Source organism: Musa acuminata, chromosome BXJ2-7 (assembly GCF_036884655.1).
Source record: "Musa acuminata AAA Group cultivar baxijiao chromosome BXJ2-7, Cavendish_Baxijiao_AAA, whole genome shotgun sequence".
Classification (NCBI taxonomy): Eukaryota; Viridiplantae; Streptophyta; class Magnoliopsida; order Zingiberales; family Musaceae; genus Musa; species Musa acuminata.
Genome location: NC_088344.1, coordinates 29,266,775 through 29,338,863, shown reverse-complemented (window position 1 = coordinate 29,338,863; position 72,089 = coordinate 29,266,775). Strand labels below are relative to the sequence as shown.

Here is a 72,089-nt window from a genome sequence, read left to right as displayed (position 1 = left end):
TGCATATTTAATTTCCTGATATGAAATTGTTTCTTTTCCATAAATCATAGTATCACGGAAATGTTTGAAGGATTGAGGAAGAGAACACAAAAGTAATAGGGTCTTATCCTTGTCATCAATTTTCGCATCTATATTCTCCAAATCCATAACTAAGGAATCAAATTTATCAAGATGTGAGAGCATAAATGTACCTTCACTCATCCAAAGCATATACAAATCTGCTTCAAGTAGAGACGATTCTCCACTGTTCTCTTCATATACAAGGCTTTATGTTTGTCCCACATGCTCTTAGCCGTAGTCTCCGTAGCCACCTCCCGTAAAACCTCGTCAAAGAGATTTAGAATAATACTAGATCGGGCCTTCTTATCCATACCCATAAGATCTTCCTTTGACGTACCATCTGGAATGTTCTTAGCTCCCTGTAGTATCAAATCAACTCCGTCTTAAACCAGAATGGCCTCCATCTTGAGTTGTCACATGCCAAAGTTGACATTTCTGCTGAATTTCTTGACAACAATCTTAGTTATTGTTATCATTGCTAAAAGATCCCGAAACCAGGCTCTGATACCAATTTGTTAGAGCTAGCCCCAGGAAATTTACCAAAGGGTAATTTTAGCAACCTAACAAAGATAATAAAACGGAAAAATAAAAGCGACAAGAACACCATATTTACGTGGTTCGACCAATTGACTTACATTCACGGACAAAGGAGGAGCAAATCACTACTATAAAAGAGGGACTATTACAAATGCCTTAGGAAGATATTCCTAGGCCATAAAACACTCGAATCTATTAAATAAGAAAAATCCAAACTATAAGCTCAAACTATTTAACTGAGTATGGACTTAAACTCAAAGCAAACACTTAGATTTTTCTTATAGTGCATCTGACTTCAAAGCCCAGACCCTTATTTATAATTTCAATATGAGATAACAAACCTAATTTCCCGATGTGAGACTATGGGACTTGCCAAAATAACACTTGGGAATGTCTTGTAATTGTTCTAAGTCTTATCTCTTGTTTAATACTACTTCAAAATTAATTATATCATAATATTCTATTTTTATCGTTTCCTTATTTCTCCATCCCAATATTTGTAGTATCAGAGACAAGTTCGATCTTAAATTACAACAGTAGTAAGGTAGGAAACCAGAGCCTGTTGTAATTCATGGGGAGATTAAAGGATGATCCGTGGTGGTGAAGATGACGGTAGAATTCGACGATGATCTTTTAAGCAATTATATGAATTACTTTGAGCGATTGTAGAGAGCTGATGGATGGCTGTAGAAGGGCAACAAGACACCAAGAACATTGCTCTGATACCAAGTCTTAGAACCCTTGCAGATTCTAAGCTTGGGGTTGATCTCTTTAGGGGATCGACCTCCTTGGAACTCTATAGGGGTTCCTTCCTCCAAGTTGCTACTCAATGGTTACTAAAAGGATTCATCTATTCGTTGATAAAATATGATGAATACATGGCTATTTATAGGGCTTCTAAACCCAAACTTCTAATATGACTCTTACTCAACACTCCTACTTCTAACCAACTCCTAATAGGACTCATACTCAAAACTCCTACTTCTAATCAACTCCTAATGCTTATCTAAGAAGCAACCTCCAAACTAATCCTAACATTAGTTGGCCTCTTCACTTTTTAATAGGGGTCGGCTAGATAGGTTTTACATGAATGTCCCTTTCAATAAAACTCAATTAGGACTCTCCTAGCTATAGTCCGATAAAAAAGATGTGGCAAACTATGCCTTGGTGGCTTTCAACAACGAGGTAAGTGACTCAATCAAAACTTTTTTATTTTACTATGAAATTATTTGATGTATTTCATGAGTTAATTTTAAATCAATACATAAAATATAAAAAAAAGGATCATGCTTCTCTTTCTAGTGATTTTGAAAAATTAACAAAAATTGAGCATGATAATTGCATGTTAACTCTTTGCACTAAGTATGAAGAGTTAGATTCATTTAAGAAGAAAAATGTATTACTACAACAAATAAAATGATTTTCATTGAAAATGCTTTATGTTTAATGAAATCATGCTTGATAATTTAATGATTCATGATTATTTGAAATAATGATGATTTTTATGATTTATGGTTTATTGATCTTGATGACTCTTGTGATAAATCTTATTTTTCAGTTTTAACGATGATGCATATTTTTGTTTGGCATAAAAGATAAAGACATGCTTGTATGAAATAAATCACATAAATTGAAACACAAAAAAGAATGCATTATTCTTGAAAATATCTCTATCCCTAAAATCTTATCGAGTTTTCAATAAGAGATTAATGAATCTATTTATGTTATTTTATGAATCTCTTAAACTGTGAAAACGATTTTGATGATTTAATGATTTGAATTTAAATGAGATTTTTTTCAACCGAACTTGATCTTGATTTCTCAATATTGATACTTGAGATTTTTTTTGTGAATCAAGATCTCTTACTTGATCTCCTATATTTCTTTTTGCTATTTAGCAAAAAAAATATTTATCAAATCAAACAATGAACTTTCTCTTGATTTCTTGACTTGAGGTATCTTTAAGGGAATCAAAATCCTTTTTATCTTCTATGATTTCTTCTTTTTTACTATTTACTAAAGAGGAAAATTATGCAAACAAACCATGATCTTGAGATTTTTATATCATTTAATATGATTCTTTCATTTCATTAAAGAGAATTATCTAAATGAATCATGATTTATCTTTTGATTTTTCAAAATTACAACTTGAGATTTTTATATGAATCAAGATCTTTCATTATTTGTTCTCCTATGATTATTTTGTTGTTTATTAAAGAGGACATTTATCCAAATTAACCATGTCACTTGACTTCTTAAGGTTTATGACTTGAGTTTTATGTATAATGCTCCTTTATATTCTTGAATTATATACCTCATCACTCTTGATTTAAATTTATCTTTTTGTCATGATTTGAAAATTGATGTGAAGAGAAAAGAATTATAGCATTGTATTCTTCCCTTCTTTTTCTCAATGACAAAGAGGGAAAAAGGATTGCTAGCTTACATATATCAAAAGAGAAACAAAAAGTGCTAGCTTTCCTATCTTTAGATTTGCACATCTAAAGAATCAAAAAGTGCTAGCTTGCCCATCTCAAAAAAAAGCAAAAATTGCTATCTTGCACATCTAAAGAGAAGCAAAAGCTTTGCTAACTTTCGCATCTCAAAAACTTGCTACATTGTATATTCTAAAACGATGTAAAATTTACTAGTTTGCACATTGCAAAATAAAGTAAAACTTGCTAGCTTGCACATCGCAAAGAAAAGTAAACTTGCTAGCTTGCTCATCTCAAAAGAGAAGCAAAATTTGCTAGCTTGCACATTTCAAGAAAATATAAAAACATGCTATCTTACACATCTCAAAAGATGCAAAAATTTTGATAATTTTCATATCTGAAAACTTACTAGCTTGCATGATGATATATGTAATAATGTTTCAAAAACTTAAAATTATGTTTATAATGTAATGATTTGAAATTATATCTCAAAAACTTGCTAGTTGTACTTTTCTTTTTTATTGATGACAAAGGAGGAGAAGGTATGATGATGATCATGCATGGTATAATAAAATTTTATTATTATTGATGGTTTAGATGTAATACTTGAACTTATGATGTAAGTAATGATATGATATATTGCATATAATTCATGATTGATATTATGGCATGTTGATATAGGAAGTTTAGTTTAAACTTCATCATCAATTGGTTATCATCATAAAAAATGGAGAGATTATTGAATCTCGGATTTTGATGATGAAATCAATTGATGAGTTTATGATCTAATCTATGTTTTGAGTGATGCAGGACTAACTTCGATCAGAAAAGGTAAATCGATTAAAGTAGGAAGAATAGGACGTTGGGCCGAAGTGAATATATTAGAAGATTGGACGTCGGTCAGATGATCGATAGATGTGCCGATAGAAGAACTTCATGCCATGAGTTTGGGTATCGAGCCAAAGGATCGAACATTGTACTAATGAGATCAGAAGTAGCGGGAGGTCAACATATCGATTGGGCAATGCACCGAAGGAGAGGATGATGCACAGAAGGATCGGATGAAGCACTAATGAACCAATGACATGCTAGACAACATTGAATTCTAGTTTTATAATTGGTTGTGTCTTAATTGATCGTAGTTAGGTCATAATTGAGTTAGTTTTAGTGTAACCATGCTAACTCAGTTAAGGGCCCATTGGGCTTGAATTGAGACTGTTTTAAGCTAAGTAGAAGGCTCATTCGGTGACCCAAGATTAGGAGAAACCACCTATGAGCTGGAAAAGTCAAGAGCACACTTTTCCAAGCTGTCAAGTAGTGGTATTACGAGATTGGGCGGTAGTACCACCCAGATATAGTCTCCCAGATTATGTCAGGCTGTAGTACCACCGGTCTGGGCAATGGTACCACCTAGTATCAGTGTTGCAGGCAATGGTACCACCTAGCACAAGCGGTGATACCGTTAGGACCCGAGAAACTTGGGATGCGACCTTTTTTTACTCTATTTTTGAAGTCATTTGGGGTCTATAAATACCCCACTCTTTCCTGCTTGGGTAAGAAAGAAAAAAAGGGTAGAAATGGGGAAAGAATCTTTAATGAAAAAAAGAGATGTGAAACTTGTAAAGGTTCTCTCTTAAGTCTGTAAAAAGATGAAAGAATTGTAAGGGTAGTTGATCTTTGTCCATCGGAAAGAAGATCGATAGTGAAAGTTAGTGGCCTCGAGTGAAGAGGAATCGGGAGTGGACGTAGGTCGGGACGACCGAAGCACTATAAATCTGGTGTGCTCTTTTCCTTTGCTGCTTACTTTTATTGCTTACTTAGCTACTCACTTCACTTTACATTTACTCTAAGTCAAGCTTAAACACTTTTCGATACAGGCTTTATTGAAATGGTTTTTCTACATTGAACTAGTTTTTAAATCGACATAAATTTTATGAAAGCACTAATTCACTCTCCCCCCCCCCCCCCCCCTCTTAGTGCCAATTTCGGTCCTAACATATACTATTTCCAATCTGGTTCTCCACTTTATTCTTATACTCTCTGAAATTCTCAAAGACCTTGGACTTGTACTTCATCAAGTACACATGTTCATACCTTGAGAAATCATTAGTAAAAGTAATAAAGTAAGAGTAACCACCTATGACATGATTTGTCATGGGTCCACATACATCACTACTATGTATGAGTTCCAACAGCTCAATAGCTCTCTCTCTTCTAGTTTCACTAAATGGAAAGTTAGTTTTCTATGAAGGCAAGGCTCACAAGTTGCATATGACTCTTAGTCTAATGGATCTAGATATTCATCGTTTAGCAACTTTTGAATCCTTTCCTTATGGATGTGACCTAGCCTACGATGTCACAAGTATGCACTATTCATCTCATCTCGTTTCCTCTTGGACACACTTACATTCATGATATATGAAGCAATGTCTAGTATAAATAAATCATTATGCAATGTTCCTCTCGTGATGATCTCATCATCTAATAATATTGAATAACCATTATTCTCAAAAACTAATTTATATCTACTAACTATCAAACATGACATGGAAATAATATTTTTGATAATAGAAAGAACAAAATAGCATGCATCCAATACAATCATAGTTGCACCAAGCAGATGTAGGGTGACCTCGCTAATAGCTATTACAGTAACTTTTGCTTCATTGCCCATCTTGAAGTCTATCTCGTCTCTTACTAATCTCCTAAGTTTTAATAGAACCTACAATGAATTGTAAATATGATAAGTACTACCGGTATCCAATATTCATGTATTATCATAAGAGTCTAACAAATGGAGACTGATCACGAATGTACCTAAAGCTTCTTCAAGCTTCTATTTCGTCTTCTCTGCAAGGTACTCTTTGTAGTTTCTCTTTCAGTGCCTATCTTTGCTATAGTGGAAGCATCGATCTTTGTCATTTGTTGGATCTTTCTTAGTAATCTTTGTTTTACCTAGTATGTTCTTGCTTTTTACCCTTTTTAAGAGATTTTTTTATCTTTTTTTTTTTATCTTACTAGTATAAAGAATTGACTTCTCTTTTTTTCTACAATACTTTTGCATCCCTAACATATTGAGAAGGTTAGGTGAATCATCTCAAGTTTTTTAATATTAAAATTTATCACGAACTTTATTGTTTCTTTCCTCAGTTGTGTACTCGCAAGTTTATTGCATGCACACGGTAGTACTCCGAGAACGTCCGGTTTAATTAGTTATGATTTCTGCATTAATTCGAACAACTAAATGGCTGTGGCTGTGTGCATATGTAGATATGCTGTAGGGACAACGTTTGGAATAAACTTGTGGCTAAGAGTGAGTGCATGAATCGTTCTGCTTCCATTCGGATCTTGATGCTCAGTATTTGAATCAGGTAGTAAATCAAATCTTGCAACTCCTTTTTATATTTGCTGTAATAGTTCAATCCCATTAAAATTTAACATGTCTTTTTCTGTATTATTGAAGATTCTGCATCATCAGTTGGTGCACACAACCAGGCGACAAAGATAGCAGAGAAGGTTGGGAAAAGAAGCCAAATTCTTCGTCGTTGTGACAGACTTGGTCATCCCTGAGACTTGTGGAGAAGGGAGAAAGCAGTAAACGGGAACGAAAACCTACCATTAATTACTTGAAACCTTTACAGACTCCTCGGTTTTAGGTTTCAGCTTTCAAGCCCTGAAACACAGATGAAAGTGACCCCCGGCAGCGGCGGACGAGGAGCCGGTGTCCCGGTCGATGATGCCCTGGACGTGGCGGAAGTGGTCCACGTGGCAAGGGATGGTGATAGCGCCCGTGTGGTGGAAGCCGTACTCCTCCTCCGCTACCCGGAGCAAGGCTACGAAGAGCGGGTGGTTGAGGTACCCCACCGGCACCAGGAACCGCTGCTGCTCCTCCCCCTGCCCCCCGACCCGAATCGCTATCCACCCCTTGGGCGGTGGTGCAGTCGGCGTCTTCCCTGTCCGCGCTCCCCCGCTCATTCCCCAGTGCGGGCGGTACAGGTGAACCCCCAGCATATGATGTATGCCGCAGCCTCTCCAGCAGCAACAGCAAGAACCAAGCAAGAAAAGCTCAGACGAACGAGCAAGATCAGAGGCTAGATGATGATGATGATGATGATGAGAAAGGGCCAGGGATCGGAGCTGAAGACGGCAAGGTGGAGCAGGCTCAAAGAAGAATTGCAGACAGAGGTGGGAAGAGTCGACATCTTCGAGGTGGAGAGATGAGTAGAAACATCAAACAACAGAGTCAAGAACACACATCTGATGCGAGATCGACAGAGGAAGGAAGAAGCAATCAGTGAGAGTGGAAGAGTTACAACTATATCTCACTATAACAGTAGCAGTACCGCATACTGTGCTAATAAATTGGAGTTGAACTGCAGGAGCATGAGGATTCCTTGCAATTATACTCCTACTAGGGAGTTCTAAGTCACTTGTGATTAGATCAGAACCGTCCAAGAATAAGAACTCCACCATCTTTTCTCTAGAAGACAACAGCACTCTAAAATTGGATCCATACAATAGTGTTGAATTAAGATATAGAAAATTAATGTAATCTTTGCCAAGGAAGATGGTTGACTTATTTGGAACTTTCAATACGAATAGTGTTGAATTCAGACCGAGGAATGTTTGAAGGAGTATACTATTCCCAATTGACGGGCATTGACTCCGGAAGATATTATCCCTTAAAGCCAGTTGTGTGCCCAGTCGGTATACCAAAAGATCTCGGTGGCACGTACCATGCAAGAGCGGGGAGGTGCGCAGCAGCCACGAGCGACACGTGCGAGGCTGACGCCATGGATGACGCATCCATCGGTGTCCCTCGCCTCGTATTGATCCAGACAGACATCGAGCGTGACGATTAAACTGGCCTTGTCATCTCGATGCAGTCTTCCCGCCTCAAACGCTCGCCTTAAAATTTCTGTTCCAAGGGTGCTGCCACTAGAACATGGAATAAGAAGACAACAGTGGACACGACTCTCATGGGTTGACTTGTGGAAAGCTTAGATTGTGGAAATCCCAAACTTTTTTTGGAGGGGAAAGCTTTGAACTGGAAATCAAAGGAGTAGTAGTAAAGTGAGCGGTAAGCTTTCACCAAAAGCAAAAGCAATGGCAATGCTTCCATTCTTTTAATTGGCCATCACACCACATACTACTCGTAGTCAATGCCGTGAGAAAGCTAAGTCGCCCATTCCAAAGAGAACTGACCGCTGGTGTCTCAGTGCAATTATCTTCCCATACCTCAGTGGACTTCAACAAAATTGGATGCCGGCTTGTCCAATCAGAGAAGCTTCTGAGGGGGCTCTTGTTGATAAACGACAGTTGCAAGTTGCAGAAGATGGTGATTTCGATGATTGGTCTGCTAAGAAAAATAAAAGGAAAAGAAAAGCTGAATCAAGGCATGATATGTTGCACTGTGCTTCCATCTTTTCTTTCACCGAATCTAAAAGAAAAGAAAATTTAGAGGCTCACTTTTGTGGGAGAAAAAGGATAAATTATATACAACATAAATATCCAACATTATGCACAGAATATTCCAATAAAAAATAGTGCTCACTTTGGCAGTAGACGATATATATCTTATACAGTAGTGCCTGCCGAGATAAACCAAACATGATCTTTGCGGCACGGATTAATTCCATTAAGTGACCTCAAGCTTGAAGCAAGAACAAGGCAAATTGAAGGAGACAAGGACAAAGAAGGAACCATGTTTCTCTTGTCCCAGTGCCAACAAGTTGTTCCCGTCGAGGTACTACTGCTTGGACTTCATGGGATCAACTTCTGGCTTCACCCAGATGTCCTAATAATTAAGCTCAAAATATGTCGTGTTTGAATGGTCTTATTTAACTTCTTGCATTTAATTCATTTCCTTTCGACAGTATCATGCTTTAATTTGTCGGGCCATCACGTAAGTGCATGTGAGGTAGATTTACATCTCCGATTACAATTGACAATCTTAACAAATCAGAATGTTTTGATTTCAAGATGCAACTTTGACATATGCTTGCTTTAGCAGGAAAGAGACACCAAAAAACATCTTGGGAAGAGATGCAAGAAATATAAAGGGGATTTAAGTTCTCGATGCCCAACAGCAACTGAATAGTATCTCTCAACTCCATGTTTACAACACTCAAACCATAGAGAAGCCATGTACGTAGAGAAGAGAGAGAATGCAGTTGCATGTGTGCATGCATTACATTATGTCGCTCGATCCGACAAGTACACTACTCCCAAGATCAAAAAGTGGAAGGAGAACCCTCTCAAGATAGGAGAACCATCCCAATTGAACCTCAGTAATCGACTTCGTCGATGTAAAGCTTCAACCAGTTGATGACGGCTTTGCTGACTCCGGTGCATCCGGCGACGTTCACCCTCTCCAACCCCGGCCCCATGTACTTCTTCAGCACCAGCAGACTCCGGTCGGTGATCCTGGTGCAGCCCGCGAGGGAGATCACTTCCAGGTCTATGGGCTCGTCTCGGGCTAGCTTCTTCACCCCCTCGTCGCTGATGTCGCACCCGCCGAGGTCGAGCTCCACCAGCTTGGCGCACCGCCTCGCGATCACCGCCGCGCCGCGGTCGTTCACGCGGCCGCACCCTCTCAGGACCAGGCGCTTCAGGCTCGCCTTGCATTCCCTGGTTATGGCCCACACGCTCCAGTTGCCGACTCGGGTGCACCCCGTCAAGTCCACCCTGGCCATCTTGTTCGACCCCTTTAGCTGGCTCAGGAAGCAACGGATGCCACGGTCCGTGATGGAGTCCATGCGCGTGAAGCTCACGTCTGTCACTTGCTTGCAGGACGCCCCGATCCATAAGATGAAGTCGTCTCCAATCCCCCGGCACTGATCCACCTTCACAGTCTCCAGCAATGGACAGTGTTGTGCCAGAGGAAACGAGTTAGCCTGATCTCGTTGTTCATCTAAGAAATCACACTTAATCAGAGCCAGCGTCTTTAGACTTTGGCTGCAGTTGCCTATGGCAACCATGAGGCCTCTGTAAGTAAAAGACTTGCAGCTATGGAGAAGGACATTCTCCAGCTCCCTCGCCGAACTCGTGAGCTCGAAAAGACCCCAATCAGATAGCAAGGAACAGTTGTTTATCGCCAACTTCCTAATGCCGGCAAAGCTAGCGGATGAGACCTTCGCCAAGCATCTATCTGACAGACCAACGCAAGCTTTCAGTACAAGGCATTTGAGCTCCCTGGCCAGTCCGATCCAGCAGTATCCCATGTCCGATACTCCCCAGATGTTATCTAGCAGCAAAATCTGTATCTTCCGGCTGTAACACGCGATTGCTTGTAAGACGATGTCGCTCAACTTCATGGATGCAATCTTGACCGTTTCTAAACCGGATCGGTTGGCGACCAGTGAAACAATGCCGGAATCAGTAATGAGAGGGCAGCTTGCGAGCGTCACCGACTTGAGCTTCCTCGAGTACTTGGCGAAGGCCTGAAGTGAGTGGTTGCCGACGTTCGGACATGACACCAAGCTCAGTGACGAAAGATTCAGGCATCTGATCGCAAGGATTACGAGACCGTCGTCGGTGACCGACATCGCATCGACGAGCTCTAGTCTCTCCAAGCCAATGCAGTGCCCGACGGATCCGATGCCCCAGCCAGTGATCTTGGGACACTTGAAGAGAGATAGAGACTTGAGGCTCTTGCAGGCTCCGGCTACGATCGACAGGCCGACATCTGAGATCGAACGATGACCTGAAGGCGGAGGAGGAGATGAATCGGGGAGAGTCCCGATGACGGAGAGGTTGGTTAGCACCCCACGTGCATCGATTCCTATCGCCATGGCCACGAGCCTCGTGTCGTTGGCCTCACTACCTCTGAAGCTTCTGGAGATCTCCTGGGTCGGCCGGGGAAGAAGGAAGCCACGGGAGATGTAGTCGGACCTCGGCATGGAGGCTTGAAGCAGTGACCATTTCTTGGAGACGGCGCCGCAACAGCAGCGGTCCCTGATCGCCGGAATGAAGCTAAAGATGTGAACTAGCAGCTCATCTGGAAGATCATCAATAAGATCCTGACCTCCGACTTGCACCCGCTTGTGGTCCATCTGAGAACTAACCCTCGCCTTCTTCACTGGGAATCGTAGTCCTTCCATGCCGTTGCTCGTTCCTGCCTCTCTTGTTTCTGTGAGACCCAACATATCAAAAAGAATCCATCAGCTGATCTTGGACTGAGAGACAAGCAAGAACTGCAGAAACCCTTGACAAGGAACGAGATGATGACCGTGACAGGAGCTAACATTTAAGGTGGTCAAGAACTGCTGGAGAAACCGGGGTCCAGGGAACAAAACAATGGACGTCCGAAAGCGAAAGACTGATCCCCAACTCCCTTCGCATGACCGCATGCAGCTCCCCTTTCCATCTCAGGGCAAATATAGAATGGATCAAAAGGAGCCACTTGTGACGGGATTCAAAGTATCCCAGTGATCCGATAAGCTCTCTTTTGCCAACTTGCAAGCCCTGCAACGCGCCGATCCGATCTTTGGGCTCAAATGGGAATATCTTTACACTGCACCTCGCAGTGTCTCGCCACTCGTTCCTTCCCCTTGCCCTGCCGGCGCTGCTTCCGTGAGGAGGGCTACTTGGCATGACCAGTTTCTGGACTCCTGTGAAAGATTTGCACAGGGGAGTGGAAACCGAAGCCTTTCCCTAATTGATTCTTTGCTTGTTTCATCACTCCAACGAGCTGGTTTCCTTCTTCTGAGATGGTATGTATTTGACGATCAGATTCTTGAAAATATAATCTTTCACGATCAGAGATCATGTTTGCCATAAACATGATTCCAAAAGACATCATTCTATGTGTTTCACAACGCTTGGATACGAACATGCGTTTCATTGGTTGGAATCCGTTTGAAGATGGGTGGCACAATAGAGTCATGTATATAAATATACTGAAAATTTTATTCTTGGTTTCATCGGTTGAAAAACTTTGAACATGTCTTTTGGTTTGAGTATTTCGTTCATACTTAGGGCTTCTAGTTAAGATAAAAAATCTTCAATATAATCAGGATTGACAAATATTTGTAACGTTGTCATGGAAACCAAATGCCTCAACAACAAAATTATTTGAAGGATAAGGAATTATAATTTAATTATTTAAATTATAGCATATATATATATATATATATATATATATATATATATATATATATATATATATATAGTTAGGAACGAGGTCGACATTAGGGGGGTAAATTAGTGCAGTGGTAAAATAACGTCGGTTTAAAAAATCTTCTTGCAATAAAAATCGTTTCCGACGAAAAATCATTTCGTAAAGATAATAACTTTGAAAGCGTACGTAAGAGAGTAGTAGATGTAAAGAGTAAGTAAGGAGGAGTAGTGGATGTAAAAAGTAAGGAAGTTTGTAGTTAAAGTAAATTATAAGCAGTAAATGTAAACCAAATTTTAGAGTGGTTCGATCGTTGTGACCTACATCCACTTCGCCAATTCCTCTTCCGTCGAGGCCACCGACATCCATTATCGATTTTCCTTTAATAGGCGAAGATCAACCTCCTTCTTACACCCCTCTTCTCCTTTTATCGGGTTTAGGAGACAATCCTTACAAGCACACACTCCTCCTAAACAGAATTCTAAACTTAGATTATAGGAGGGGATTTCTCTAGTAATTGCAATAGCGTTTTCTCACTTTTAAATACTATGTGCTTGTGTCTTCTAACCAGGGATGAGAGGGGTATTTATAGGCTTCAAGTTGATTCAAACTTGGAGCCTAAAAATATCTGATCCCGGGTTTCTTGGGTCCGGGCGGTACCACCGCCAATATCAATCTGACACTGACACTGCACTATGTCACGGACAAACTTCGAAACAGGATGTTTGATGTAATGCTTATATATGTCCGTGTCTTTTGGTATGTTCATGCTTTGCACAGCATGTAGAGGGACGACCGAAGACTTAATAGTCCCATTTTAGTTGGGTTTAGTGGCCGCTTTAGGCTTGTAAATAAAGGTTGTGTCATGTGGACACTTGTGAGAGATTTTTGATCTGTAATGGACCATTTTGACCCTTTGTTGTGTAACTGTTCAGGGCTTGTAAAGTCTGTTTGTAATTTGCATTGTCTATGAAGTGTTTCCTGGAATGTTTGCTTGTGGATCCCGAGTGAGGCATTTTCTCTAACCCGTTTTCTCTATTGTGGGTCCTAAGGGACCATAGGAGGCTTCGGGGAGGCTGACCTTTGCGGACGGACATGTAAGGGTGCCGCACAACTTAGGCAAAACCAGTTAAGTCTGTGACAACTAGACAGTACCACCGCCCAGTCTAGCGATACCACCGCCTAACACTAGGTAGTACCACCACCCAGACTGGTGGTACCACCGCCTATAGCCTCTCAGAGGCTGTGTCTAGGTGGTACCACCGCCTAGACCGACGGTACCACTACCTGACATAGTCTCGGGAGACTGTGCCATGACGGTGTCACCTCTTCGGGCACTGTTTGGGCCTCTCGTTAAGCCCAACACAGTCTTTACATGGGCTCAATTAGCTCCTAATTGGGTTGGCCCAAATCCAAACCCAATTACGTACTAACTATGATTCCTAAGACATATTCTAAGCTAAACAAGTCCGTAAGTTTAGTTTCTTCGGTGAGCTTCCGACGATCTTTCGTCGAACTTCCCACAAACTCTCGACAATGTTCCAACGGACTCCCGGCAAGCTCCTAGACTTTACGACAATCTTCTTGACGAGTTCCGATGAGCTTCTTTGGCAAGCTCCTAGACTTCTCGGTTGAACTTCCGATGAACTCTTGAACTCCCAACGAAATCGCGTCCTTGACTCCGGAACTTCATTTTGTTTTATGCCTTGCTATCATAGTTAATCCTGCACATATAAAAATACACTTCGATCTAGACAATTAATACTAAACATTAATCATATTGTCCTGCATGTCATTAGTCCCTCGATGCTTCATCCGATTCTTCAGCGCATCGTCCTCTCTTGTGGCCTATTGCCCAATCGACCAGTTGACTCCGCAACTCCGATATCCTTGGCACAATATCTACTTTTCTTGGCCCGATGCCCGAAGCTTTTTGTCGATACATCGATCGATCCTCTAGCTCGACGTCCAATCTTTTGACATATTTTCCTCCAGTGCAATATGATTTTTCCTGCTTTAATTGTCTCATCCTCATCGAAGCATCCTGCGTCACACTTAAAACATAAATTAAAACATAAATACTTATCAATTAGTTTCATCATCAAAATCCGAGATTGAACATATATATATATATATATATATATATATATATATATATATATATATATATATATATATATATATATATATATATATATATATATATATATATATATATATATATATATCTCTCTCTCTCTCTCTCTCTCTCTCTCTCTCTCTCAATGTTTCAATAAGGTGTTGTTTAAAGAAAAAGCAACAAAATAAGGGTTTTTATATATCAGACGTTCCATAATAATATGAAGTAGCATTTGTTATGTATATATTCCTTTAAATATATTAAGCTAGTCCATATGTATATAGTTACCATTTATAAAACATACTAAGAACATACAAGTTTCCAAATAGGGTTTTGTATATATTAGACATTCCATGGTATATATATACATATACCTTAATTATCCTTAAAAAAATATACGGCCATGACAACCATTAAGAGTACTGATGCCAAATAGAACTTAAACTTAGCTATTTTAATACTCAAATGATAGTCAATTGGCAAAACATGTATTGAACTTAAATGTATGCAATCATTTTATTTAAAATAGGATGATAAGGTATGGTTTAGAAGAATAATGATAAAATTGAGAGCTGACTTGGTTGGTTGCCTAAATGAAAATTGATAATATCTGACATCGTTGGCAGAATGTGACAAAGATGTTTCCTTTTTCTCTCTTCGGCTACCCTATCCGGCATTCTTCAAAGATATCACTTTGACATCATCGGTTGTTGTGGCAAGTGGGAGTACATTTAATGTCGTGATCTTGCCAGCACAAACTTTATGTGTAGATGGTGTCCAAAGATTTTGATTCCCCAATCCATCTTCTTGTGCGGGATATCTTTTTATCGGTGCTAATGCTTTTTTTTATTTTATTTATTTTCAAACCAGTCTCGTCCTAAATCCAAAACTTGTATGAATTTTTTGCATAAATCATTGTTGAATTATTAGTCTGGCATCTAAGAGGATGTTGATTCCTCCATAAATAAATAGTCTTGTACACATATCTATATATACCTAATGACACCAAAGGAACCATGGGCTTATTAATATGGGTGGGTCATCCAAGGCTAGGATTGAGGTTAGAATCCAATTACTTTGATGTGATTCTACAAGTTGGGCCACATGGAACCTTTTAAGATTAAGATTAAGATTGGCACGTGATATGCACACGCCAATCATAAGATAGATACACTAGATAATTATTTGTACATTTCTTTTATGGATTTTATCTTCTCTAACGTTTAGAGACATGACTAGCAAAACCTTCAAATTTAGACCATTAATATGGAAATGGAAATGGAAATTTAGAGGGAAAGAGATAAAGAGTATCATGGAGCTATTAATATGGAATTAAAATAATAATAATAATTATTATTCTAAGAAAATTCAGAGGGACTACCAAAGTGACTGTTCTTTTGCTTTGGTTCCTAATAATTATTTCAAGTTGTTCGTTCCCTTTCGTTACAATCTAATATAAATAAATCATCCATTGGATTTACCCATTTGCTTCTTACTCCTGAAATCATAGGTAATTAATTATAGGTATTAATTACTGAATGACAAATTGTCTATATTGGTGAACTTGTGTGTAAGATAAATGAAGTTCTTCGTCAACTTCCCTAACTGGTCCTCATTATGCCCAGTGGCTGTTTCTCAACATGAGTAACATTAAATACAAGAACGATAATTAATATGGACTTGGACTTGGACAATCACTGCATGCATTATATAGACAAGTAAGAAAAACCAGTATGTTGTTTCATGTGGAAGGAGAAGATCACTTCTTTGAAGCAGTATCTGACGAAGGAAATAAGTTATATTTCTAAGGTTGAAGCGATGGAGTATTCGGAAGATAAGCCCTAATGAGATGATTCGGAAGGATAATAATACTGTTCGACGGAACGAAGCTTCCATGATATTTCTGGTGGCTTGATATTAGTGATGGCATGATCTCATCAACTGACATCTTCTTGTCATACGATCGACGACTAATATGACACTGCTCATCAAAATGGAGCTTCCATTAAACACATGATATATCTTTCTTGGACCAATGTGATGATGCATAGATAGATAGATAGATAGATTCGTAGAAGAGACAGGGGCATGCAAGCCACACATTCTCTTAGGGTAGCGACGTCTCCATCACAAGCACAAGGGCCTGGAGAGAGTTGCTTGCAGCTGTCACCGAAATGCTTCCTGCTGTTGTTGTTGCTGCTGCATGTCGGACGCCATTTGCAGGCCATCGAAAGATCACAAGTATCATGTGCTTTTGCCCTCGCTTTGCAGCCTGGTTAATGTGTGTTCTACGGTGCAAGCGAGGCTCCATTAGAGGTACTCTTAATGGTCTGGCCATGTTCCTTTTGGTTGGATGGTGATGTGCAGGTCGTTGGTGCTTGCGTTCGTGTGCTCTCGGGGTCACTTGGAAGGAAGGTACATTACGAGAGTAGCACAGGTCCAGCAGAACCAGGAATAGTGCTGTGCTAATACAAGGCTGTGAAGGGCACCGAAGAGGCCAGGCCATGGAGCGCCTGCGTACGTGCAGTGGACGCTTTCATTTCTTGGCATGTAAAGCATTAGATTCCCCACTCACTGAGCTCCGGTCAACCTCTTTGGATTTGATGGATGACAATGTGACTGATAGATCTTGATATCCAAAGTGATGATGAACTTGAACTCAGTTAGGGGATCGAATTAGTTCGATGTTACACCTAACATCGCGGAACATAATTGATTCATGCGTTGAAAGCACCAAACTTGGAAATCAATTCGATTTGACGAACGTGAGTGGACCTCATCCGTAATTGCTCCTTTGATAAATGATGAGAATAGATCTAAAAGAGACATAAGAATAGAGAAGATAGGTCTGTCTTGATTCCTCCCTTACTCGACGGATAGGAATGTCAAATTTATCATCTTAGAATGTAACAATATAAGAGTGTATGTAAATCTAAACACTTGACCAAAACGAACAAGGGGATAATTGTTCTCTCCCATACCTTTCATGCCATATCTATGGTAGTTTGGAACTAATGTTATCAAAAGAAAGGGTGTCTGTCATATGCAGTAGCCAAGTGCCATTAATTGATAGAACAATATAGATAGTTGGATGTGGGTAGGAACCTAACAGCCAAACTGGTCTTTACCTGTGTTGACTTTGGCCATAAACCATGTGCTGGGGGAGAAGACGATCCAATTCCCCTTACCATTAGGTTTGGTGTCAGCAGCATGTGTCACATCAAGTACTAGAGGATTCTAATGTAGTAGACTTGTTGTTTGATGCACACAGCATTCTAATCTCGCAAGCCATCTCACAAGTCTACACCTGAGAGATCTAACAAGTTACGCACTACACGTCCAAGGCAAGACTGGTCTCTATCTGTGTAGCATCTCTGTGAATGCAACGATCACCTCTAAACACTGCTACTACCTTTCTCACCTCGAAACCACCCTCCTCCCCTGTGTCGTGGATGTACTACATGTTTCTATCCCGCCCACTGGAATCTCCTGGCGGTGTGGTGTCCCTTTCATTGTTAGTCTTCCATCAACTTTGTTATGGCTTTAACTTTTCTTGTTTATGACCTCAAGATTTGCTTGAGCTAGCTAGTTAGTCTCTCTCTCTCTCTCTCTCTCTCTCTCTCTCTCATACGTAGATGATAAAATAAATAGATTGTGGAGCTGCAATTTAGGTAGGTTTATAACTCGTCTTGGAAAGAAAAGATGAAAAGTTGGTAGCCACAAGTTTTCCTCCAGCTCTTGAAAGTACAAAGATAGAGAGTGGCAATTAGGTATTGGCATCTCTCTTTCTCACACATACACACAACAGTGAGATTTTAGATATGTTTGTATCCTGGATGGATCTTACAGCCATCAGATTTCCTTGAGCTCTTAAGATTACATGGACATGACCCTTGAGCGTTGCCAAATCTTTCTCTCTCTCTCTCTCTCTCTCTTGCTTTCAATATGGAGATAACAAAATAAATAGATCGTGAGGTAGGTCTTTACGTATGTCGTGCCTTTTGGGAGTCGGAATGGGCTCCATTTCTCACATGATCAGAGGACCGATGTGATATATTGGTTCCTAAAGAGCCTCCAATCTCAACTCAAAGGACCAAAGGACCCATACAATATCATGCGTCTTCAACCTTGCAGTCGATGGGTGCAAAGAATTCTCGCCATGAATCATAGATATTGCATCACATCAGTCATAGGTATATTCTTTTTTCCTAAAGACGCAAGAAACCAACAACTAAAATATATTAACAAGGTGGCAACTCCATCTCCATCTCCCCATCCCAAGTTCCATAAGAGGCTCCAATCTAATGAAAAGCCATTAAAATCTTGGATAGCTCCATTTTGAGTTTTCTTTGCTCTATGCTGTCGTATCTTGATTCATTGCCCCTAGCACATGGAATTCCCTCTTCCCCTTTCTTCCCTTTGTTGTGCGTGCACTCTCTTCTGCATTTGATTTATGCCCAAGGAAGGCCCCATATGGAGTTGGCTCATCACCTATTGCTGTCCTGTTATGAGGAATGATTCCTGCTTGGTTCTATTAAGAACATCATAGAAAACTCATCTAGTTGACTTGCGACTAAGCCGAGCGATGTCTTTTTCGGATCGTGTAATGTGAAACAGACATTTCCAGACCCAACAGGCACAATGGTCAATTCAATCCGATGTTCAAATTCACAAGTAATGCAGCATTATAAACTTGTATTCCCAATTGTTTTTTTCTTAGTTCAGTTCAACATGCCACACTTTTGATATGCTAAACCAAGTTGAGATATAGAAAAACCAGAAATCATTACAGTGGAAATACTAGCAGATTAAGATAACTCATTTTTTCTTGGATTAAGGTGTTTTTGTTTGCAGATGTACTGCAACATGCAATGACTGATTGAAATTTGGATGCCCCTCCATACCAGATGGAGAATACATGAGCATACATGAACTGGTTTGTTGCTTGTGGAGAACAAAGTTGAAGTTTTTAGAACAAAGCCTTGTGGAGTCAGCACTCAAGAGGATTAGGGCATGGCATAAACCATAAAGGGACCATAAAAAATAATACATCTTTTCTTTGAGATATTGTAGAATGACTGACCATGAACACAATTCCTGCAAGTTTAGTGACAAACTTGCTATTTTGCATTTGCTAGTAACCTCAAGATGGCAGCAGTATATAAATGGGAAGTTAGGATTGAGATCTCAACCCTAATTATTTAACACTAATCATGAGGGACTCTACATTAAATATCAACTTTGTTGGTATTATTATTTCATAGAAGATATAAAAAATCAATTGTATCAATTCATAGATGCATATTATTATTATTATTATTATTATTATTATTATTATTATTATTATTATTATTATTATTATTATTATTATTATTATTTAATTAATAGAAACTGAGGTATGCATCAATCGAATTTAATTAATTATATGGATTCATTCCCTATAAGACAGTTCGGTGCACCGATTTGTTGAACATTCAAATGATTCTAAAAATATGTTGTAGATGGGGGCTCGAAAAGCACTGTAGTCAGAAATTTCAATTCCACCCACTCACTGAAAAATTATATTTGAGAGTTTCGTGCTTTAATTTATTTTTTGATAGTAAACTTGTAAAAAATTCTAAAGGTTAACAAAGAAAGTAAATTCTATTATTTATTTGTAATAATAATATTTTCTTTAAAAAAGAAAATAGCAAATTTGAGACAAGTTCTAAAGCTGAATAAAGAAAAAAAATAAATGAAATTCTATTTATTTATTTATGTGCAAATTGAGACACCAAGCATCATTAATGGATGGTTAATTAAGAGTTTCTTGTTTAATTTTACACAACATCACTGTTTTTTTTTTTTTTTTGAATAAAAGTTGCAAATTAATTTGGTGCAATCTTGTCGTAATTTTATTATGATGACGACTAAATTCTACATAAGAGTCCCTTCAAAATCGTGCATTCCACTTTATATTCTCAATTGCAATAATCCTCTCACCCTTTCTCCTCCATTGAGAAGAAGTAGTCCACGAGCTAAGGACAAATAACTATGTTAGATCATATAGTCCACCTCCAACATAGCTTGCTTCTCTTATCATCACACCTTTACAATCATGACTTCCGTTGTCACTACAATTAGTATCATCATCCTTCACCAAAAGAATACTTCCTAATATACCGTTGTTTCATTCAATATTTTGTTCTATCATTTCTTACGGATCCAAATCCCTTGTACTTGCATCTGCTACCCTCATCTACATTAACAACATATGGTCAAGAATAATAAGTTGCACTTCCTTCTCTCGAGCATTCGACAGGGACTTCTCACTCCTCCGTCGTCTTCTTTTCTTGTGTTGACTCGTCCCTTTTGCTACTCTCTCTCTCTATCCATCAACTTGGATACATTTCTTATGCGTATCGAATGTTGAGCGAGAGCATATCCCCATCACTATCCCTCCATTATTGCATTACTTAACTCTCCACTGCTCTTTGTATCAAACCGGACGACCAAAAGCATGGGTTGCCTGCCTCATCGGTTGCCACCTCCCCCTGGCTCCCACGTGTGGCTCTGTGAGATCCAGGGAACGTTCCATGGCCTCGTTCCCTGCAAAACACTCGCAACCCCAACCCCGCCATCGCTGTACTGCACTGCTCCTTGATGAAGCGTTCCGGTCACCGGTGACTCTCCAAACAGAGTTATATATACCCTGTAATTACGCCATCCCTGTCACCACCCGTCGCTTTCTGCCCGTTCGCGGTCCTGCTGGGCCCCTCTCTCGGGTTGGGGGATGGGCCACGGTGGGGTCGCGTGGAAATCACGTGCGCGCACCCCTTGATGCCCCGACAGTATACCGCCACGCCACCTACACGTGGCGCGCATCCTCGCCCGCCCTTGCTGTTGTCGTTGTCGCCCGCGTCCGTGTCGCTGTCACGACTGCTTCCCTTCTTACCCTCCTCCCTCCCATGGAGGCAGGCGCTTGCGCCTGATTCCAATTACTAGGATGTATTGGCTCAGGTAACTTTACTGAGATTCCTCAACAGTTACTACGTGTTGGTTTCTATGATGCCTTTGTTTCCCTCGGGGTTTCCCGGGTGTATATAAGGCGCTTGAGGCCTTCTTCTTCTTCGAACGCTCAGGTATAGCTCCTCCTAGGACCCCTTGTTCTGTTGATACCTGCTGAGCTTCTCGGTCTGCTCACAGACTTGATAGATACGTCTGATCATGGGATCCGCGGTGGAGAGCTGGTGGGTCGTGTCACTCTCTCTAGCCGCCAAATGTGGTGAGCTCTCCGCAGACCCCTCCCGCCTTCTTTCTCTCGCTTTCGTCGTCGTGGTTTGCTGGCTGGCGACTGGTTTGCTCCACTGGGTCTCCCCCGGCGGCCCCGCTTGGGGAAGGTACTGGTGGAGCCGGCGGCGGCCCTGGGGTCTCGGCGGTGCCATCCCCGGGCCCAGCGGACTCCCCGTGGTAGGGAGCATGGGCCTCATGTCCGGCCTCGCGCACCGGAAGCTCGCCGCCGCCGCGGACGCCATCCCCGGCGCCCGGCGGCTCATGGCGCTAAGCCTGGGTGACACCCGGGTGGTCGTCACCTGCGACCCGGACGTGGCCAGGGACATCCTCAACAGCTCCGACTTCGCCGAGCGGCCAGCCAAGGAGTCGGCCTACGGTCTCATGTTCCACCGCGCCATCGGCTTCGCCCCCTACGGCGCGTACTGGCGCAACCTGCGGAGGATTGCGGCCACCCACCTCTTCTCCCCCAAGCAGATATTCGCCTTCGGCCGCCACCGCGCTGAGATCGCCGCGCAGATGGTGCGCGCCCTCGACGGTCTCGCATCCGAGCCCGTGCAGGTCCGCAGGATCGTGAAGCAAGCGTCCCTGAACCACGTCATGTGGTTCGTCTTCGGAAAGCAGTACGACCTCGAGCGAGAGACCGATGAGTTGAAGGAGCTGAGAAGCTTAGTAGAAGAAGGTTACGAGCTCCTGGGGAAGCTCAACTGGTCGGACCACCTGCCGGTGATCGCTGGCTTGGACCTGCAGCGAGTGCGGTCGGGCTGCTCGGGGCTTGTCCGCCGAGTCGACCGGTTCGTGGGCCGCATCATCGAGGAGCACCGAGTCGAGCGCGGGCGGGACGCGAAGGCCGCCCCCGGGGACTTCGTCGACGTTCTGTTGTCGCTGCAGGGTTCCGATAGGTTATCCGACTCCGACATGGTCGCCGTTCTCTGGGTAAGCTTACCCCTCCCAAAAGAATTATAAGCAGAATTTATTTTTTAAAGGGGTTTTATTTTTTTATTTTGAAACTATTACAATATAGATATCGAGTGATATATGTTTTAATAGGTTTTTTTTTATGTCGTTTATATTTGCGTAGGAGATGATATTTCGGGGTACGGACACGGTGGCGGTGCTAATAGAGTGGGTGCTAGCGAGGCTGGTGATCCATAGGGAAGTGCAAACTAGGGTGCAGGCGGAGCTGGACGCGTTGGTGGGGAGGGACCGGGCGGTGACGGCATCCGAGGCCACTGGGGCGCTGCCGTACCTTCAGGCGGTGATCAAGGAGACGCTGCGGGTGCACCCTCCGGGCCCGCTTCTCTCGTGGGCTCGCATGTCCACATCGGACGCGAGCGTGGGCGGGGGCACTGTCGTGCCCGCGGGGACCACCGTGATGGTCAACATGTGGGCCATCGCACGCGACCCGACGGCGTGGCCCGACCCTCTCCGGTTTGACCCGGTCCGGTTCCTGGCCCCGGGCGGGCGCGCGGCCGAGTTCCCGGTAATGGGCTCGGACCTGCGGCTGGCGCCGTTCGGCTCCGGCAGGCGGAGCTGTCCGGGGAAGGGGCTGGCCATGGCCACGGTCGAGTTGTGGGTGGCGGCGCTGGCGCACGAGTTCGAGTGGCGGACACCGTCCGACGCTGACGTCGACCTCTCAGAGGTGCTGCGGCTCTCCTGCGAGATGGCGGCGCCACTTACCGTGACGCTCCGGCGGCGGCGGCGGCGGCGGGGGCGGGAGATGGCCTGACGAGTCACATGCAGAGCTCTCACCTGCAATGGACACAGTGGGGCGAATACAGCGGCTTCTGTAGAGTGGCTTCCTTTTCTTTAAGGGTTATTTTATGCTGGTTGGTTGTTATATATATATATATATATATATATATATATATATATATATATATATATATAATCTGTCTTTGCTTCTGTTTCTTTTTCCTTCTTCCCTTATATATATATATATATATATATATATATATGAACGGAGGCTCGTGTAACCTGAGGAAGTACTGTATTGTAAATAAATATATAAAACATAAATGCCGTGAAGCTCGAGTCACTAAAATCACCCTCTTATAATAATAACAGTGAAATAATACAATGGATGCGAAGCAAGATTTGCTGAGGAAGTAATGTCATTTGATATAGGTAGAATAAGGCAAACATCATCATCATTATCATCTCTTCTCTACTGTAACCCAGTGGTCTGATAAGATGCAAGGCATGTATGATGTGGACTAATAATCGGTCGTTTCTCCTCACAGTCATCCCCTCCGACAAGCTCATATAATAGAGCGTACCAGTCGAACAGTGGAGGAGGCACCACCGTCGGGAGGAAGACAGTCCAAAGGATACACGTCTTCTTTTCAGGACGCCAGAAATCTTGCTATATTTTACTGTGCACAGAGAAAGCTCCGAGAAGGGAGATGAGGCAACGCCTTCTATTGGCACACGAAGTGATTAATGGACTCATTATAATGTGCAGATACAAAAGAAAACAAACGTTTTCCCATCAACCAACCTACACTGTTACAGAAACAAAACGTTTCCAATCTGCTTCAAGTCTATGTGATTGATACAACAAGAACGAGATGAAAAGGAAATGTAGACTTTCCCGTATCTTATTGTGCAAAAGCATGACAGGGACAAATCACTTTTGTCAGATACTTAATGTTTCTGTGGTCATTGTAAACAAGAAATACTGAAAAATTGAGATAGTTGCTTACCATAGCCATCCAAGTAATGAGACAGGTTTAGTTCTCCACAAAAATCTTGGTGTATTCATCCCAGGTAATGTAATGTACATGCTGAGGTGTCCATTTGACAGATTGATGGATTTTGACTTGCCTGAATCAGTCAGTATACCATATGACGTCGATGTGGAGCCCGATTGAAAAGAATAATGAAATGGTGGAACATGTTATTGTTAGATGACCCACCCAGACAAGAGACTGAAAAGAATGGATGAATAAAGGATGATGATGAAAAATATTGTCTAATGTGAGATGACGATGATTTAGAGGATAAATACATCATTTCCTTTATACAACAAATACCAATTAAACCATGCTCAATGGTGTTGATTCTTTTATCCCAATGCATTTTACGTAAGAGGAAAGTTGAACCATTTGCCTGACAATAAAAAAAAAAAAAAAAAGGGCATTGTTAATTGGAATATAAACTATATAAACAGACTAGTGAGTGTGAAAGGTAATTAAGAATGTCACAATAAGTATTAATGGAATTTATGACATAAATGAGGTCATCCATGAAGAAGTATCTCGTCATTCCAATGATTAATACTATAAACCCCAAGCACATCTCATGTACATGAGAGAAAGGATATATAATGCATTTGCATTATATATATTGCATGTTGATGTATGTTTAAATACAAAAAAAACACACACACACACACAAACAAGCAAATCTTTGAAGATGAGTAAATTTCATATTAATTGTTAACTTCAATTATAGCGATTACGAAAAAATCACGGATTTAGCAAGTTTACAATCTCACTACAATCACAAAACCCTAGTGCCATGCATCATCTTAAGATCAACATGCCCTTAATCACCAGTCAAGATTAGTAGTGCTTAACGTAGTGATTGTATAGTAAACTCTGGAGACCTAAATGTAGAGAGTGATTGGAAGCTTACATGACAAGTCCTGAGGGGTTGATTCCATTCTTTGTGGTCGATAAGCAATGATTCCCATATCACAGTTTTGAGCCTTGTACAAGTCATTGTCCTAAGGGAATCATAACGGGCAGTACAATAGCTTTGAATCTTAGGAGCCTGAGCCTTGTCCTGGTGTCTGCTGGAGATACCCAAGTCTGTGACCAACCAAATCATGTCCCTGACACATCAAACTAATCATCTCAGTCTTCCCTTCTTGTAACAACAGCCCATTTGCTTGATTGATAAAAGCAGAAAATGGTGATGATGATGATGCAAGCTGCAGCATCAAAAAGTGTACGACTTCAACGTGAGCAGGTATTGTTTTGTGCAGAGAAGACTTTCTAATGCCCTCAGGCAACAGTCACTGTTCCTGAAATCTATTCTAGCTCAGGCACACAACATCGCCCACAGAAAGCTTTAGTCAAGGACTAATCTAGATGAGGTGGTGGGGCCTTGAGGCATATGGTGGTCTTGTTGCATTGACTATTCTGCAGCATATTAACATATTGCTGTTGTCACTAAGCATCAGCCTTCAACTCCTCCAACTCAGGAACACACAGCAATCGGATAGAAGAAGAGTTTTAATAGGATGACACTGATTCGAGGATCGATCAAGATTGATGAAGACCTCCTCCTTGTCACCCAAGCCATGAATCAGGTCAAGCCTTATAAGACCTCATCCCCCAGCCAGGATAAGGCACCATGATCAGGTCCCTCCTTAGCACAAGATTTGCTGCAAATTTCTGTGTGTGTCTTGAACTGTTGCATGGATGCTTCATGTTCCTTTCAGTGAGCTGTTAGATCCCTGTGTCACATCTTATCATCATCTGCCAGTAACTCCAACACTTCTCAGTTAGATACTGTCAAGCAAGCCCACTTGCACAATAATGGTGAAACAAGTGATCTGTCAATTTACATAAAGTATCCTGAGTTTGATCTTGCAGGAGGATGGTGCGATGGATGTCGATTTGGGAGAAGGCCAAGATGCCGGCGGCTCCAACGTGGACCAGTTGAGCAGCTGAATGAGCAGTGAATCTGCCCTGATGGTGGACCAGTTGTGATGGTGCAATCTTAGCTGCTTATCTCTAAGTTAATGTAATCCAAAGTGACTTTTTGTTCTCGTGCCAAACACAATGAGCAGGTCAGTCCACTTGCTGAAAGCCAAAGGAGGTATCCATGGTATACTGAGAGGACATTGAAGCTGCATACTGGTTTAGAAACAAATGCCACCATAAGAAGACAGGCATGTTGTGCAGGTTAGAGCCATTAGAAAGGCAGTGTACAACATAAAGCTTAACTGTATAAAACATCATGCATCATATAACATAAAGCAAGTGGGATTATGATTAGTGCTTTATGCTGCACATCCTGCTTGTAGGTGGATTAAACTTTTAAGCCGGACCCACAAAACAGACTAAGCCTCGAAACTCCATGCCATAAATCAGAGTATGCTGACTCTGTTATACTTCACAAGAGAAGAGAAGAAATCAAGCAGGAATAAACTAGTTCAGTTCAGGACCAGAAGACTCGAGTTCAAAAATGGGGACTTGCTGCTGTGGTGGCAGGAGGGCTTGGGGGTTATTGTGGAGTGTGAGTGGATCCTAGGATGATGAACAATAAAGAAGGATATGAAGACTTTTTGCCTATGAAGTGTGGGGGAGTTGATCAAGTTACATTCAGGCAGCATCATATGCAATTGTAAAGGTGTTAGGATGGTGAGAGGATAGAAAACAAATCCTGGCAAGATGCTGTAGAAGATTTAAGGTTGGCCACAGTGTTTTGAGAGGTGTAAGGCTCGCTTAGGATGTGACTTGCAGAGACACTACAACATCTTCTCTCCAAAAGCAAACAACTGACCATCCTCAGTAAAATGATTTGTAGGATGTTGATGTTGAGCAAATCCACATAACCACACACATTCAACTTTGAGGGATGAATGGCTGCAACATCTTGTTGCATGTTGGAGAGGGATATCATGAAGGCGTGGCATGGAGGTGTTGGATGAAAGCCAGTCTCCTTAGCAGAGTTGCCCAATGGCAAGTGTATACTTAAATATCTAATAACACTTGGGACTATTATGGACAGTCTGCGACAGGCCACACAAATGTGGTACCAGCACAGGTTTATAAGCCTGCAATATCCTTGATATCATGAGAGAGTTCAAATAGTATCCTGATATCAAGTCTATTACCACCTAGTGTTCCAAGTGGAAGATCACCTTCATTGAACATTACCTAAAATTTTAAGTACCAGACCATCCAAAAACACTATAGCATATACACCAAGCACAGGAAAACAATAATTTTAATGGAAATATATATTTTTATTCAGTTTATAGTAGTAACAAAACAAGATGAACTGTGATGTGTATCTCATTTTTTTATTGGCTTGATGAACAACCAAAATATATTCAGACTAGTTATACCTGAATTTTGGATTTTAAACAGTTTGGATCTCAGACATAAAAAAGTAGGTTGATTTTAACTTGAAGTCTCAATGATTGCTCCTGAGGTGATATGATTGAGCTCTGACAACCAGATTCTAACATGTTCTTGATTCATGTCCACACCAGTAGTCTTAATCATGAAACCAGGCATGGTTAAGTTTATCTAATCTTACCACATGGATATCCAACTTTTAAATTGACACAATCAGGCATGATTACTTGATATGATCCATCATGCTTAAGCCTTGGTATTCCTCCAAGGCAATCCTACCTGACCTGATTATATATATTAGACATGACCTTAGCCGACCCTAGATGCCTCTAGATTCATGACCCAAGTGTATCTTCCACTTGCCCATGTATCCGGGAGAATGCGATTTAAGCCAACACTTATAATATTTAGGTGCAGGATTTCAATTTCTGGATATGAAATAAGTGTAAAGAAAAATCGCTTAATAAGTGTCAAGACCATATGATGTTGCATCAATTTTGCAGCACAAACTACAGCATTTTCCATTGTTTAAGCTACTCAGTTCAATCTATCTGCATGAAAATAGAACCCCCTCTCTATTAATTAGTTTATTTTCCATGGCATCAAACAGGTGTGTGGTGTTACAGCAATGGTAGTACAGTCAAAATTTTCATTCCTACCATTGCTACAGACAACATGAGAGTGTTCATGTCAGGTGTAAGTAATTAGAGCAGGAATGGAGGAAACCTACCAAGGTCAGAAGCTATGAAGTTTGATCCACAAGTCACTGTGGCAGGGAACTTAGAACAGCAGCAAGCAATCAAATCTTCCGATGCAGAGCCATCGCCAGATCATGGGTGTCATCCAACAACCTCCAAACATCAGGAGTCCCGGCCAGGTCATTGCACTTCCACAAAATCTCATACATGCTGCCATACCTCTCGATGTTCACCTTCAACCACCACAAAACACAGGCAGCGATGGCATAAAGCAGCAAATCATCAGATGGTGGAGCCCCCTAGCAGACTTCATTATAGATGCCCATATTGCTGTTTGGTCTGCCCACACCACCTCCCACAGACACATTGTCTGCTTCAACATAAGCTCCCTTCGGAATAAGATTGGCACCATTCTGTATAAAAGAAGCAATCCTCTGTTTGCAGCCTTTTCAAATGCTGGTAAAGGTGCAAGTCCTTACACTTGATGATCTTTGAAACTGTGTTCAGCTGTCTCCAGATTCCAATTTCGTCGAGCCTGAAATTGTGCTGGGCCTTCCTCGTGAAACCCATAAAACACCAGAATGCTTCATGATCTTCCTCCATCACCAGAAGAACAGACGATAGGAGGTCACTCATACCTTGGCAATAGCATATATATGGATCTGTGGCTCATAGACAGCATATGATTCGAGAATTGCAACCTGGTGAGCAGCATGGTAAATCATGCAAGTGTCTAAGTGGTCATAATCTCTCAAACCAACAGAAAATGCAGGCTGGAGTGCCATCTCCCTACCAAAAGCAACTGGATTTGGAGAGTAAACAGCCCATTCCGCATTGGCTCAGATAGCATCTAAATAGATTATATGCTGACATGTTGTGAAGTCCTCCAATTCCAAAAAATCCATTTAAATTGAAGAAATATTGGCTAATTGTGGTCAGGTTCCACACACCTCTCCCTGACAGATGATACCAGCATGCTTCCAGGCTCAGCTTCATCTGAGGACTCAGAAGTAGAAGATTATGCTCTTAGTGTATAATTATCAACACAAGTGACCCCATTCTTATCCTCTTCTTCCTCCAAATTACACAAGTTGAAGGCATAGTATCCTTCATGAAATGATTTATCTATTATGCAGATAAATGGACTCCCTTCAGCATTGCAGAAAAGGGCCCAGAACTAACATCATCTTCAGAGTAAAATTTGGATCCCTCATTGAAACAGGAGCTGAGAGTACTACAGTCCTCATCAATAACCTTCTGCCCGTCTCCCTTATGACAGTGGAACAGAAGTTGATGGCATTTTCTACTTAAAACTTTCTTACTGTCTCCTAAAAAAACGGAAACCATGAGGATGCTATGATTTGTGAATTCACTTGCCAAACCAGTTGGGACTAAAGCAGATTGTATAATCAAATTGCAACATATTTCAGTTATAACCATATTCTACCGAGTCACCTTGAAGCAGCAACAGATGCAAGATAAGTGATATCATGCACACTTTGATCGTTCTGAGCTAGAAAACGTTCTCAAGTGTGCAACCCAAAAATAGTATATTTAACCAACCAGACAATTTGAAGAAACTCATTTCCCATTACCTTTTCTGGAATCTGGTGGTGGTTCATTCAACGTAAGGACTGTTCAAATCATAACCACATAAAGAACAACAATTTTAATTCGATAAGTTGTTAATAAATCTATTGCAGTGTGAACTGGCTCAGTTGCAAGTCTGCGATTGATTGCAGAATACACAATTTCATATTCTAAAACAGTAAAACTCTGATATAGTTGATATATTTGAAATTTCTTTAGTAGCAATGCTATTTACACAAACCACAATAGATGCATCTAACAGGAAATTCCATATTCTGGCACCAAACCAATCTAGCACTGGATCAACATCTACAAGATTCTAGGTCTGTAACAGGATAGTATGGGAATCCAGACCACTAGGTCTGTGGGAGAAATACAAGTTTCTAAGATATGGAACTGTGCTGGGACAAGATAGTTTGCTAAGTTCAGCATGGTAATTTCAACCTTAGCGACCTAGTATGCTCCCCATGCATCAAGGAAATCCAGAATGAACTATTACCATTTATCTTCCAAATGCCGACCTTGGAGTCCTAAGATGGTTCAACTGACTGTAATGACATCATATAGTGCCTCCAACCATGCCTTCCCTATGGCCCTTAATTCCATGGCAGTGGAGTGCTATGCATGCATACAATCAAGCTCCATCTGGAACCTAAAACAAATAATATGCTTATTCGTGGATCAGCTCACTAATAGCAGGTACTCAAGGAAGATAACCACCAAGCACATGTCCGTCAAATAGGAGGAACCTCTTTGTGGGTATATCTTAAAGTTCAATGCCGACGACATGTATATCAAATAGAAGGACCAGGTTTTCCTATTTAGATGCTCCTTTTGACTTCCTGTTATTGAGCTTTTCTGCTGATCACTGTTGAACAGGTTAGGAGCAGCCATCAACCAAGTACATGCTAATGAAAAGAAAGATCATATGCAACATAAATGCAGCATAGAAGTGTGAACATTATTGCTCTTATTAGTGTCATCACTATGCTTCACGAATTAGAACATTTTCAATTATTATCAGTGCAGTGATTTCAATAGGCGCTTGGGCGCTCGCCTAGGCGCTCGGGCGAGGCGAAGCGAGGCCTGAGTGCCTCGCTTCACTTCCAGGCGGCACGCTTCAAAGAGGCGCCACTTGGGCGCTTGCCCGACGCCTGGGCTCGGGCGAGCGCCTGGGTTAAACCAGGCGATCGAACCAGCGTTTTAGGTATGGTTCGATCTCCGGTGCTTTAGTTGGTTCAATCGAACCAACTAAAGCACCGATATCAGCTGCCGCTGCCCAACCCTAACCCTACTCGCGTTCACGGTACCGCTGCTACTGCTCACTGTCGCTGTCACTCGCCGCTCCTACTCCCGCTACCGCTGCTCACTCCCGCTCCTGCTCCCGCTGCTCGTCGTTGCCACTGTCGCCGCTCTCGCTGCCGCTACTCACTTTTACCGTTGTCGTTGCACCCTCGGTCTTCCCTTACACTCCTCTTCCTTCTCCTCTTTCGAAAGTATACTGTTAACAGTATACTAGTAACAATAATGTATTTGTATTTATTAGATTAATAATATATTATTTTGATTTTAATACTGTTAATTTTTATTTATTTGAAATTATTATTGGGTTTCAGGATAAATGGCAAGTGTACAGAGCAACTCAATAGAGTCTCCATGGTATCAAAAAAAGATCCTGCATGGAAGTATAATTATATGAAAGATCCGAAAGATCCTAATGCAGTGACTTGCATATTCTGCGATAAGACTACTAGATGTGGTATTTTTCGTGCAAAAACAACATCTAGTAGGAAATTTGAAGAATGCGGCAACTTGCAAAAAGTGTCCACTTGAGGTAAAAGAAGAGTTGCTGAGTTATATGAATGAAAAGAAGACACAAAAGAATGAATCTTACGAGAATTTACCAGAAGACAATGTTGAATATCTCAGGGATGAAGAAGAAGATTATTCTATGAGTATTAACCTAAGTGGGAAAAAAGTATACGACAAAAAAGGAAAAGAAGTTATGAGTACTAAGAAGGGTAAAAAAGGACCAATGGATCTATATATGTTTCAAGGATCCCAAAAGCAACAAGGGCAAGCAGGAGGCTCAAAATTTAGACAAGCAAATATAAGTGATGCTTGTGATAAAGAAATAAGAGGAAGAACAATTCAGCACATTGCTCGCTTCTTCTAGCAGGCTGGTCTTCCCCTTAGTACAACTCGTTTAGACAGTTTTAAGGATATGATTGAAGCTATTGGAAGATATGTGCGAGATTAAAACCTCCAAGTTATCATGAGATGCGAGTTCTATTGTTGCAAAAAGAGTTGAATTATACAAATAACTTACTAAAGGGTCATAAAGAATTATGGGCAACACATGGTTGCTCTATTATATCAGATGTTTGGACTGATAGGAGGCGTAGGAGTATAATTAATTTTATGATTAATTATTCTTTAGGGACTATGTTTGTGAAGTCAATAGATGCTTCATCTTTTGTAAAATCTGGAGACAAGATATATGATTTACTTGAACTTCATGGAAGAAATAAAAGAACAAAATATCGTTCAAATCATAACCGACAATGGAAGCAACTATGTATTAGCTGGTAATATTCATCTTTTAAATTTTTTAATTATTTTATCTTCAATTAAATGAGTTAAACTCTTAAGTCTTATCATTTTTGTTATCCTTTGTCTTAAGTAAATTGCTTGAAACAAAAAGACAACACTTATATTGGACTTCATGTGCAACACATTATATTGATTTAATGTTGGAAAATATTAGAAAGATCTTAGACATCAAGAAAACCCTAGAAAGGGCAATTTTTGTTGTTGGATTTCTTTATAATCATATCGGGGCTTTGAATATGATGAGAGAATTTACAGGGAACAAAGAATTAGTGAGATATGGTGTCACCCGATTTGCTACTTCATTCTTGACATTACAGAGCATGCATCGTCATAATCTGATAAATATGTTTACCTTAACGCCAAGAAGCAAATGGACAAAAGAAGCAAAAGGCAAGAGGGCTCCTGATATCATCTTAATGTCATCCTTTTGAAATTATGTAGTTTATACATTAAAGGTAATGGGTCTTCTTGTTCGAGTCCTTCGGTTGGTGGATAATAAAAATAAGCCTGCAATGGGATTAATTTATGAGGCTATGGATAGAGCAAACGAGACGATTAAAAGGTCTTTTAATGAAAATAAAGAAAAATATGAGAAAATTTTTACAATCATTAACGAAAGATGGAATTGTCAACTTCATCGTCCCTTACATGTAGCAGGATATTATTTGAACCCTAAATTCTTTTATAAGATTAAATCTGTTGGGTTTGATGCAGAAGTTTTGGATGGGTTATATCAGTGCGTTGCAAGATTAGTTCCTAGTCTTGAGGTTCAAGATAAGATTATTCGTGAATTATCTTTATATAAAAATGCCGAAGGTCTTTTTAGAATTCCAATGGTCGTTCGATCTAGGACAACTACGTCTCCAGGTATTAATAATTTGATATAATTAATTTCATATATATTATGTTACTATGTTATTGCTAATAATAACATAAATTTTGCAACTGAATGGTGGAGTCTATTTAGAAATTTCACCTCGAACTTACAGCAATTTGCTATCAAAGTACTTAGTTTGACATGTAGTGCTTCGGATTGTGAGTGAAACTGGAGTGTCTTTGAGCATGTAAGGATCACTAAATATTTTTATTTTAATTTATTTATTTATTTAGATAGATGTATTAATATAATTTTAAATTATATGACATGACATATTCACTCGAAGAGAAGAAATCGGTTGGAACATCAACGATTGCACGATCTTATTTACATAAAGTATAATCAAGCTTTGAAGGCTCGTCATGATTTGCAAAATAGAATTGATTCAATCTCATTGCAAGATATTTATCATTCAAATAAGTGGTTGGTAGGAGAAATGGGTGCTAACTTGCAAGATGCTGAAGACAAGCTTGTATTTGAAGATAATAAATTGACATAGGGAGATGTGACAAGAGCTTCAGGTGCTGTAGAATTACAAACATATACAAGACAGATGACAAAGAAAAATATGAGTGCAAAAGCATCAAGCTCGGCTCTTGCTATTGTTGAAGACATAGAGAATGAAACATATTTTGATGAAGAGGAAGGAGTCGAAGGACAAAAGGAAGAGGACGAATTCAATGAAGATGATTTGTGTGAAAATGATGATAATATTGATTATGATGAATGACTTTGATGTAAAATTTTATTGTTTTAAATTTTGAAACTTTTTATTAATGTGACATTGTGATTTTGTATCTTAGATTTTCTTAATTTAATAGCATATTTTTATTTAAAATTTTAAATAATTATATTTATTAATTATATTTTATATTTTTATATTTTAGCGCCTCGCTTCGCTCGGGCGAGCGCCTAATGCCTCGAGTGTTTTTGGACCTTGACGCCTTTTAACGCCTAGCGCTTTTTAAATCACTGTATCAGTGCACATACATGATGGAATATCAGAAGATACAAATTTATGATATCCAAAGAATAAGATGAACATTTTTTTTACCTAAATTAAATAAAATCAGCTCAATAGTATAAGTAGGAGGCAACTCAGAATTTGAAGGATTCAAAATCTTACGCTCCAAGGAGAAAAGGCCAAACTTCAGCACTGATGCTTGGGTCAACTCCCTAAAGCATTAGGGCATGTAAATTTAGACTTCTCATGTCATTAAAAGGATCAAGATTTGGTAGAATATGTTAGGCATAGTGTGTAAACATAGCACTTACTTATATTCGAGCTTTTTTTCTTTAATTTTTTACCACTCCATCATATAACCTCCCATCCGGAGATAATAAATTATGCCATTGTCGACAAAAAAGTGCATACTTTCTTTTCCTTATGGACCATGGAATCTTACCTTATCTCTGCATTATTTCAGTCATGGCATAAAAAATTCCACATAGACAAAAGACCAAATTAAAAACCGAAAGAATTGAATGAAAGAGACAAAGCAGGTTGTCGGTATGGGACTATGTATTACCAAAAGCCTTTCATATATTCAAAATTTTTAAAAGCTGAATTCTACAATAAACTGTCCTACTACCAGGACTATGTATTACCAAACCTTTTATATATTATTGCAGTCTCATTTATATGAGAAGGTCCTTATCTCTAGCTCAAATCACTAAATCTCATAAACTCTATAATTTCCAAGTTAGACCATGTAATGGCTAAACTCAATCACCGCACCTTGACATGCAACTAAAAAATCTTCTCCTGATGGGGATCACCAGGCCTTAAGTATCATGAAGTGAAGCGAGAGGGGTCATGATTAGCACAACATATGTTCTCTAGTTTACCTCAATTTAACAGACTCTAGATCCAAAGATTTTAGAAGCAACCCAACAATCCCACAGACACTCAGGTTATATGAAGAATTGTCTACAATACCGAAAGTGAGAATGAAGCAGCAAGTTGAAAACACAATTGCCAACCGATAGACTCGATTAAAAAAGAAACTATGAGAAACAATATTACAGAGACAAGGTGATTGAATCGTGCAACTCATAAATTTCTTCACCTTTTGCTTCTACTAAATCAAATTTAAAGAAAACACACATAAAAGGTGTCCTTTGACTGATTTTCTTCTGTTGCTGGTAAGAATGTGATGTGGAGTGCAGAACAAGAAAGAAAAGTTTCAAGTAAACTTTGCAAGAAACTTAAGATACAATACTTTCTTTTATCAGTTTATGTATAAGAAAAAGCAAAATCGAAGAATACGTGAACTCACCAATGGTCATCGGCGAAGGCAACAACAAGAAGTAGCACAAGTGGATCAAGAACAATGAGGAGGGATGTTAGAAATCAAATGATTTGAAGTCTGAACCAAACTTTGATCATTGAATATCAATCCGGCTGTAGGCCAAACTGCGTCTTGCAGTGCGACGACTCATTTACAAACTGTCAAACTTGTACCTTGACCTTGGCTACTAAATCCATCTCAAATCAATATTTTTTTGACTCATTCAGATAAAATTTTGTCTGCTTGGCTCTAATATCGTGTTAAAGATCGAACGATAGGAAGTTAGAGTCAAACTCGTTAAGGTTAACCTACGTCAGATTGGACACTGATTCAGCCCAAGTTCTTAGATCGTGGGTCGAACCAAATATATGTAACCGGACCCTTTCCAACAAGGGAGGGGAGGACGCAGGCGGAACCGACGGAGACGACGTTGATCGCCTCAAAGCTTTCATCTATTTCTTCTTCCCTTCTCGTTGCTTTCCTCTCCGAGATCCAAAATGGCTGATGAAACCAAAGTAGGGTTTCTTCATTCGAATTATTATGTCTTGCCTATTTCTTTTCTAGACGCGGAGAAGACGAAGTCGCCACTCCGACAATCCGCAGCCCGCCGCCAATCGATCGCTTCGCCGCCGCCAGCCAGCCAGCCAGCATCCGATCACGTTCTCAGGCTCTCAAGTGGCGGGCGAACAAGAGAGGGACCGCGGACGACGAAGCAAGAATGGAAAAAGGATCGGCGTGTACGACTGCGAGCCGTACGCGTATGTTCTTTTAAATTATTTCTTTGAATTTCCCAAAGACACCCTAACAAATTTATTATTCCGAAATATTGTCCCCACCGTTCGTTTCCCAAAACAAAAATAAAAACTCAGAAAAAGCCCTCCAAAAATATTTTAATTAACGAAATACCCTTGTAGATTTCCATATTTGTCCATATACCCCTCAAAGTAAAGACAAGCAATGTTGCCGGAACAAATTTTATGAAGCGAAAAAGACCAAAATGTCCTCTTCTCCAGCAGTTCCGCCATCATCTTGCACATCGATCACCAACATGTAGGTTGCGTCCAATAGAACGTGAGTTCGTATGTTCCACAGTGACCAAAGGATCCTGCACGCTTTTATTAGACTGGAACTGCAAGTACTTTTTGAGTGATTCAAGAGAGTACCAAAGTGTGAGCTTGATGAGAAACTGTTCTTGTGTTTGATAGATAATCCCGAACATACAGCTAACTATTATTATTCTACAATTTTGGTCTATTATTCTACATTTGAGATGATAAATTTTGAAGGTTCCATCTCAAATGAACTCTGGTAATGTAGAAAGAGACCTATTAAATCCTATGGTTTGTCTTTGGCTAAAAAATCCCCATTGTTTGTAGGATGCAGAAATTGATTGAAACAAAGGCACACAACACCAATAATACTCCAAAAACAAAGACTTTTGAGGTTGTGCCTTCTCCGCAAAGGAAGACATGAGAAGGCAACGATTGAGTTTGCATAAATAAGAGATGGTCAACGTACTAGCATTAGGCAGGAAGTAACTTTGTTCAGCTGGACACCGTAGGAAACAGCTTGAGACGTCGTCCACCGGTGGCCACCAAAGAGTCGTATCAATCTCAGAATCGGCGGCTATCATATCAGCAAAAGAGGAACGAGAATCACAGGTGGAAAGACACATGACAGTTGCAAAGCAAGCTCGGGGGAAGAGGAACGAAGGATGATGTATACCATTGTAATTTTCTGGACTGACAATTATCACATCATCATCTGCTTCAGAGGCTTCAAGTTGATGATGCAGTTGATGAATGCAGGCACCCACTAATGGAACTTCTGGAAGTAAGTAAGATAGAGATACTCAAAGCAGCATGCCTTGTTCCAAAAGACCAGAAGTTGACTACTGGACATTCAACATAGAGATGGTCCTAAAAATACGGAAGAATTTATTTTGAAGGGTAAGTGATAAAGATGGAAATCGATCCTATCGCCATTTTTTTCTTGGAAGAGAGTTTTTGCAGGTATCTAAATTTATAGGAAGAGCCACGTGAATGCTTAATCTTAGGTACGTGAGATAAATACATAATAGTCATTATATTAATATTTGGATATTTTACCAAAAAATTATTATTATTATTATTATTATTATTATTATTATTATTATTATTATTATTATTTGCTTGATGATGCCCCCAATATTTGTTTCTATTTGGGGCATCATTTTTTAAAAAATAGGAAAAATGTCATGATATATATAATTGAAGACATATATATATATATATATATATATATATATATATATATATATATTCTATAATCGAGTATAACTTGAATATATTTAGTTTATTTTTAGTATAATTGGTAAACTTCTACTAAATCAACCGGAATTTTCATAGATTAATAACTAGAATATGATTCTTAGATAATTAATATCTTTTTTCAAGGAATTGATGATAATTAATTGTCAAATTTTAGGTTTTTTGAACTTATATCACGATTTATTTAATTTTATCAACTTCTACTAAACTAATAAAAATATTCACAGAACTATTAAGACATGATACTTAATTATTAAGATTAGAGAAGTTTTTAATAGATTATTTGATCAAGGATAATTTAGATCAATTTCGAGTATGGCTTAATCAACTTTCATTGAATCAATTCAATCTTTCATCAAACTACCTAACCATGAATATAAGATAATTAATATCAAATTTTATAATATTTTATGATAATTAATTATCAAAATAAAAAATAAAATGCATAACTTAGTTCACTCTAAGTATATCTTGGTCAAACTTATAATAAACCAATTTAAACTTTTACCAAATCATTAGAATTTAATTTCAAGATAATTAGTATTTTTTATTTTTTTACATAAATTAAAATATTAAATAATAAAACTAAAAAAATATATTATCGAATATAACTCAATTTAATTTCGAGTGTAATTTGGTCAGCAACTCAAAATTTAACAAAATTACTAGGATATTATTCTACTTAGATTAGTATTTTTATTTTTATTTTTATTTTTATTTTTATTTTTATAAATTATAATAATTAATTATTAAAATTATGTATATTTTGAATAACATACATATATGATGTAAGTCATTTGAGTAAAAGTTTGAGGATATTTTTTTATCTAAATATAAAATAAAAAGAACACCCCTAATAAAAATGAATATATGAATATCAATACCGGAAACTTTTTTGATAAAATGCCCTTAATATTTTTGGTATAATAGGGAAGAAAAAATAGCTCTGGTGGACCAAAATTAAGATAAAGACCGCCTGTGGATTACATATTTGGTCCACAGGGCATGGACGAAAAAATGAACCATTAATTAGAAGAAAGAGTAATATTGATTTTAATATTCGTCTGCACATGGAACATTCATGTTCTGATGGTGATGCTACATGGACACTTGTGACGGAGCAAGTGCGACGCCAGGCTGTGGTAGCGTGGCATCGACGAGACGCTGAGATCCGCGGTCGGTGCGTGCCCACCCAATGGCCAACGCACCGCGGATGCGGGGACGCGCGTATCACGCCGCAAAACTCCGAGGCCGGCCGTTCCGACCGCGTCGGTCGGACGTGCGTGGAACGTGCCAATATATATAATGATTCTTCGTATCTGTCAACGTAGCGTTTATACAATATCTGAACCTCTTAAGGTAAATCCCACTTGTATGACTCGTAAATGATTGAATGGCTATGTATATAAATAATATATATCTGCTATGTTAGAAGATTAAGATAATTGGACAAATGTTTTAGTGTAATGCTCGTCGATGAATTGTATTATATTGAAATTAAGATGATAATAAATTTATGTCATATGATATTAGTTCGACTTTTATGTTTTCCCACCTCATCTCAACTATTCTTACACCCGAAGCACACCTGACTTGTGATTGGCTCTCAACTCGTAGAGCCCGAGGAGGTATGCCTAATGAATGATTAAGGCACGGCACGCAACGTCAACGAGACCAAAAGGCAATAATATCTGTAGGTCCAATCGTTGACGAAAGCGAAAACATCAATCAAAATGGCTTTGAGATTCACGCAGCGTGACTGCTTTGCTCCGTCCTCGTTTGAGGAGGGGTTTGCGTGGACAGCATCAATCGAACCCGGTAAGGAGAATTAAGGGATTTCGTAGCTAGCAAACTTGCTCCTACATTTAAGCTCGACTTCTCGCGTCCCGACTTCGTCTCGCTCTTGGAAGACCGCCACCCCTCCCCCCCCCCCCCCCCCCCCCCATTCTCAGCTTCTATTTGGCATAGTCGATCCCGCGTTTGTCTCCCTCCGTCGGCCTTCACCGGAGCGCGCGATGGCGTCCGCCCCCGCGTACAGGGGCGGCGCCACCGCCGCCGAGGACGGCGTCGTTCTTCTCCACGGGGACCTCGTCCTCACCGTCATCGAGGCCCGTCGCCTCCCCAACATGGACATGTTCTCCGAGCACCTCCGCCGCTGCTTCACCTCCTGCGGCCCGCCATTCTCCAACTACAGCTGCGGAGCCGTACGCCACCAGCAACACCATCACCACCACCACCACCGCAAGATCATCACCAGTGATCCCTACGTCACTGCCTGCCTCGCAGAGGCCACCGTCGCCCGCACCCGCGTCATCTCCAACTCCGAGGACCCCATCTGGAATGAGCACTTCAAGATCCCCCTCGCCCACCGCGCCGCCGCTCTCGTGCTGCACGTCAAGGACAACGACGTCTTCGGCGCGCAGCTCATCGGCACCGTCTCCGTCCCCACCGCACGCATCGCCTCTGGCAAGAAGATCCAAGGCTGGTTCCCCATCCTCGGCGCCAATGGGAAGCCTTACAAGCGTGACACCGCTCTCCACCTCTCCATGGAATTCACCGCCGTTGAGAAGAAGCCAGAGTACCAGCACGGCATCACTGGGGATCCGGAGAAGCTTGGGGTGAGGGATACCTACTTTCCGCTACGGCAAGGGGGGTCTGTCACGCTCTACCAGGACGCCCATGTGAGGGAAGGTGAGCTACCGGAAGTCAATCTCGAGAAAGGCGCCATGTTCAAGCACGAGAATTGCTGGGAGGATATCTGTCATGCGATTCTTGAGGCGCATCATATGATTTATCTGGTCGGCTGGTCGATATACCACAAGGTGAAGCTGGTGAGGGAGCCTACACGTCCGCTGCCAAACGGAGGTGCGCTCACATTGGGAGATCTGCTCAAGTACAAGTCGCAGGAGGGTGTGAGAGTGTGCATGCTGGTTTGGGACGACAAAACATCCCATGACAAATTGTTTCTTAAGACGGTAAGATCATTTCAATGCAAGTCCTTTTAATAATTGATTTTCTAGAAGTTATTAACAATGTTGTGATCAGTATCTCCATCTTTATGCAAGGATAGTTGCTTTATTTGCTGTCAATGAGCATTTCCTGTTTTTATCTCTTCAATTGCTCTGTTTGTTTCTTTTTTTCTTGATCTGGGAGACTAATGATCTTGATCTGCTTTTCCCCATAAAAGATCCAAGTTACATGAACATTCATTAGGGGATATCATAATCCACATTGCATCATCACATGTGAGTACTCAAAACTTGGGTTTGTCACATTTGTCCCTCTACTCTCCTATAATATATATATATATATATATATATATATATATATATATATATATATATATATATATATATATATATATATATATATATATATATATATAACAATAAAGTCGTAAGTCCTAATTATTTGGGGTTTGTTATATACTTGATGTACCTATTGCCACAAATTTATCATTTGCAAATAATTCACAAGAACTGAAAGATCAATGTTCACAAATAATCCAGAAATTTTGGCTAGAGTTTGGAATTAATTTGTCCACATTCTTGTTGGAAAAAAAATTAAACAGTAAAAAAAAGGGATTTTGATTTTTTTTTTTTTGGTGTATGACTAGTCATGGTGGAAAAGATTAGATATAATTATAGCCTTGTGTTTATAATAATAACATTCGAAAACAATTGAATGATTTAATAATGAATCATAAAATCTGTGAAAAACCAAATAAATATTTGTTAATTGTTGTTTACATCTGTTTTAAGGATTTATTCATAGAATTATTCACCTAATCAAAAGTTGTGAATTAAATTTTTTTCAATAGGTCACACTTACAGAATATTTTTGCTACAAGTATCACACCATTTTTCAGAGAGATGTAGATAGTGGACTAATTGTTCCTGTACACTTTCATGTACCTTATCTTGTCATATATTCTCAGCATTAATATAGTCACTTGAGGAATATCTTATTATAGTAACTAGCTATTATAAAAACCATGTAGATTGATTTGCTGATTCAAATTAAGAATCTGTTATCAAATTATTTCTGTCATAAACCTGCACTTATGTATATTCTTCTGAATCAGCCATGTTCACAATAGTTGTTACTTGCACTAAATATATACAGTTGTTGGTAATCTTGTGCCATGCTCTGATATTAGAATACCTGATCAAGATGAATTTATTGAGGAAAAACCAACTTGAAGTGGTTCTGATGAAAAATCTTTGATGATCATTATCCATTTTTTCAAAATGCTAATTTATAGATTCTGAGTTTATCGGTTAGTTTAGCTCTACTATGGTGACTAGTTTCAGTTCTGGAGTATATTGCTTCAATAACACTTTCTTGCTAATGCACATCCTCTCTGATATTTTCAACCTCCTCTATTGCTTTTCGTCATTTATGCTGTGACCTTTGGGTTTCAATCTCCTTTCCTGAAAAAAAAGAGCTTAATTGCTTGAAAAATTGGAGTTCTAATAAGATGCATGCACTGCTTGGAATATGCAAATGCAAATACAACGTAACTAAATCCTGACACTATATGTCCATAGATGAAAGTTCAAGTGTTGCATCACTAATTGGAAATGAGAGTGCCTTTCTTTTTTCAGTCTGCTTGTCCTTGATTAAAACTGGCAAAGCAGCAAAGCCCCAAGTCCTTTTCTAGAAAGACTTTTTTGTACTTTTTATTTCTCTTACACTTATTATTTCTCTTAACTAAGCTTTTACTTTCATTTTTGCATCAATCGTTAACATGATTATTACTACTATTATTTTTAATTTTAGAGTCGAATAAAATTAGTCATCGAAGTTTGTGTATGGTCATGGTGACCTATTGATTTTTGGGGATACTATGACACCCTATACATTGAGAGATGAGATAGGGTTAGACCCAATGTTCGTCTTATCGGTCCAAACTAGTTTATTGGTCGATCGACGGTATTGTATGTATCACCCCCTACCAGTGTACCATGTGTCAGTACGGAGGGCATATAGACAACACAAGAAAATGATAAAAAATAGCTCCAATTTTTTTTTAAAATAGAAAAAAATTTAGATTAGGGGTTTTAAGTTGAAAATAAATATAAATTTAGTAAAAATAATCTAAATTAAAAAAATAGTGACATATCTTTTTTGGGCTTTGAGGAGCAGTTTTATGGTATGTTTTAAACCATCCTTTCGTTGGTATTGAATTATCTGTAAAAAAATTTAAACAACTTAAACTTTAAGATTCAAATGAATCAAGTAATCGATGTGTTAATCCTCCCTTTGTGGTACATTTGATTAGAGAGTTCTTCCTCTAACTTAGATGTTAGTCCTCTCGAATTAGCCTTCAAAGCTTGATCCAAATTACAAATCGCAGCTTTATGAAGTTTTAAGAGAGTACAAGTGTGAAAATAAGAAAAAGAATTGAGTGAAAAAGTGATTGAGAGAGTAGGAAAGTTTGAGAAAGTGAAAGAGGGTGAAAGAGTGGGAGAAAAGGGCTTAAAACTCCTTTCAAATGGATCTGATAATTAGAATTGGTCAGATCTAAGTTGTTCATCGATAATGGTCAAAATCCGACTAGTACAAGTCAGAAATGATCGGATTTTAACTGTACAAACCCCGTATTGGGTGATATGGGATCATTTAGCATATATCACCCGGTACAGGGTGGATTGTGTACCAGTCCCCAATCGGATCAGTACATACCACCAATACCTAACGATATACCGTGGCACGAGAAACCTTGGTTAAACTAGGATATTTGACTTGATGGGCTTACCACTACTATTATGCTTGACTTTAAACTTTTCTGGGTGCCTAAGAACTAAGGTCTTTAATTTCAAATGATACCCCTCGTACCGGGCGGTACGTATCAGTCCGCTAGCAAATCGGTACATGGACCGTCCGCTACTGGGAGGTATCGTCAATTGGGACTATTTTCACCCCGTTATCATCCTAAATCGGGCGGTGACTGAGGGAGAAGGGGAAGAAAGAAAAGGGAGAAGAAGAGGAGAACCTGGAGATCGGTTCCGCTCTCCCTCCTCGTCTGTCGATGACTTCTCATCCACGTAGGGAGAAGATTCCTTGGCATCGCGGGGAGAAGAGAGGCAACATCGCCTCGGTGAAAATGATTTTTTTATTACTTACATATATATATATACACACACACACACATACATACCGAGTGGTATAACGAAATATATCGTTCGGTATACAGTACCGTACCGAGAGAATCTAGAAACTTTGGTATGGTACAAAATTTTAATTCTTGCCAAGAACCACTAGTTATAAGTTATTGGGTTAGTAGGTCTTGTAGGCCACGACACTACTGAATTAAAGGATGATAATAGTTGTAGTCTATTATGAACCAACAAGCTCTCAAGATGGCACGTCTTTACTCTTAGGTTCTATTTCATATGATAATGTCCTTTTCAGATTCCTTGACACTACTGAATCAAGAGAATGACATCAGTTGCAATCTATTATGGACCAAGAAGCTTTCAAAAATGCATGTCTTTACTCTTAGGTGCTACCTCATATGATAACATGCATTGAACATCAGAAGCCTGTAGTACATATAATTCATCCAGCATGTTGATGAATTTTAAACATAAGACTGGATATGATTAGTTTTTAATGTTATTTTGCAACAACAAAATCATCTAGAGGTTTGCCACAAACGAGAAAGTTGCTTTGAGGTTTTGGCCATTAATCTATACATAATTTCCATCAAGAAGGTCACTTAGATTTCATCATAAGTTTGTGCTTAGGGTGTTTCATGGAGTATAATATTTAGAGCCAATTGAGAGATCACTAGGATGTAAGATCGTTAGAGATCTACAAAAAATAGCTTATGAAAACATGGTAACCTTGTCATGACTCAGGCTTGAAAATCACAGGACTGAGCTACATTGAAGAGTACACTGAAGATCCTCTTTGGAGATCAATAGCAATTCATACACTGCCTAAAGCCTTGGCTCACATATAATATGGGGCCATTTAGTTATCACAATTTCCTCAACTTTAGACAAACACACGTCTTACTAAGATCCCTGCAGATGATGTTCGGATAGCAGAGGCAACATGGCCAACCATGTTGTTACATTGGGAGATCAGATATTTGCCAGGAGGCATAAAAGGTTCCAACTTGTTTCACACATCACGAGTGGCAATTTTTTTTACCATATTTGTCATGACTTGAGTTTGAAAACCATGTGAGTCAAGCCTCTACCAAAGGGTGCTTAGAAGATTCTTTTGAGAGGCAGGTAGCAACTAATATACTATCTAAAGCCTTTACCCTTATCAGATGTATTGCTAATTGAAAGTACAAAATTTACAAAAAAAATGCAATCTTTTTCTGGATTAAATTGATTCTAGTGTTTAATTTTTTGTTATTCATATTTTAGATCATGGTTTCCCCTTTATCTTTACTAGCTACCCTTGTGATTCATATGCTGTCATAAGTGACATGCCATAGTTATTCTTGCAGGAATCCAGTCTAAAAGGATGATGCATAACACTATATGTATAGAATATATATTAATGGAATAGCAGCAAAGCTAAAGAAGGCTAATTCTGAGTAAACTAATGTAGTGAGACGTATGAATAAAAATGATTGATCTGCATTTGCATATAATTTTTGCAGGGCGGTGTAATGCAAACTCATGACGAAGAGACACGGAAGTTTTTCAAGCATTCCTCTGTTATTTGTGTGTTATCACCTCGTTATGCCAGCAGTAAGCTTAGCATTGTCAAGCAGCAGGCAAGCTTCACACCACCATATCTTTTGATAGTGTTATTCTTCTTTCTCTATACAATCTAGTTAAATTTTACATGGGTATTCAGTTATAAGTAGATGAAAAGATCCCTTCAGCTAAAACGTCCCATAGCTGCTAACCATCGAATTATGTGAATAATCTTATTATCGAATTATATAGCCTAGCACTTTGTCTAGATAATTTTGACAATGCATGAGTTTACATGTTTTAGAGTGAAAACTGCAACATTTGATAAATAATATATTGTAAAAGTAGCAACAAAAAAAAGTCCCATGAGAATTACATTTGATGCCATATCTATGGTTAAACCTTGTACTCTGGTAACTTTAATGTTTTGTGAACATAAAGACTAATCAACAGGGTTAAAGTGCATACTAATTTGACCATTTGCCATTTGTGTCCATCAATTTGGTAGTCTATGTAACACTAGTGCTTATATTATTTCAATTGAGAAAGATTGTTTGATAATGCAACAGTCATTTAACCTGGATCGACTTCGAACTTGAACAAATATAGGGCACTACTCTATAGTTCCATAATTGAGGTTTCTCCATTGTAGGAATTTTTTCCTTGTGAGGAAATTCTCCACTGCTAAAAATTAAATGGGAGCAGTTTAGTATCTTTCTGTATGTTGGATCCTGAAATATTTTGTTCTAAATTTCTTTTGAATGAAACAAATAAGTTCTTGGTGATATGAGGCTTACACTCAAGCAACACATGGGCATAGCCTCAAATTGTATTTGATCTATTAAAAGCTTTTGTTGGATATATTTTTGATAATTTGACACAGTTTCTGCATAGATTCAAATACCAACCATATAAGTCAGTAAGGACCTGTACATGAACAGGACAGTTTCGCCCTTTTTGATTTGGTATGGACTATATCTCTGGAGAGCACAATGAACCGTGCATACCAGACAGTAACTGAACAGTACTCTACTGTTTGTATTTTACTAGTTATCACTTTAATTTCAATTAATAATATGTTTCTTTTGCTGACTATAATGTCTTATGATAATGATAAAAGTTGCTTGAGTGATCCCATTTATTCAGTTTTAAGCATCTATATGTGATATTAATAATTCCTACTGGAGAATCCTTATCTGTTGAGCAGAAATTTGAAATCTTTAGGAAGAACAAGCGAGAATTTTAGTCAATGTTTTCTAATCCTACTTCTATTTCGCAGTATGGTTACCTTGTTTTTCTCTTCATACAGGTGGTAGGTACCCTTTTCACACACCATCAGAAATGTGTACTGGTTGATACACAGGCTTCTGGAAATAAGAGAAAAATAACTGCTTTTATTGGAGGCCTAGATCTTTGTGATGGCCGCTATGATACTCCAGATCATAGACTTTTTTGTGATATGGACACAGTCTTTTTGAATGATATCCATAATCCCACATTTGCTGTGAGTTCATTTTCTGCTTTCTGATTTAATCTTCTAGAGTAGTGGTTTTGGGATGCAACTTGCTATGTTTGTTTACTATGTACACCATCTACTGAATAGCAACTCTTAATAATAAATTTTGAAGTTGGAAAATTTTGTTTGTGACATCAATATATATTAATCATTGAACCATCCACCATGTGAAGTAACATGATTTGCATCATGATTTCTGGTTGGATGGATATATATGACCTCACACTCCAGATTGAATGATAATGCTTCTCTATGTTTCTGTACAGAATTTAGGTGATTGCAGTGTCTACATGAGGAAGACTTTTACAGATTCGAAGTTCTTGTGCACCGATATGAATTTTCTATAAGCCATTGATAAAATATGAAACACCAATAAGTTGTGTCATTTCTTTTTTTGGTTAATGGCACACACATGCATATGACAGATAATTTTCCTTTTGTGTCTAGACAACAATGTCAACATCTAAGAATATAGGAAATTCATGATTCCTCATTTAAGGACCTATAGATTCAGCAAGCTACATGCAGAGGCCCTTAGATAAACATGTTTGATTATTAGACATATATAGGAGGTTTGAGATTTTATGGATTTTATGCTACTCTATGAGCTTCTCTTTGTATTTTCTGGTTTTATTTAGGCAAAACCTAGAGGCCCAGCCCAAGGTTACTACTTATCTGATTTATATATACTGCAAGCTTTTTGTTAAAGCCGAAGATAAACATGCTTGCTTAATGGAGATCTAGGAGTTTTGGCATACCATTTGTTTGATGTAACTTTATTGATTTTTCATTATTTCTTATTTTGTTTAGGCAGGAACTAAAGGCCCAAGACAACCGTGGCATGATTTACATTGCAAAATTGAAGGCCCTGCTGCTTATGATATCCTAAAGAATTTTGAGCAGCGCTGGCGAAAGGCAACAAAATGGCGGGAATTTAGTCTACGTTTTAGAAAAGCATCTCGATGGCATGATGATGCACTAATACATCTTGAACGAATTTCATGGATACTTAGTCCTTCACTTTCTGTTCCAGATGGTGATCCGAGTCTATGGGTTTCCCAGGAAGAAGACCCTGAAAACTGGCATGTTCAGGTAGTACGCCACTAATTAGCTGCTAAATACCTTCAGGCTTAGTTTAAATGTTACTCAAAGCTTCATGATCTTCTTTAATTTGTCAGATCTTTCGATCTATAGACTCTGGATCAGTAAAAGGATTTCCCAGCAATGTCCAAGAATCTCTGAAAATGGTCAGTGTTTGGCTTTGGTGGAGATGCTAGCATCTATTTTGTAACTATTCACCTTTGTCATTATTGACAAGTGGAGATCAAGTGGATGCATACTTTGGTTTTTTAGAAAAATAATATAAATGCTTGTTTTGTCAAGTATTTCACTAGAACTTTACAGTTCCAGTACCTTTTTTCTGTCTTATTTATTATCTTTTATTGACTTTTTCAGAATCTTGTTTGTCGAAAGAATCTGGTCATTGATAAGAGCATCCACACAGCATATGTGAAGGCAATCAGATCTGCTCAACATTTCATATACATTGAAAATCAGTATTTTCTTGGTTCTTCATTTGCTTGGCCATCTTATAAAAACTCAGGTTTGCTGAATCCCCTGTGGTATAGTTTTGCAGCAATCACATATCTACATCCTCCTGCTTATATTTCAGAACACAGGAATCATTTTGATTTTCAAGTGCTTTTGTTAGAAATTGTGATCTATTATACCACCAAGAAATGCATAACTGCATATAATTGACTGCAAAACTCTATTGACCATGGTATAATGCTCTGTAAATGAAGTCAATATCCTGAACCTCAAGCTCTCTATCTAATGATACTAAATATCAGAAAACCAGAAATTAATGATTTATCTCTCTGTCATTAGTATGTTATTATCTGATGACTAGAAGCCCTGCTAATAGACATTTTTTGAAGCATCAACAAGCATCATAGAATTACCTACTTTTCATAGAATTAGATACAATGCAAAATACATATCCAGAGAATGACCCAAATTTAGCCAACAGTATCCATAGGACAGGATGTGTGTTATCAAGTCACTTTTGTTTCATACATGCTTCTATCATCAATCATAGTTTCTGAATGTATTACCAGCAATATTTATAGGTACCAATGCAAGAGTTCATAGATCATATAATAAGAAAACTAATAGATGGGAGGGATAGATCTGATGGTATATATATTGTTTTTACCATCTTTTGTGAAGGTAAATTTTTTTTCTGAAAAACATTGACTTTGTGGTTTGAAGATTGAATTGTGTGAAGGCCAATTATGCAAACTAAATTGTCTGCAACAGTTTTGGTTATGACAATCATTTTTGCTTAATAGCTATATCAATTATTTTATAATTTTAAAATTTTCTTAGATGATGCTTAGTTAGCATCACTTCATAAAGTAACATATGCAGAGTTTACTTGACATAGGAACCACTAATTTATAAGCACCAACCATTATTCATTCAATAGAGTTTGGCAGTTGCCAAAATATCTGCAACAAAATTAATGGCATCATGTTCTAGTGCCAAATTTCATTCTTGCTACTTTCTGCCTTACTATATGCAAGATTCATTAAGTTTGAAACTATTTTGGAATCAATAGGTGCTGATAATCTAATACCTGTGGAGTTAGCTCTGAAAATTGCCAGCAAAATTAGAGCAAAAGAACGATTTGCAGTTTATGTTGTTATACCAATGTGGCCTGAAGGAGATCCAACTTCCAATGCTGTGCAAGAAATTCTTTTTTGGCAGGTATCATGTTACTTTAGAAGGTAGTGTTCAAATGCTTCTGAGGAATGACCTTCATATATTCTAGTATTGATCTTTCAGTCAACAGAATGATGCGATTTAGCTTTTTTAGAACTTAAGCTAAGCATTGTGATTAATATAAACCTAGAAATTTTACTAGCTACAGGTCATAATTAATTAGAAATTAAAATGATGGACTAATATGTCTCTTCCTTTCTGACTCATATCCTTTTTCATACTAGATGCACTGATTGGTGATGAATCATCCACACAATAGCATCCACATAATTTTTCCATCTTGGCTCATCAGATAAGTAGGTCATGCTTGAAAGTCAAACTTCGTGAAAGAAACTTTGCAAGATTTAATATTTTATCAACAGTGTTACCAAAAGTTTGCCATGTGTTTTAATAATCATCATTATTCAGAAAACTGTGTATGTCAAGATTTTAATCATGGTAATCTTATGAAAGCACGTTTGTTATTTCTGGAGAAAGCATGTCTGTGGTGAATCACCTATTGTTGCATGCCATCATGGAATTCTCTCCCCATAGAACCACATATTGATAATTTGACATCATCTTTTAAGATGCTATGGAGTTCATCCTCCCTGCCGTTCAAATTTTTGTGATTTCATTCTTCTATGTAGTAGAATTTATTATTAATATTTATGATCTTTGCAGGGCCAGACAATGAAGATGATGTATGAAATTGTGGCACAGGAGCTTAAATCCATGAACCTTGAAAATGCACATCCACAAGATTTCCTTAATTTCTATTGTCTTGGCAATCGTGAAATAGCACCAAAGGAAAACTTGCAACAGCAATCTTTAGATAAAAGCCCAATGGTACTGTATCAATGACATAATTTGAATTTATTTTCTCAAGTAATTTCTTTTTCTTGCAATCACCAATTAGAAAACATCGAGTTATTTACTTCTACAATAAAAGAATTGTCTTATTGTAGCATTGGTGTGTATGGCTCTATTGGTCAGCACGGTGTGTCCCGACCACACCATGTGGTGCCAAAATGTGTCAACAACAAATTGTGCCAGCATAATACTTAAAGGTTTTTTTTTTGTTTTCTTCAATAGTGTTTTTTCCGAGAGTATGCTCACTTGCATGTTTCTAGAAAGACACTTCACCATTTTTATCATATTGGGCCCAAAATCATGAGTAGACCCATTTAACAAAATATCAAATTCCAATACAGTACAGTTTGGTGTGGAGGTAATTCAAACATTGAATATTTGTCTGCTGAATCTTTATAGCTCAGTTCCATGTTTGCTCTTTTGGTGGTATTCTTAGCTTGTAAGAACACACTTCAATTCCAAAAGTTCCTATATTTCTTATGGATTGTTTCAAGTCTGCATTAGGCCTTGCAGTCTTCCCATAATGCCAAACATTTTTTATTTTGTTCTTGTCATGTGCAGGTAATTTGCTTAATAACCATTTCCTTGCAAAAATTTGTACTGTAATTGCAAATTAACTCAAATGGAAACAGTATTTGACATGTCATACTCTAGATAATTTTTGAAATATAAACAGGTATTGTCTTATCAAATCTTTTACTGTGCTTCACATCTAATACTGTTACCATTCCATCTTGAATAAGCTCAGTCACTGTCACAAAAGTTCCGACGGTTCATGATATATGTTCATGCAAAAGGGATGATTGTAGATGATGAGTATGTGATGATTGGTTCAGCCAATATTAACCAAAGATCTTTGGCTGGCTCAAGAGATACTGAGATAGCCATGGGAGCTTATCAACCTAATCATACATGGACTAAGAACAAAAGACATCCACATGGCCAGGTTAGTGGCATTAATTATAATTTCATGCTCTCTCTTTCTAGTTTCTGTATCATCATATGTATTTGAAAGCTTAGTATACCATTATCGAACCATCTCCAAACTTCAATATACATTAATGTGTAACATAAGGGTGATTTCATGTATCTAGCATTTCCTGCCTGAAAGATAATCTTTTATAGGAGTTCCTCCACTTCTAACCATAATGATCCTTTCATGGAGATAGGATGGTGTGATAATCTTCCTTACTGTTTAGCCAATTTGGTGCAATGACTAATGTAAAGTGATCCAATTTCACTCTTAATTATTTACATTGCCATCTTAGGAACAATAAACCAGGTTTTGGTGAAATCAAACTCTTTATGCAAAGTTCAGTTGTAAATGTAGCTGAAGAATGGAGTGTATGTGCATAAACTAATTCGCCAATGAGTAGATCTGAGATACTAAGTTTATTTCAATTTGCAAACAGAATCAGCTATTTGGTTCACTGATTGGATGGATTTTATAATCTTGAGTGCTTTTGTGGTAATTGGTGCTAATAAAACATTTGACTTGCAATAGGTTTCTAACTTACAAGCCCTCTGGGTTTGCCTGTGAATCCGTATCATAGCATTTATTGCAATTTCAAGCTTGTACTCGAAGTATCACTACAGGATACTTGAAAATTTAAGCTGCTAACTTCCAATAGTTTTAGAGAAAATATAAACTTGATAAACCATACTGTATTATCCTAAGTGCACTCCATATTAAAGAAAATTTGAACTGCTCCAGGTATATGGATATCGGATGTCACTGTGGGCAGAGCATCTAGGCATGGTAGATGATCGCTTCGAGAAGCCTGATAGCACGGAATGTGTAAAATTCGTAAATAGGATAGCGGAAGATAACTGGTCGAGATACACCGCAGACGAAATAATACCACTCAAGGGTCATCTACTGAAGTACCCTATCAAGGTGGATTCTGATGGTAAGGTCCGGCCTCTGCCCAACCATGAGTATTTTCCCGATGTTGGTGGTAAGATTTTGGGAGCACCAACTGCTCTTCCTGATACACTAACCATGTAATTCATTATACTCCATTATAACCATCAGAAAGTTATCCACAATGAGGTCCTTACAAGATTGTATCATCAGAAATTTTGTCCTTATAACATAATTGGGGGCGGGGGGGGGGGGGGGGGCGGGGAGGAACAAACAAGGATGAGAGGGTTGTTTCTGTAAGTAATCTTCTCCTGTGTATGCTATTTCTTGAGTTGAACTGCATCTCTGCCAAATAAAGTTGAGTTTGTATCTGGACCAAGTTGCAGAACAAAATGATGCTGGTGACTTGCAGATTCATGTGTAGTTGATTCCATATCTATATGCTAGTACTATTGTCAGTCACTTGCTTATGTGCATGCCAGGCTGAGTCATGCCTATGTGCATCATGATCTCGCAAGATTCACTCATGAGCACTTGTTTACACAGGAGCTAATGTGCAATGCAGACTAGTGTTCAGTGAACTACATGTTATGCTATTTTACTGGCAAGAGAATTCGATATTACACAGATGGTTGTCGATTCACAAAAAGAAAGAAAGAACTCTGCAATTTCTGCTTGAGAAACGAAAACAAATAAATGGATAAGACATTAGATATATATTTTTTTGGTGTGGCTTGATTGCTCCATTAATGATAATTGATGAATCAAGCAACAGTTAATTACGGAGAAATAAAAGTTAGGCATGAAACATTAAGATAATCAACAGGAAATGTTAAGTGGTTGATTTTCCTAAAAAATATCTATATTTTTGGATTTTTTTTTCACTTGCTACTTCCCATCTTACTTTTTTTTTTTTTCAAACAATACTCCTAATTTATAGTCAAACTATCATCTCAAAAATTTCTCCGTCTATTATAGTATTTTGATCTATCACAATTTATTCAAAAAAAACATTATAAATGATCTAAGTGGTTTAAACTTAACCAAACTAATTACAAGTCTAAAAATATGATATTGTATGACCAATGACAACCAAAGAAACACAATATAATGTTACTACTTACATTATTTTTCAATAATGTTTACAATAATTTTAATAGCTTAATGAAATATATAAATATTATTAAAAAATACTTTAAACAAGTTAAATATTTTAATAGTTAATTTAAAAAAAAGGTAAGAAATTTTGAAAAAAAAAAGCTTTTGAAGTGTATTTTAGATTTTTTTAAAAAAAATTAAGTATACCGTTTGAAAAAAAAAAAAACAAAAGAGGGACATCTTTTGACAAATACCTAAAATATGGATATTTCATAGAGAAATGGCCCAATGTTAAAACAATACTATTCTAGAAAAAAAAAAGTATAAATAGGAACAATGAAAAAACAATATAGTTGTAGATAGCTAAATTTGATGATAAACAAAAAGAATTTTTTTTGCCCAAATTTACAAATTAAACATATAATATATATATATAATAATATAATATAATATAATATTATATTATATTATATTATATTATTGCAAGCCCCAATCCCGGCCGATTGATCGAGGGTAATCAACCTTGGCGCCACTCCAGTAAAAAGGAATCCGACACGCGAAGAACCGATCTGATCGGATCGGGAATTCTCGAGGAAAGGGGGGCGTCGACTTGTGCGTTGATTCCCTCGAAATCGCGAATGCTCGATCGACCGCCGCGAGAGAGAGGCCTGTCCATCTCTTCTCCCTCGTAGCGGAGATTCGACAGACGTAGGACATATAGAAGGCGATCGATCTGGTCTCGTCCTTCGTTTGGATCGGGAAGGATGATAACGCGATCGAACCTTGTGGAGCAGCTGAGAGAGTACCAGATGCGACCCAAGTACGAATGGGCCACCGTCTCCTTCTTCTCCTCCTACGCCGCCTCCGATGCCTCCGCCCGGTAATTCGATCGAACTCCCTATTTCGTTTCCTCCCGATTTGTTCCGTGTGTTTGTGGTGCTCTGTTCTTGTTTTCTTATCTACGTACGGACATGACCAGCATATTTCTTGGTATCGAGCCTAAATCGAGCGGGCATGTTAGCTAGCATAAATGATTGATCGTCTGGAACTATATTTAGGGTTTCAGGAACCAGATTTGTGCACCTTACGGATCCCAATATACTCGATTTGCTTTGTTTAGGAAGCACATGGTATGAACATTTCTCATCCTGAGTTTGAAGGATTGATGAAGCTTCTTAAGATCCAGCAAATACTGTGGCAATGAGATTTAGTTTCGTGACAAGAGGTAAAACCAGAGTGACTCAACATTGTGGTGAGTGATACTTAGAAACATGAGGTGGAGAATCTTGCATAGCAAATCAAAAGAAAGTTCTATTTCTATTGAAGGGAGGATTTACATGAATAGTTGTGTAAGTTGTAATGAATTTGAGGATTTGCAAAGCAGCTTGACAAAGTTCCTCGGGTGCACGAATTTTCAAGTTCAGATCTCTTATTTATGTCAAATTAGTCCGAACTATCATTGATTTAACTTGTTGGTGCCAAGTCATTTTGATATGCCAAGCATTATAGGAAGATTGACCCTGGCTTGTGTGGTTAATAGAGGAGACTAAATTAGCAGTCATTGATCTTGAGTGAGCTTTATATTAGCAGAACCAATGTCGATGGTGGTTGTGTTGCGACAAATAAGTTTGTAGCAGCAAGGTTAGCACCTGCATTCTTTTTGTGGGGATAAATCTGCAAGTAAATCTCAATGGCCCATTGTTCTCTAGCACCATTTTGTGTAGTTCCATACTCAGGTTCGCTTTAAACATTACTAATATTTTTGTGTTGATGGCACCTAGTTTCTTCCTATCTAAATCAAGCTTTCTTTAGGAGTTCAATATAAAAAGATCTTCTTTTGGTTTTTTATGTCTAACAGTCAAACATGTTCCTAAAAGTAGATGTGTATGGCAGTGAGTGAATGTTCTTTTGCTAGTAACCTAGGATAATAATTTGATATTTTCTAGTAAATTAAAGGTTGACACCATGCAATTTCAACCTTGAATTTGGTGGAGGGAGGCATTCCAAATCTTTCACCAAAGTTTCGGTCTGTGGCTTTGATGCAATGCAGAAGTTACTGCATGTCAGGCTAATGATTTTTGTAGTTCTATCACACTTATTCTTTCAGTGTAATTCCCAAAAGTTTAAAGTTCTAGAATTGTTTAATACATTTAAAATCGGAACTCCATCAAGCCCATTTGTAGAGATCTTATTTGATTTGTGTATCTTTTAGCTTTTGCTTTAAAATCATTTCCTAAAATAATTAGTAATTATAAATTTCTAAATTTAAATTAAGTTGGGCTTATTTATTTATAGAAAAATATTCTTCTAAGGTTGTTTAGTTGGTAGACATGGGAGCACATGAGAACAACAAATTGAGAGATATGCTCGTGCATGATGATAGCTGCCGTTAGTGTACTTTCCCTTTTTAGCTTCAATTCACTCTACTTGTGTTTTTCTCTCATCTTCGCTACTATTGTAACCTTTCCTTTTCCTCTGGAGAGAGAAGCAACTGAGGAGACCAAGGTTTCCTTCCAATAATTGGTTTCTATCTACGCTTCATGACAACAGATAGGAGTTTCAATTGCCATGTTGACATGCTTATGATTATGTGTGGTAGTATTTCTTGGCTCTTGACCATGCACTTTACTAATACCACTCATATGTGTCATCAGATACAAATGGCACCACTGGGACGATACGGTCAATGGGGACATCACCTCTGGTTAGGAATAATCTGTGCCACATTCTTCAATATTTAAAACACAAAACATCATTGAGGAAAAGAGTGCAACCACTAGGCTAGGCCAAGACCTACTTGCAACCTTTTTTTCACTTGCAAATAGAACAGATTTTTCAATGTTTTTGATAAAACTCTAGGATTTTATCTAAAAACTTTGGAAAAAAATGAAAAGAAAATTAAAAACAAGAGATAGGAATTTGATCATTTTGAGGGATCAACCTCTAAATTGGCCCAAGGCTTTAAATTATATTTGATTGCTTGAGAAAAATAGTCAAAGACATTACACATATATAGAGTTATTTAATCCTTAGTCAATTAGGACTAGGATTTTTAACAAAAGAAATAAATAAAAATAGTAATCCCTAATTAGCTACATCAAAGGACTCATACCATAATTAAAAAAAAACTAAATAGGAAAACAAAGACTAATATCAAATCTCTAAAATTAAGGCCTCCTAAAATTAAGGAATCCTAATATTTTTTGCCTCTCCAAAATAGTCTTATCCTCGAGGCTGAGCAGTAATGAATTTTGGAAACTTCTCCTCCCTTTGTAAGACTCCCAAGTGGCATCTTCGATTCGTAAGTTGGCTCATTGGACAAGCACATCAGTGACAGGATATCTATGGTGTATCACAATATGTCAATCAAGTATGGCTTGAGGCAGGATTTGAACCTCACCAATAGAAAAAATATCTAACAAATGTTGTTGCACCACATCATCCTCACCTAATTTCTTTTTAAGGTAAGAAATATGAAAAACTGAATGTATCTATCTTAGAGCTTGCTGGCAAGTCCAAGCGATAAGCAATTGGGCCAATATATTCCAGCACCTTATAAGGCCCAAAGAATTGAGGAGATAGCTTCATAGAAGACCGAACCTTTATAGAATTTTGCTTGTAAGATTGAAGTCAAAGGAAAACCCAATCGCCTATTGCAAACTCTCGCTCACTACAATGCTTATCAGCTGATGCTTCATTCTAGCTTGTGAGATCGAGATTATCTCTTAGAATTTGAATAATATTATCTTTATTAAACAATTTCTTGTCCACTTGATCAACCTTAAAAGTACCAAGCATGTATTTTGTAATCATGGGAGGAGGTCGACCATAAACTGCTTCAAAATGAGTCATTTTCTTATAAGAGTGATAAGTGGTATTGTATCACCATTCTTCCCAAGGAAACTATTTCATCCACTCCTTTGGTTTATCATTAGTAAAGCTTCTGAGATAGTTTTCTAGACATTTATTTATCGCTTCAGTCTACCCATCTATTTGCAGGCGATAAGCAGTGCTCATATTCAATTGGTTTCCCTATAAGCAAAAGAGCTCCTTCCAAAAGGTGCTAGTAAAAATTTTATCTCGATCACTAACAATGGAATGTAGAATTTCATGCAACTTCACTATATTCTTAACAAAAGTGTGAGCAACACCTGCAACAGTATAAGGATGTCGTATAACACAAAAATGAACATATTTTGTAAGGTAATCCACAACCACAAAGATGGTGGTTTTACCTTGAGATGATAGAAGCTCGTTGATAAAATCCATGAATATGTTAGTCCAAGCATCATCAAGAATAGGAAGAGGCTGAAGCAAACCAAGGGTAGCAACTGTCTCACCTTTGTGGTGTTGGCAAACTTCACATTCTGTAACTTCTTGATGGTTTTCTTTATACCCTTCCAATAAAAAAGTTGACAGATGCATTTACATGTACGAAGAAATCCAGAATGACCCGCAGTTAGTGATGAATGAAACTCTTTCAAGATTATATTGGCAAGAAGAATTTGGTGCTAAGATAATTCTACCTTTATAGCGCAAATCTATGAGATCCCAATTGTAATTAGGAATAGAAGTTGGATCTTTTTCTAGCCTTTTAATAACATCTTGGATTTCAAGATCATCCAACCATTCACTCCTAATAAATTCTAGTGTTTTGCAAATAGAAATAGAAATAGCCATTAATTCAGCTTGCTTTGGAAGGCGAGAAAGTGTATCTGTAACCAAAGTCTTGCTCCCTTGATAAATAATATCATAGTCAAAATCCAATAACTTAATGACCCATTTTTGCTGCTCTAAAGAAGAAACCCTTTGTAAGAAAATATTTCAGTCTTTTGTGATCGGTGTATATTTGAAACCGTTGACCAATTAAGGCATTTGCTTAGTGACTGCATGAATAATGGCTAACATTTTTTTATCATAAACAGATAGACTCAGATGAGATGAGGAAAGTGTCTTACTAGTATAAGCGATTGAATGACCTTGCATTAGTACAGCTCCAATACCCACTCCAGAAGTATCAGATTTAATCACGAATAATTTGTTAAAATCTGGTAAAGCAAGAACTAGTGTAATAGTCATTACATACTAAAGAGAAATAGAAGCTTGAGTAGTTTCTTCTGTCCACTTAAATGCATCTTTCTTCAAAAGTGATATGAAAGGAGCACTGGTTTTGTCATAGTTTTTCATAAAATTTCGATAATGACTAATGAGTCATGAGAATCCCCTCAGAGCCTTAATTGATTTTAGAATTGGCCAATCTTTCATTGCTTGAATTTTGGAAGGATTAACTGCAACACCCTCTCGAGAAACAACATGGCCAAGATACTCCACCTCCGATTGCGTAAAGTTGTATTTCAATTTCTTGACAAAAAGATAATACTTATGAAGAAGGGTAAAGACAACCTGTAAATGTAATAAATGATTTTTTAAAGATGGACTATATATCAAAATATCATATAAAAAAATCAGAACAAACTTACAAACATTCATTAAACTCTAGAAAGTAAATGATGCATTGGTTAACCCAAAAGACATTACCAAAAATTCATAGTAACAATTATGCATTCTAAAAGCAGTTTTCTGCCTGTTATCTTCATGTAGAAGAATTTGGTGATAGCCAAATTGTAAATCCAATTTAGTGAAAACTTATGCACCTCTCAATTTATCAAGTAACTCATCCACTACTGGAATAGAATACTTATCTTTTACTATAATATTATTAAGTGCTCGATAATCTTCAAACATCTGTCAAGAACCATCCTTCTTCCTTACTAATAAGACTGGAGAGGAGTTTGAACTAACACTAGCCCTTATGACTCTTGCTTTAAGCATCTACTTAACAATTTTCTCTATCTCTGTCTTTTGGAAGTGTGGATATCGATAGGGCTGAACATTTCAGTAAAGGAATTTGGTAATCATGTGATTAAAGAGGTGGAGGTCCTTAGGGTTCTACAAGTACATCCATAAATTCTCTAAGCAATGATTAACATTTTCATCTTGTTCAGGTATTGTAGCTTCCTTTTCAATACTCCATAATTGTATCAAAAATCTATGGTGTGCGTTTCACCCTCTCCATTTTATGACTAGCAATAGTTGTGACCTTACTATCACATTTTCCCTTTAGGATCAATTTCTTTTCATTGATAAAAAATTTCATAATTAATTTGAAATTTTTTAAAGAAATATCGTCTAGAGTTAATAGATACTCTATTTCAAAAACAACCACATAATCCTCCAATGGTAGTAAAAAAATTCCACAAGCAACTTTTGGTCCTATATAACAAGCTTCACTTTAGAACATTTACTATCACAAGTTAAAATTTGCCCATCAGCAACCTTCTCTTTGCCTTACATAACAAGCTTCACTTTAGAACACTTATTATCATGAGTTAAAATTTGCCCATTAGCAATCTTTACCTCGAACTTATCACAATGTTCAATGCGATAGGCCAATCGCACAGTAACCTTGCTATCCATGAAATTGTTGGTGCTACCAGTATCAATCAAAACAGTAATAGAGTGACATTTCAAAAGCCTTTTAACTTTCATAGTTTGGAGATTAGAATAGCTAGCTAATACATGAACGACATGTGTGACAAGTTCGATAATTTCATCATTATCAATACCTTTATGATCAGAGTCTACAGTCTTAATCTCTGGTTCCTCCTCAATTGGTCCAATCATCAAAAGTTTTCCTTGCTTGCAATGATGCTTCTTGCTTCACTTTTCATCACATTGCTAGCATAAACCCTTTGTTGATCGTTTTTTAAGTTCCTCTTGGGTAAGTCTTGTAGTATTAGGATTCGGATTAGAAATGGTTGAAGTAGTTGACTTACTATTCACCTATTTATTAACACTCCCGATTCATCGATTTTTAATATTAATTTTTTCTTCATGCTATAGTGTAAAAGAAATTGTAGCCGTCATAGTGTGAGGTCGGCGAGCCTTGACTTCACAACGAATGTCTGAATTAAGACCTTCAGTGAATGTTCCCACCAATTGCCTTTCAGACCAATCTTTAGCCCGATTTGACAATCGTTCAAATCGACTTTGATACTCTAACATGGTAGAAGTCTAGCGAATCTTGACAAGCTGCCCATCAACATTTTCATATTCGGATGGTCTAAAACGAATAAGAAGCTCTTTCTTAAATTGCTCCTATGGGAGAATTCTATTCTTTATATCAATCATACCATTAAATAGCATCCCCATTTAGTTGGATTGAAGCTATTTCCACTTTAGAATCTTTCGGAGTTTTATGAAAGCGAAAAAATTTCTCTGCTCTAGAAATCCAACTGGTCGGGTCTCCATCTTCCCATTTAGGAAATACTACTTTCATACGAGGATAGCCATTATCATGCTCTTGGGAACCTCTTCCTGTGACTTCAGATCGATCTAGTTGTTTATTAGTATAAATTGAACTTCCATCTTGTTGATTTTTGTTAAAACTCTTAAGCAAACTCTTTTTGAAATCATTGAGAGTTTCTTGTAATCTACTCTCAATTTTTTGCTTCCAAGGTTTCAAATTGAGATTTCATAGAATTATCAGTAATTATTGCGTATGATTGTAGATATATAATTCCTAAGTTTTGTTTTCTTATTTTTGATCAAGGATATGAGCACTGCTTACTAGGAGTAGAAGGTGGCGCTGAAAGTGAAGTCATCGTTGGCAGCATGGGTGTCGAGGTCTGCGGTGGCCTCAAAGAGGAGATTGAGAGAACGTCGCAGTCACTATTGGGGGAAAGAGAATCGCTACTGTGTTTAGGGCACGAGTGCGTTTGACGATGAGTCTATGGCCGATAAGAAAGGTTAAGAGAGAGGGTGGCTATTTCTCTTGCTCTGTCTTTGAGAGAGAGACATGAAAGGAAGCGTCCGATCTGAGAGACGGTGGTAGCAAAAAAAGGGGAGTAGCTCCGTCGACTACCTTGGAAAGAGGGAGATAGTGTCCATGTGATAGTGGGGATTGTTGGCTCTGATACTAGATGATAAAACCCCAGAGTTTTATCTATGAACTTCGAAAATTAAAAAAAAAAAAAAACTAACAAGAGATCGGGATTTGATCACTTCGAAGGGATCAACCTCCAAATTGGCCTAAGGCTTTAAATTGTATTTGATTGTTTAAGAAAAATAGCCAAAACATTATATATATATATATATATATATATATATATATATATATATATATATATATATATATATATATATATATATAGTCAATCAGGACTAGGATTTCTAACAAAGGAAATAAATAAAAATATAATTGGCTACATCAAAGGACTCCTTTAATTAGGAAAAACTAAATAGGAAAATAAAGACTAATATTAAATCCCTAAAATTAAAGAATCCTAACAATTTTATGCCCTTCATCGTATGTATCTATAATTAATAGGTTTTATATCATTCTTTATGATCTTCGACCACTATTATACCTTGGAACACATCATTGTTGTGCTAAAAGTTTAAGCGGCTACAGTTAGTAGGTTCTCATCATTTATTAGCTTCAACAGTTATTCACCTTGGTTTACATCTTTCTTGAGCAACATTCTCCTGTTAACTATAATGAAAATTTCTTTCTTTGTATTTACAAACCAACAAACATGATGATCTTGTGTTGCTTCAGACATATAACTTCGTTATTTTAGAAGAAGTCTTCTATTTGGGTGGAGTTGGAAATGTTTCAGTCGTGATGTTGCTTCTCACAGACCTGATGAGTGGAGTTTGCATGTGCGGGGTCCACAACATCTAGTCGATATGAGAGAGGTCACGTGACTCCAATTTTCATTGGCGATTCAGTCCATATATATAGTTGCTTTCTCTTGCAAAATAGTTCAGTTTTCAAATTATAGCCGATGTTCAAATCACTCATATTGGCATATCTTGCTTCTTGCCACATTAGGAAGTCTCAGCACTTCATAGTTTTCTTTCATAGAAGATACATATTGTTGTATGGTAGGGGATCATAAATCGACCCTTAATTGAGTCTAACAACATAGGAGGTTCCTAGTTTGATTAGTAATTCCTAAGAGGTCTCTCATGTGGCATGCCTTTCTTCAGCTGCTTCCCATCTTGTTTGCTGGTCATATCTTCTTATCGGATGAAGGACCCTTAATTGAGTCTAATAACATAGGAGGTTCCTAGTTTGATTAGTAATTACCAAGAGGTCTCTCATGTTGCATGCATTTCTTCAGCTGCTTCCCATCTTGTTTCCTGGTCATATCTTCTTATCGGATGAAGGAGACCATAATTTATGTGGTTACTCTAGACACAGATTGATAGTTAGAATTAGCTGTACTTTTCCAATTTATAGATGATATTTTTACCGTTATTGATGATGGACAAGTAGCAACAGATTTCTCTTTGATGATAGACGAACCAAAAAGAGAAATAAAAAGATAATAACTGAAAGATAATTGAAAAACATAACGAGATAACTATCGGACTCGCTTTGACTCAAAAAGTGAACTCTCAGGATAAAGGCTTTCGCACCTCCACACGTCTCACATGTGAACAATGGAATCATACCATTGGAAACATAATTGTGACCTTATATCACTCATTACATAAGGTGGGAAAAGAACAAGATTCATTGATTCATCTTTAATTTATGCATCACAATACTATAGTCTCTTTTTATATGCTCCAAGTACAATAATAAAAAGAAAATTATAGAAATAAAAAATATTACAATCACATCAAATCAAATATATGATGCCATCTTTCCTTTGAAGAAGGTAATATTTCTGATTTTATTTGAGAAATAATTTTTCTTTCTTGATGATATAATTGATTGATAGATTTTCTTAGCTTTGTCTTGATTGATATGAATCTTCAATCTAGATTCATAATCTTCAATAAAAAAAATAATCTGATTTCTGCCCTCCTTTTTTTTTGTGCATTTGCTTCCTTTTTCTTCTTGTTAAGTAGATGTCGATATATGACAATTTATTACATATGAGAAATATCACTAAACTAATTAAATTTATTTAAATGAAAGATAAACTCATTGGTTCCACATTGTTTGCTTCTGCTGCGTAGGAACTCATCCTAGGTTCATATAATTGAGATATAGATCAGCCTTGAAGATAGAACATCTAGGTTAAACTAAAAGCTTTGATACCAATATGATGTAGGACGAGTAGCAACGGATTTCTTTTGATGATAGGCGAACCAAAAAGAGAGAAATAAAAGATAGTAACTAAAAGATAATTGAGAAATATTACAGGATAATTATCCGACTCGCTTTGGCTCAAGAAGTGAACTCCCAGGATAAAAGTCTCACACCTCAATCATACCATTAGAAATATAATTGTGACGTCTCACTACTCACACATAAGGTGGAAAAAGAACATGATTTATTAATTCATTTCTAATTCATGTATTACAATGTTCTAATCCTTTTTAATAGGCTCTAGTACAAGAATAAAAAGAAAACTATATATAAAAAAATATTATAAACACATCAAATCAAATATATGATATCATATTTCCTTTGAAGAAGGTAATATTTCTAATTTGATTTGAGAAATAATCTTTGTTTCTCGATGATAATCTGAATTGATAAATTTTCTCATCTTTGTAAAGATGAATCTTTAGTCAGAATTCATAATCTTCAAGCAAAAACAAATCTGATTTCTGCTTCTTTTTTCTTCTCGATACCACTAAACTAATTAAATTTATTTAAATAAAAGATAAATTAATTAGTTTTGCATCAGTTATATAGTTAATTTACAATTTATAGACTGATATGGCGGCTAGTGTGGCCTAGTTTTAGGGGAAAAAATGTTTCTTAACCAAAGCCAGCAATAATATTCTTCTGTTTCTACAATAGTGATGGATGAATCAAAGTGTTGACCTAGTTATGTGATTTCAATCATCAAGGCAATTTGGTTATTCACATGCTCTCTTTTTTTTCATCTTTTGCCTGTCTTATGGATGCAGGGTGGATGTGATACTTGTGATATGGGAGCTGTTGATGTTTGCTTTCCTTGTTTTCTCAGGAGTTGCTTTGTACTTCAGGTATATGAAGATTGTTTTTCTCCTAATGTGTCTTACCACTCTTATGCTTGTGTGCATGAAAGTAACAAAGCAAGTAGGACAAAACAGGAAGAGTAAGCGAAGAATGCTCCTCCCACTGTCGATGTAAACTCTCGATGACCATCCCATTCTTGTGCAAAGGATTTTGCAGCCAAAATTCATTGCTACCTTTCCTTTGTATCTATCTTAAAAAAAAAAAACAAAGAGCTTGCATTTTTTGATTTATTTTACTTTTGGTAGTTCAACCAACAATTTTTTTTTTTGACAGTATATATTCTAAATGCAAATAGGCAACTAATTTCTGGTGCAGTAATGCTAGTCAAATTTGATTTTGTTTACAGAATATCGATCAAAATATGTACTTGTTGCTCTAATCTTTGCGAATCTTATTGTATTTACACCTATGCTCATCAGGGTAAAGATTTGAACAAAATAATAATAATAATAATAATAATAATAACAATAATAATAATTCCTTTTATTGCTGTGATGTCAGTTATGAGTGACATTGTTATAAAACGTCACTTAAAAAAGCTAATTTCATTATTGAAACGATTAAAGTAACCACCAACGACTCTAGATTTAGCATGAATACCTTAATGTTCTTAAAATATCTTGTTATTAGAAAAAACTGATGACTTAACAAAAAAGATTGGGTTCCTATTGCAGAACATCTTATTTTTAATTTTCATCGTGGGCATCCCGCATCCATAATTTACTAGTAACTTTTAAATAAATATTTAAAATAAATAGTAGTGAAAAATTGAGACGCTATGATATAAAAGTTATAAAACAGTTTTTTTTTTCATTAAATCATGGGTAATTGTCCGGGAAAATATTCTTTTTATGGATTTCTTTTTGGATGTTATCTTCTTTTCATAATTTTCAAACAGTCGTCTCCTATTTAAAAAAAATCTCTAAAAAATTATCATATATTTTTACGCCCAAATTCAAAAATAAAATTCTTGTCAACTATTCATGGTGTTTTTTGTTTTAAAAATATATATAATATTTTTTAAAAAAATTACATAGTGTTTTTATTTTAAAAATATTATAACATTAATGTTTAGTTAAAAACACATCATACATTTTTGTACCACAGTGCTTTTAAAATACTACACAGTGTTTTATGGATAAAAATTACTAAATAAAATATCGTAAACAGTTTATGAAATTTTTTTTTAGATTGAGACAAAAAAAAATGATAACCTTTTGAAAGGATAATTTTAAAATATTAGAAATAGGAGGTGACTGTTTGATAAAAATGAAAAGATGTACCATCTAACAAAAATAATAATAAAAAAAATATTTTTTTTCTTGAACAATCACCCGTAAATTATTAAAGGAATATAATTTTTTCATACCATCACTTAAATTGATGATCATCAAAACTTTCTATTTTTACTTGTATTTGCATCAACTAATCATTTAATCCTACCTTATTGATCGATCGTCATGGTCTGCGCCAGCTGTAATGCTTCAGTGAGGTATCAATCTATGCGTTCTTTAATACACCTAAAACCACACCTCATTCCCCCATCGACCCCGGAAACACACCTACAGACAAGCAACTCCAAAGGTTCGACTCCTCGCGAGGAGGTGAGGGCGAGAAGACAGTAGGAATCTCTCACCAGTAAAATACTGTCGATCACGGGAACTCTGTGGTAATGGACACGTATGGTCGTGAGATCCGAGGAGATGAACCTTACACGGCATACCCCATCGGCCATCAAACACTCCATTATTTAGTGCCTGACTCCATAACTCATCAGGATTTCCTTGGATACGCCTTACAGAGAACATGGACGCCAATGTGAGGATCGAGGTGACCCGCTTTGAAAGCAGGGGGGGTACGTGTTCACATCTCCGCGACTACAGCAGAGACGTGGTCCATCCGCGCGCTAAGTCACATTATAGGCGTCAAGATCTGGACTCGCTGATGGGCCCGTGGATCGTTCATCTTTCATCGTCACTCTTTCTAAAGGCCAACTCTTTTCCTGATGGGTTCACGGCCCCCCCCCCCCCCCCCTTCCCATGAATGGACCAGTGCGCTCCATAATTGCGTCGGCAAGGATTAATATAATTAGGAATAACGCTTCGAAAAAGTGCATCAGTATGCGTAATGTCCTTCTAATGCACGAACCCATAATGGATGATGATGACCCATACCCATGTTGTGATCGAAGGAAGACGATGCCGACCATTAATTATGTTCATGTGGGGTTTGTGAGGCCACGTGTTTCCCTCCGGCTGTGTGGCCCCTCACGTGGGTCACCAGCCCACTATTTGCTCACTCTCTCCCCTCTCTACCCCGCTCGTGTGCGCGTAGGTTTTCTTCTGTTTATCTGAGTTGGTTGATTAGTTCTTAACGCTTCCAAGTCGACCGACCGACCGACCGACCGACCGCTTCCCCTTTAAAACCGCCCTCCCTCCTTCCCTCGTTTCCCTCCCAAGAACACTACCGATTCACGAGAATTGAAAGGAAACGAAACAAGGCAAAGCAATAGAGATTTGGGGAAGAGAAAGCGTACCGGGTGAAACGAACGAGATGGTCTCCGGATTCCGCCGCTCCGTTTCCCTGCCGGGATCTACCCCGAGCGGCAGCCCCGCCGGACGCCGCTGCGAGAAGCCTCACCACCTGCGCTCCGCCAGCCTTCCCTGCCGCTCCCACCCCGCCATCTCCCACCTCCTCGACCAGATCCGCTCCTTGTCGGACTTGGGAATTCGCTGTTCCCCCGCCTCCGGGCTCGACCGGATCGATCGCCTTCTATCCGCCCTCGATGACATACTCCGCCTCCCGCAGGCACAGGATCCCCTCCGCCGCGGCCCCGCCTGGGCAGACCGCCTCCTCGACGGTTTCCTCCGCCTTGCCGACGCCCACGGCTCCTTCCGCTCCGCTGTCGTCGCCCTCGAGCAGCACAATGCGGAGGCCCGCGCCGCGATCCGCCGCCGCGACCCCGTGCGGCTAGGCTCCGCTGCTCGGTCCCATCGTCGGGCGGAGAAGGAGCTCATCCGGCTCGCCACGGCCGTCAAGGATCTCGCCAGATGTCCGCCGCTCATCTGCTCGGACGCGGCCGAGGCCGAGGTCGCCGGGATCGTCGCGGAGGCGATGGCGGCAACTGCGGCCACGTCGGCGGCGGTTTTCTTGGGGATCGCGGCAGCCTCATCGGCGGTGGCCGGATCAATGTCGAAGGGCTCATGGACGGCGTGGCCGTCAAGGAGGCAATCGAAGAAGGGAAGCGAGGAAGCGGAGATGGCAGCGATGGAGGAGTGCATGGAGGGATTGGAGGAAGGAAGCGGGAGGGTATTCAGGAGTTCGGTGAACATTAGAGTGGCGCTTCTCAACATACTCACTCCCTCGCTGTAGAATGTGGAGACAAATGAGAGATCTGTACAGTGATGATCATAGAAGAATTTTGATTTTTATTATCCTTTTCCTCCGGCAGGCATGTATGCGTGTTTGATTCGTTTGTATAAACCGCTTTTGCGTAACGAATAACCCTTATCAAACACAACCACCTGTGCGTAGCCAAACCATAAATCGTTGATTCCAAGGTAACAAATGGGCCGTAGATGTCTAAGCCCCACACACATCTCTGGTGAAACATTATTGATAAGAAGTTTTATGGTACTTACTAAATTGGCTCCTGTAGCAGAGCAATTCTAGTTCCGGCCGGTTGCACATTTCATCGATCACCTCGCGGGCGACGGAATCCCCAGAAAGGTGCCAATGCGGCTGCGGAAAAAGTAGGCTAAACCGGAGGACCTCCGCGTGAGTCCACGCGAGCGATGACAGAGGCCACATCTGAGGCACGTTTGCTTGCTGCCCCCCAAGGAATCCATTGTAGAAGCGAGCGTCGAGGGGACATCAGGAATCCCAGAGTAGAATCATGCACACATTTGCAAGGGTCGAAGAGCACACTCCACCTGTCGTGTCCCCTTTTGTTTTATTGATTGCCTTTCTCCTCTCCAAATTGCTATCCTCTAATTGCATCGTGTCCTCACGTTTTAGATATATGAGAAAGTACGTCACCCTCTAATTGCACGTTAAATCAATTAATGAATAAGAAAGAGGCATTTTAGAGGTCACGATATCAATGTTACAACCAAGTCACCAATCTCGTCTTTCTTTCTCTTATCATATGGCTGTCTTCTCTCATGTACTAAAATTCTTTAATATCAAGAGGGGAGGTCACGCCAACGTGCATCAAGCAGTCGGACACAAATGAAAACCAAATAAAATTTTCATTTTGATCGAACACAGCGTATTGCTCACCATTGAAAAGCTGTCAATGATTACAGATAACGAAGTCTTGCAATCATCACTGATTAGGTTCCAATAACCAAATCAACTAAAACACAGCGAGCGTGTGATGTTGCTTGCAACAATTGATACAATAATAATTTTATTTTCTGTACCTTTTACCATCTTCCTTCTAATGCATTATAGGATTGGTATGATCAACAAATCGATTGGGTATATGAAGTATTCTAGTTCAAATATTCGCACCCAACTAATGGCATGGTAACCGTCTGTTAGTAGTAGTAATGTGGAGCCACAATGATTGATGATATTATTTGGAATCTTTACAGCTCCCTCCTTCCGCTCCTACCGAGTTGAGTTGACTCACATCAAACCGCTACTATGTTGGATGGAAGCCACAAGTTTATTTTTGGTTCCCACGTGTACCGACCCACGTTGTGCTCCCTCCGCGCCCACACTTACCACATGAGATGTCGCTTTCCGGCTCTCGGACGGTCGTGTGCGCGTCGGTTTTCGTCCGATTTCTTTAATCCCAATTCACTTGGAACGCGCTCGCTCTCCCCTTTATAAGAACTGCTTCCTCTCCTTCGTTCCCATCTCACGACACCCCATACCAGAAAGCCAAATAGAGAGAGTTGGGGAAAACGTACCCGAGAACAGGAAACGGCCGAGAGATGGTTTCCGGATTCCGCCGCTCCCTGTCACTGCCGGGCTCGAACCCGAGCGACAGACCCGCCAGCCGACGCTGCGACAAGCCCCAGCACTTGCGCTCCATCAGCCTCCCCTGCCGATCCCACCCAACCCTATCCCACCTCCTCGATCAGATCCGCTCCTGCCCGGAGTCCGGCCCTCGATCCCCCGCCTCGGGGCTCGGCCGGATCGACCGCCTCCTCTCCGCCCTCGATGACCTCCTCCGCCTCCCGCAGACCCAGGACGCTCTCCGCCGCCGCCCCGCCTGGGCCGATCGCGTTCTCGATGGCTTCCTCCGCCTCGCCGACGCCCACGGCTCCTTCCGCTCCGCTGTCGTCGCCGTAGAGCAGCACCACGCGGAGTCCCGCGCGGCGATCCGGCGGCGCGACCCCGTGCGGTTAGACTCCGCCGCTCGATCCCATCGTCGGGCGGAGAAGGAGCTCATCCGGCTCGCCACGGCCATCAAGGATCTCGCCAGATCTCCTCCTCTCATCTGCTCCGACGCGGCCGAGGCCGAGGTCGCCGGGATCGTCGCGGATGTGATGGCGGCAGCCGCGGCCACGTCGACGGCGGTTTTCTTGGGGATCGCGGCAGCCTCGTCGTCGGTGGCCGGCTCATGCTCCAAAAGCTCATGGACGGCATGGCCGTCGAGGAGGCCATCGAAGAAGGGAAGCGAGGAAGCGGAAATGGCAGCGATGGAGGCGTTGGAGGAGCGCATGGAGGGATTGGAGGAAGGAAGCGGGAGGGTGTTCAGGAGTTTGGTGAACATTAGAGTCTCGCTTCTCAACATACTCACTCCCTCGCTATAGGTTTTGGAGCCAAACGCAAAATTTGAAGCCAAATGAGAAAGTGTATAGTGTACAAATAATCATCATAAAATGCAGAACAAAAAGAAATGAAGTCTTCCTCTGTTTTTTGGAAACAGTGTTCGAATCTGTCATTACACTAATTAGAGATGAACGTTGTGCACATTTTGAATATGTCTGTCGGTGGATCCAATTTTTTGTAATTTTATGGGGTTAAAAAATAAATTTATTTCAATAAATATTTGATATTTAATATAAAATATAAAGATAAATTTTATGATGCAGAATAAAAAGGTTAAAAAGATAGTAAGTTCAGGTAACGAGTTGATGCCACTCGGGTAGCTCTATAGTGTTTATAATCATCACGATAAAGATAAGATCATTGAAAAATAAATTATTTAGACCGTTATTTAAGGTGATTTTATAATATATGATTTGATGAGTTTATATAATAAGTTTATACCAGCAATATCATAGAGATTAATATGTTGATAAGGGGGACGTGCAAGTGGGTGTTGATTTACAATTAGGAAGCACATGCAGCCATTTCATTCATGTAAGGCACACACGTTGGATTCGAAAGCATTCTACAATTGAGTCGATAATGGTTACCCAATGCACATATGGTCAAAGGGCACAGGTTGGCTTCTAACCTATTAAGACAATAGTTTCTCTCGATATAATCCGCACCTTCTAATAATTAGGATGAGTTGGCAGTAATCAAGCTCACATGGCCAACTATGAGCCAATTTAGGTTAGTTTAGTAGCAACTTGTTGTAGAAAGACAAACTTCATGGGCCAAATGTTGACCACACTGTGGTAACCTAGGTATATTTGACCTACTTAAATTAAATTCGAATATGCTATAATTTTATGGATATCGGATGAATTAGGATAAAATTATAAATATTTACGAGATTAAATTTGGGTTCTTGGTTAATTCCCCTATTACAATTGAGATAGAGTTTTAAGACCATATCATTTATTATAAAGCTTACTATTCACACCTCATCTCTTTTTTTTACTATTGACAATCTTTTATTATCGATAACCATTTTTTAAAAAATAAAATATTATTTTATTATTTATAGTATCAATATTATCTTTTATTTTTTTCTTATTTCATCACATCAATGTTGCTTGATGTTGTTTGATCTCACTCACCACTCCCTGATTGTCATCCGCTAAAAAAGAAGAAGAAGAGAAAAAAATAGTAGATATTTACATTCATACACAAATAAAAGGATAATTTAAAAATATTAAAAAAATTCAAAATAGAATTGTAAATTGTAAAAAGGAGATTATAAATAGCAATCTCCTTTCTTATTGAAAAAGTTGGTTTTTTTAAATACCCTTTTCTTCCTAGAGTTTTTGATTTTTTTTTTTATTGCTCACCAATACCCAAAATATCTAAGTATTGTTGGATTTGAGTCGGAAATTTAATTCAAGTATCTAAGTATCAATTGGACTCAAGTGTTTGAGTTATTATTGAATGAT

The 72,089-nt window shown here is 38.7% G+C and overlaps 6 protein-coding genes and 1 pseudogene across 6 annotated transcripts; 5 read left to right on the top strand and 2 right to left on the bottom strand.

Annotated features, from left to right (window-relative positions):
• Nucleotides 1-9,319: 9,319 nt before the first annotated feature.
• On the bottom strand, nt 9,320-11,134 carry LOC103973371 (EIN3-binding F-box protein 1-like). Its single transcript, XM_009387920.3, has one exon. It carries the CDS (start codon nt 11,132-11,134, stop codon nt 9,320-9,322), a length of 1,815 nt encoding a protein of 604 aa, XP_009386195.2.
• Nucleotides 11,135-21,395: 10,261 nt separating this feature from the next.
• LOC103973370 (cytochrome P450 78A6-like) lies at nt 21,396-23,369 on the top strand. Its single transcript, XM_009387919.3, has 2 exons — nt 21,396-22,474; nt 22,620-23,369. Exons 1-2 carry the CDS (start codon nt 21,476-21,478, stop codon nt 23,265-23,267), a joined length of 1,647 nt encoding a protein of 548 aa, XP_009386194.2. The 5' UTR covers nt 21,396-21,475; the 3' UTR covers nt 23,268-23,369.
• Nucleotides 23,370-23,674: 305 nt separating this feature from the next.
• Nucleotides 23,675-36,443, bottom strand: LOC103973352 (rab GTPase-activating protein 22-like; annotated as a pseudogene).
• A 3,512-nt stretch (nt 36,444-39,955) lies between these two features.
• LOC135617503 (phospholipase D delta-like) lies at nt 39,956-53,071 on the top strand. Its single transcript, XM_065117813.1, has 10 exons — nt 39,956-40,989; nt 45,642-45,758; nt 46,991-47,185; nt 48,008-48,289; nt 48,376-48,444; nt 48,653-48,800; nt 49,821-49,969; nt 50,648-50,812; nt 51,585-51,782; nt 52,551-53,071. The coding sequence occupies exons 1-10, from the start codon at nt 40,030-40,032 to the stop codon at nt 52,842-52,844; spliced, it is 2,577 nt and encodes an 858-aa protein (XP_064973885.1). The 5' UTR covers nt 39,956-40,029; the 3' UTR covers nt 52,845-53,071.
• A 1,230-nt stretch (nt 53,072-54,301) lies between these two features.
• LOC135617502 (uncharacterized) lies at nt 54,302-65,141 on the top strand. The gene is made up of 2 exons (XM_065117811.1): nt 54,302-54,678; nt 64,737-65,141. Exons 1-2 carry the CDS (start codon nt 54,563-54,565, stop codon nt 64,939-64,941), a joined length of 321 nt encoding a protein of 106 aa, XP_064973883.1. The 5' UTR covers nt 54,302-54,562; the 3' UTR covers nt 64,942-65,141.
• Nucleotides 65,142-67,380: 2,239 nt separating this feature from the next.
• Nucleotides 67,381-68,199, top strand: LOC135616383 (uncharacterized). Its single transcript, XM_065115570.1, has one exon. The coding sequence runs from the start codon at nt 67,381-67,383 to the stop codon at nt 68,197-68,199; it is 819 nt and encodes a 272-aa protein (XP_064971642.1).
• A 1,571-nt stretch (nt 68,200-69,770) lies between these two features.
• Nucleotides 69,771-70,595, top strand: LOC103973369 (uncharacterized). The gene has a single exon (XM_009387918.2). The coding sequence runs from the start codon at nt 69,771-69,773 to the stop codon at nt 70,593-70,595; it is 825 nt and encodes a 274-aa protein (XP_009386193.2).
• The last annotated feature ends 1,494 nt before the right edge of the window (nt 70,596-72,089 follow it).

Coding starts and splice junctions, on each gene's coding strand:
- LOC103973371 (XM_009387920.3), bottom strand. CDS start 11,134: ATGGAAGGACTACGATTCCCAGTGAAGAAGGCGAGGGTTAGTTCTCAG.
- LOC103973370 (XM_009387919.3), top strand. CDS start 21,476: ATGGGATCCGCGGTGGAGAGCTGGTGGGTCGTGTCACTCTCTCTAGCC. Junction 22,475..22,619: donor ACATGGTCGCCGTTCTCTGG/GTAAGCTTACCC, acceptor ATATTTGCGTAG/GAGATGATATTTCGGGGTAC.
- LOC135617503 (XM_065117813.1), top strand. CDS start 40,030: ATGGCGTCCGCCCCCGCGTACAGGGGCGGCGCCACCGCCGCCGAGGAC. Junction 47,186..48,007: donor TCCATAATCCCACATTTGCT/GTGAGTTCATTT, acceptor TATTTTGTTTAG/GCAGGAACTAAAGGCCCAAG. Junction 48,445..48,652: donor TCCAAGAATCTCTGAAAATG/GTCAGTGTTTGG, acceptor TGACTTTTTCAG/AATCTTGTTTGTCGAAAGAA.
- LOC135617502 (XM_065117811.1), top strand. CDS start 54,563: ATGATAACGCGATCGAACCTTGTGGAGCAGCTGAGAGAGTACCAGATG. Junction 54,679..64,736: donor GCCTCCGATGCCTCCGCCCG/GTAATTCGATCG, acceptor TTATGGATGCAG/GGTGGATGTGATACTTGTGA.
- LOC135616383 (XM_065115570.1), top strand. CDS start 67,381: ATGGTCTCCGGATTCCGCCGCTCCGTTTCCCTGCCGGGATCTACCCCG.
- LOC103973369 (XM_009387918.2), top strand. CDS start 69,771: ATGGTTTCCGGATTCCGCCGCTCCCTGTCACTGCCGGGCTCGAACCCG.